This window comes from Cavia porcellus, unplaced genomic scaffold (genome assembly GCF_034190915.1).
Source record: "Cavia porcellus strain 051 isolate PalLab524CR breed Dunkin Hartley unplaced genomic scaffold, mCavPor4.1 scaffold_32, whole genome shotgun sequence".
Taxonomy (NCBI): Eukaryota; Metazoa; Chordata; class Mammalia; order Rodentia; family Caviidae; genus Cavia; species Cavia porcellus.
This window is the reverse complement of record NW_026947515.1, coordinates 4312562-4384650: the sequence shown is the minus strand read 5'-3', so window position 1 is coordinate 4384650 and position 72089 is coordinate 4312562.

The following is a 72089-nucleotide window of genomic DNA, read 5'->3' as shown; positions in this document are numbered from 1 at the left end:
AATGCTGCAGTTTACATATGTTTTTCCCAATCTGCCACAATGACCACACCAACCTCAGAATAACAAGGAGAATGATCATGAATTTCCCACATGAGGTGCACCAAACTATCCTTGGAAGTAACATGGCCCGCCTCCCTAAGGAAATGTGCTTTGCATTATATTTCTGTTGCACTTCAGACTCAGAATTCTCCATGATTTAATGGGTCAAGTGATTGTTTTCAAAGAAAATAAAAGGATTTTCCAAAAAAAGTGAAATAGCCATGCTTTGTAGACTATATTCCACCCCAGGAACTCAGCAAATGTAAGTTACACTCTACATCAGACATCTCCACTGTACAGTCTCTGTTCAGGCATCAAGATTTTGGGTTCCATTCCTGGATCCACAGCCCCTCAAACAGGTTCATGGGAAAACCCAAAACAAGGAAACAAGTGACAAAATCTTTAGGACTGCAGGAGAAGTAAAAGTCTTGGCAGAGCTCATAAGTCTGCTAGCCACCTGGCTGAATGATGCTGGGTAGCAAGTATTTAATCAGAACCAGAAAAGAGTTTACTGGACAATGGAGGAAACCTGAGCAGGATGTTGGTAGGGGTTCAAGGATCCTTCAGAGCAACAAATGATTCTAATTTAGGAAAACTATTTTGCCCTATCTTGCTTCCTGTGATGTCTACTCATTCTCAGTTCAATCATGCCCAGGCCATACCATAGGCTTGCATGTATATTCAGCTTCAATGGCTCCAACATTTTTGCATATAATTACATCAATCACAAATGCACATCACTCAGGTCTCATTCATCACTGACACTTTCTCTCACTGCCAGACATGGCCTTTCAGTTTTACTGAATACTGATAGACATTTGCCCTATCTCATCACATTTATGCTTAGTCACCATGCTCAACAGAAGAGAATTTGTCAGTCTGAGCCATGAGATGCTGAGGACAGAGTAACACTTTTTTTTTCAGCAATACTGTTTCTCAGCATGCATAATATTTTTAGACCAAGTGAGTATGAAACTCATAGTGGTGATAATAAGGAAAAATTAAAAGTGCAAGATGCTGTAAGAAAATGAGAAAAGGCTGTGTGAAACTCATTAGGTCAACTGAAGAATAAAATTGCTTTTTACCTAGAGTTGTTTGAATAACACAAATAGGTTAATGAGACAATGTTAATATAGTTTTGATGGCAGAAACAGTAGTTTGAAGCAAAGACATGAGGGTCTGCTGACCATAGAGACATGACATTGTTACACACTGTGTAAATGTAAACTAAAAAGGAGAAGGGAGGCTCTGAGAAGCTTATCCCTCTTGTGCTTGTAGAAGTCTAGTAAAATGTTGCAGAACCACTTAGGTTCAAGGCCAATTCTAGATGGAGTAGGAGGAGCCTATAGTTGAATTACCATGAGTTCAGATAGGTTAGAGAGTTGCAATAATTCATTATTGGGAACTCAGATTGCTCATCCTACATTTTTTTCACATCAGCAAAATCAGTAAAATATTGGGAGACTTGCAAATTATATTTTTTCAGAACAGAACAATTTTAAGCAACACAGTATTTCACCACAAGACAACCCAATGTATCAGTAGCTATGATAATTTCTCTTTCCTTGAAATAGTTGAGTATACTTTCATATACAATAGTATCAAACATAATAAAATACTATAAAACCATTAGAGAGAATGAAATAATTACAGGACATTCAAAACCAAATAACAGAAAATGAAAAATTGTTATCATATTATCTCATTATTCATAAAAGATTTGTTTATACTATCACACATAATAAAATCCAATAAGATAAAACATGATATAACCAATGGAAACAGAAGAACACAAGCATGGCAGCACTTCAAAGCAAGATGATATTAAATTAGCAGTGGCTATTATGTCTTATTTTCTTAAAAATAGCTGCTCATACCATCACAGATAATAAAATCAAACAACCCAGGATAAAACCACTCCAACTAATGAATGGGAACTTTATAAGTCTGCAAAGCAATGTAATGGGGAATCATGATTACCATAAACTCTTATGTACTCTTAACTGGCTCTTACACTAGGGATAGTATACAGTATTTATACATGTGAGTTTGATTTATTTCACGTACGAGTAAGGTTTCCAAGTTGCATCCATTTATTTATAAATATCTCAATGTGATCATTTTTTATAGCTGAGTAGTACTCCATTGAATTAAAATACCACAGATTTTCATCCATTCCTCAGTTTACGGACACTTAGGCTGTTTCCAAGATCCAGCTATTACAAATTGTGCTGCTATAAAAATGGATGTACATATATCACTGAGGTATGATGCTTTCATTTCTTCTGGGAATATACCTAGAAGTGGAATAGCTGGATCAAGTGGGACTTCCTATCCCATCTGTTTGAGAAATCTCCATACTGACTTCCATAGTGGTTTCACCAGTCTAAACTCCCAAGAACAGTGCAGGAGAGTTCCATTTTCCCCACAACCTCTCCAGCATTTGTTGTTGGTAGTTTTCTGGATCCTGGCCATTCTTTTTGGAGTGAGATGGAATCTCAGTGTGGTTTTAATTTGAATTTCTCTAATGAGTAATGATGAGGAACATTTTTTTCATGTACTTATTTGCCATTTGTATTTCTTCATCTGAGAATTATGCATTCATCTCAAATGCTATTTTTGGATTAGATCTTTGAATTTTGGGGGTCTGATATTTTTTAAATTTTTTATGTTTTAGACAGAAATCCTTTGTCTTAGGAATGGTTCACTAAGATTTTTTTCCCAGTTTCTGTTTTTTTTTTCACTATGCTGGAGATTTCTTTTGACATGCACAAACTTTTTAATAAGATGTGATCCCAGTTATTGATTCTGGGAAGTATTTCCCATGTGGTTTGATTCCTGTTCATGAATTCTCTACCTACTCCTATGTCTTCAAGAATTGTACCCTATTTATCTTCCAACAGATTTAGTGTTTCTGTTATAATATTCATATCTTTAATTCAGTTACATTTTAGTTTAGTACATCTTGATAGGCATCAGTCTAGATTTAGTTTTTGGCCTATAGTGAGCCAGTTTTTCAAGCATAATTCATTAAAGAGACTGTGGTTCTTCCAGTGAACATGTTTGGCCACTTTATCAAAGATAAGATGGTTGAGTTTGTTTGTAGTTGTGGTCGTATCTTCTCATTTATTCCACTGATCTTTAGATCTGTTTTTATTTCAATACCATGTTCATTTTATTATAATTGCTTAGTAGTATAAGTTCGACTCAGGGATTGTGATGCCTCTTGCCTTTCCTTTGCTGCTTAGAATTGTCTTGCTATTCCAGGTCTCTTCTGGTTCCAGATTAATTTTATGAGTGATTTCTCTAGATCTATGAGGTATGTTGATGCTATATTCATTGGGATTGCAGTGAACCTTTATAACAGTTTTGAAAGAAAGGGCATTTTCACAATATTTAGTCTTCCTATGCATGAACAAGTGATGTCTTTACATTTTGTGAGATTCTCTTCAATTTCCTTTTCAGGATATTATAATTTTCCTTATATAGATATTTTTTACTTCTTTTGAGAGATTAATTCCGAAGTATTTGATTATTTTGGGGGTAGTGTGAAGGGTGTGGCTTCTATTTCTCTCTCAATGATTTTGTTGTTAGTTATAGGAATGCTATTGATTTTTGAGTATTGACTTTGTATCCAGCTTCTTCGGTGAATTCATTGTATCTAGGAGAATTCCAATGGAATTTTGAGGGTCTTCTACGTAGAGTATCATGTCATCTGCAAATAATAATAATTTAACTTCCTCCTTTCCTATCTTTACCCCTTTAATTTATGTCTATTATCTCATTGCTCTGGCTAGTATTTCCAGTACTATTTTGAATAGAAACAGTGATGAGGGACATCCTTGTCTTTTGCCTTGTTTTAAGGTAAAGGCCTTAATCTTTTGACCATTTAATATGATGCTGGCTATTGGTTTGTCATAGATGACCTTTATCATATTTAGGTAAAGATCATCTATTCCAATTTTCTGTAAGGTTCTTTTCATGAATGGAAGATGCACCTTATGAAAAGCTTCTTTTACATCAATAGAAATGCTCACGTGATTCTTACCTTTGGTTTTATTGATATTGTGGATTCCATTGATTGATTTACACATGGTGAAACATCTTTGCATGCCTGGGATGAATCACACTTGGTTGTGGTGTATCATCCTGATGATTTGCTGCTTCCTGTTTGCGAATATTTTATTGAGGATTTTTGTATCTGTGTTCATTAGGGAGATTGGCCTGTAGTTCTCTATTTAGTTGGGTCTTTCTCAGGTTTTGCAACTACAATAATATTCCTTCCAGGAATGACTAAGGAAGAATTGCTTTCCTTTTGATTTCACTGAAGTGTTTGAGGAGTGCTGGCATTAAATTTCTTTGTATTTCTTGAAGAATTCCACAGTGAATCCATCTGGGCCTGGGCTCTTCTTTGTATGTAAGGAGAATTATTATATTATCAATTTCATTAATAGAGACTGAGTTATTCAAGAGTTTTACATCTTCTTGTTTGAGCTTATTAATTCATATGTTTCTATCCATCTGTCCATTTCTTCTGTGTTATTAAACCAATGAAAATAGATTATTTTAAAATAGGTGTTGATAGTCTTCTGAATTACCAAAAATCTGTCGTGATTTTGTCATTTGCATTCCTTATTTCATGAATTTGAGCTTTTTCTTCCCTTTTTAAAATAGGGTAGGTTAGGTGCTTATCAATTTTATTTATTCTTTCACAGAACCAACTCTTTCATTCATTGATACTTTGGATTGTGTTCTTAGTCTCTATTGCATTAATTTCTGCTCTGATTTTTATAATTTCCTCCCTTCTTTTGACTTTGAGCTTCATTTGCTCTTGTCTTTCTAGATATTGAGGTGTAGCATCAGATTCTTTCTTTGTATTCATTCTGTTTTCCTGATGTGGGAAGTCAGTGCAATAAATTTTCCTCTGAGGGCTGCTTTATTGCATCCTACAAATTCCAGTAAATTGTATGCTTTTTTGTTTGCTTTTTGGTATCATTTAATTTGTTCTTTAATTTCCCCTGTGACCCTCAGATTGCTCAAGAGTGTGTCATTTAATTTCCATATGTTTGTGTGATTTTTGCAGTTTCTTTTATCATTAGTTACTAGATTCATGGTTCTATGATCCTATAACATGCATGAGATAATTTAAACCATTTTGCATTTATTTAAAAATGTTCTGTGGCCTAGTATATGGGCTATTTTAGAGAATATCCCACGTAATGCTAAGAAGAATATATATTCTGATTTTGTTGTGTGGAACACTCTGTATATGTCCATCAGGTTCATTAGTTTCCAAGTGTGATTCAGTTCTGTTATTTCTTTGCTGATTTTTGTCTGGTTGATCTGTCTCTTGGTGTCCATGGTGTGTTAATTTCTCCTGATAGAATTGTGTTATTGCTTATTTGATTTTTCATTTCTATATATAATTGCTTTGGATAACTTTGTTTTCTGGAATTTGGTGCATATATATTTAAGATAGTTATCTCTTCCTCTTGAAGTTTTCCCCTAACCAGTATATAGTGACCTTCTTTATGTCTTAGAATCATTCCTGGCTTGAAGTTCACATTGTCTGCAAACAAAATAGCTACCCTTGTTTTTTTCACACTTCCTGTTGCATGATGTATTGTTTTCCATCCTTTGACTTTCTGTATGTGACTTTCATTTTGCGTTAGACGGGTTTCTTGTAGACAGCATGTGACTGGCCATTGTTTCTTGATCCATTCTACCAGTCTGTTTCTTTTAATTGGTGAATTGAGCCCATTCACATTGTTTATAACTGTTATATATTGGTTTACTGTTGACATGTTATCTTTGCATACTCGTTAATTGTCTGCCTTGCTTAGTAGTTTTATTCTATGAGTATCAAAACTGTCTTTCAGTATTCTTTGCAGGCTTGGCTTGGTAGTCATAAATTTCTTAGATGTTCTTTGTCATGAAAGTTAAAGATGCAACAGCAGGAAATAACATGCCAATACTTGCAAATTATTTGTCAATATAAAATGACTGCATTTGTGACTGCATCCTTTATTGGCAATTCAGGTACACAGAGGCCAGACAGCATAGGCTACAAAGCTTGGTTCAGGTGACAGGAAGCACCATGGAGGTTCCTAACCCATGTGCTTCTTGATCATGCAACACAGAATGTAATGCCTTAATATCTGTAAAGAATCTATCAACAGTCTTCAAAGCCAAGCTATTGATATATAGCTGGGCTTCTCCACATGAGAAAAGAGGCATGGAACGTTAGCTAACTAAAGAACTTTGTCATGTCTGAAAAATGGTATCTGTTACCTTTTCCCATCTATTGCAGTCAGTGTTTGCAAGGAAAGAGATTTAATATGGAACTTATAATTGATAAGATTATATTAAAATACTCCATCCCAAAAAGTCAGATTTAGAGAGGTATAGATCTGTTCACATACTAGATACCTAAAGAATCCAGCTGACAATCTGAATCCTATGACAATATACGTCTTAAGTCCTGCTGACCACTTAGATCCCATGGCAAGGACCAACACAAGTTTACTTGGAGACCTAGAGGCACTGCCAATGTCTCATGCAAATCTCTATCAAAGTTGTGTACTAGGAAGGGTCAAAGTTCATTGTTGGAACCTACCAAGTCTGTGCTCTTGGGCACAGCATGTGTGCCATCAGACTGAGTGATCAATACTGGAGCCAAGACAAAAAGCTCAGGATGAGGGCCAGAGATCTGCAAAAGAAAACAGTAGCCATGCATAGTACTAATGAATTCCTGCACTCCTCCTCCTCCTCTGATGATGATGTCTGTGTTCATATCTGGAAAACTGTGATACCAGCTTCTCCATGAGAATCAACAGCCCAGCACCTTCCCCTCCATTTCTCCTTTGATGATGTTTGCAACAATCCTTCAATGGATGCTCTATGCCCAAAACAATGGTGCCTCAGTTCACTGGGTGATCCAAGTTGACATTACTAAGAAGGCCACACCACCAATGCAGTTCTTCAGATACTTAAATTCTAAAACAGACTTTGTAAGTGCCGAGGATTGATCTCAGTGGCATAAGCATCTGCTTAGCAAGCTCAAAGTCATGAGTTTGATCCTCTGTAAAAAAAAAAAAGGACACTTTACAACTTCATATCTTAAAGTAGTCATCTGGTACACTTCCCACAAACAACAGTGAGAAAATCTGAGGCAAATTCAAATGTAATAATTAGGAACACATACCTCCACAGAGTTGTCTTCTCATAGTTCCTCACAGGAACTATGTGGTCTCTTTCCTGTGTGTGTGTGCTGCACTCTACTTAACTGTGGGCATGTGCATCAAACTGTAGACAAGGTTGTTGATTACATAAGGCAATTTTAAAATCTTTTTGAAGGAAAGTAGAAAAACAAAGAGTTATATACATTTGAACACATAAGTCTCACTGCAGTACACTGACAGCACTGGACCCATGAGAGAATGTCATGAGGATGGTAGTATGTACATCACCACCTCAATAAGGTCACAGTGGTTATAGATGCTGGAGGTAAAATCTGGAAATACTTTAAAAACCAAAACAGTTGAAATTAAAAAAAAAATACTGAATATGAAGTTAACATACCAAATCTAAACTGGGCCGATGATATGGGTGTGTAACCAAGTATTTGAGAGGCTGAGGCAGGAGAATTGTTTGAGACCACTCTCAGTTATAAAGTGATCTAAAATCCAACCTGAACTTCATAGCAAGATGTTGCCACCAAAAGAAAAACAGTTTAAATATAATTAACACAAAAGTGTAATGGTGATGGCCTTGTTACATTAGCATGACTATCATGCTTATATCATGATTATCATACTATAAAAACCTAACTTAGATCCCATTTCATAATAAAATACCATATCATTTACTAAACAGAGTACACTGATGAGTATTTGTTGTTCATCATTGGCATTTGGTGGTGATGGAGCAGTGTTTGCTTCTGCTCTCCATAGAAAAGTGACTATTGCTGCAGTAAACAGGAATATGCATGAATCACTGCAATGGGTCCTTAGATCTTTGTGTATGAGACCCATTAAAGGAAGCACTGCACTTAGTAGACTTACTATGTTTAATCATTTCAATACTTTGAATACTGACTTCAGTAGTGGTTGAAGTACTTGCCAACATTTCCACCAACAAGGTTAAATAGTTTCTTTTCCCCTGCCATCTCATGCATGTTCTTTTTATCTTGTGGTGATTTGTCTCTGCAATGAGGTGGTGTGCTGATCTGCATTTCTCTATTGTGCATAAATGCTCAGTAGTTCTTCAGGTATTTCTTGACAATTTGTACCTGTTTTGAAAAGTGTGTATTCATTTCACATTTCTATTGGATTTACATGTTAGCTGTCAGGGAGTAACATGCAGTCTTCTACTATCCTGTAGATTGTTTCTTCATCCTTTTTTATTTGACTTTTTTTGGTTTGTTTCTATTTTGGCTTCTTCATTTGTGCATGAGTATTAAATTATTATATAATCATTTTCCATGTTTTGTTGCCCTATCTTATTTTCTATAAAAAGCACCAGCAGTAGCACTGAGTAAAAAAGTTTTGATAATGCCTCTACTTTCAAAACCTAGAATGCCTGCCTCATTCATGTTTCACTACGTTTTACTCTAACACAGGCATATTTAAGACTGCTGCACAAATTACCATGAAATGCACATTTCCTGGGCTAAAAAAAAAAAGAAATCATGATTTTCATGATTCAGCTATTCTATCCTACATTTATATTCTTGACCTAAACTTACCTATTTCCTTAAACTTCAAATGCATGTATAAAAACAACTACCACACATTCTGCTAAATCATCTAGCAAAATTGCTTCCCAAAGTCAGCTTCAAAGCCATGATTGTTCGACCTGATCCTCTGCTGATGCTGGGACTAAAGGAATCACACTTAGCCTAAGGCTTTATACATAAGTTCTTACCCGTGCAATTATTTAAATAAAAGATAATTAAAAATTGCATACATTTGTTAGTTTTTCTAGAATAACAACGAATATAAAAGAGACTATTGTAATGTGTTCAATACAAGAATCAACTGGTTAAAATGACAACTGCCCCGGTGATACACAGTATAGTCAGTGCATAAACAAATGTGCTTCCCAAGTGATGTTAGGGGATAATTGCTGAGTGGCCAAGTGATAAAAGTATGATCCAAATAATTCATACATATATTTCTCAAAGGAAGATTAAGACTCATGGCCTGGGATATCTTAAATTCTCTCATAAAAATCTGAATCAAAAGCAGAGCTGGTGCATATTTATAATCCCAGGACCAAGAAGCTGAGAGAGGAGGGCTGTTGTGAAGTCAAGGAAATTGTAGGCACCATACAGGTTTCAAATCCAGTGATATACATAGTGAAATCCTGTCTCAATAAAACAAAACTAAACTAAACAAAGTAGAACCAAACATCACAGCTGAATGGAGACTGAATTCTTCAAAGCTTAATTCCATGTCTTGGTGATTAATTTTATGTATAGACATATTTTTTGAAAAATCAATTTGGATGCTAGATTACAACTCACAGCCAAATGGGAGCACTGATTTTTGTGCTGAGTAATTACAACAGTCCCTGTGTCCCCAGTGTCTCTAAAGCAGAGATCACAATGGGATCCTGCAGGACCAGCATCCACAAAGCAAAGGGTTATGCAAATATCTCGTGAATCACTTTGATAGACTACAGATGATATCTCTTCAAATCTCATTTAGGTCACTGAGTCCTTTGTTCTTATATACTTAAGCAGCATTTTGAAATTGGAATTTAGTTTCAAATAACAAAACATAAATAACATCAAATATGGTACATAAATAATACCTCAAATGATAATGGAAAACTGTGTAGGTAAATAATGTATAAACAATGAAACAAGGCACAAGTTGCAAATTATAGCTCAGTGTCATGAAGTGATCATCTTTCACTTAGAAATAAGAAATATATCTTGGGAGGCTGATGCAAGAGAACTGCCTTGAGTTAGAGGCCAGCCTCAGTTACAGAGCTGTCTGAAATAGAAAAACCTTGACTGAAAAACCCCACAAAAAATAAAACTTGAAAATTGACTGCATAAAACACCATTGGTTTGTTTTAAAAGTTATATCCATAAAATATAGTAACATTCCAAGAACATTCAAGACATTCAAGAGGAAGAATGTTGATACTTTCCATAATATACAGAAAACACATTCATGTTTGGGTATTTCTCTCAGTGACATAAACACCTGTCTGGCAAACATGAGCTAATGAGTTCAATCCCTGGTACAAAAAAAGAAAAAAAAAAGATTCAAATTCCTGCATCATGACACTGCCACATAATTAGAGAAAATCAAAATTAGATCTCAAGTATGGAACACATAATTCATGGGTTAACAGGTGTGTGGAATACTGAATATTGACAGAGTTGGTGGTATTCATCTCAAGTAAGAAATCAGAAGCCAAATTTAACTTCATGCTTACCCTAAGAACTACTCGATTTTCAGTGAAGATCTTCTCATTTGTAAATCCTGCTATTGGCACCTTGTATCATGCCAATCACTTGCACAATCTTTGCATTCTCCTCTGATCCAACTACACAGAAAACCCTTCATGCTTAACTATGCATATCCCTGCAACAAAACTTCTATTTAAGGTTTCTATTTTACTCCACTTAGTAAAGTCCATTGCAGAGAATTTCTATAGATAAACAATGTATATTATCAGCCAAGCTGTTAAATCAGCTGTTAATTCAGAGATGACACGCCTATTCCTTTCCATTCAGAAGGATATCATGTGTATGAGTCCATGCAAATGCATATATTTTGGCATTTTTCAATGAGGGTTTAACAGGCAGGTGATTCTGGAATTTGTCCTTAGCAAGCACACTTTTCCCTGCCCTTGATAACAGTTTCATATATGCTTCATTTTTCTCAGAATTCAAAAACCCATGGCTGTTCTCACAAACAGTCTGTGAGCAGAGGTGTCACCTAAATAATTATGTTCAAAATTCTTTGCATTGTTCTCTGTGATGCACAGGAGTTCACCAGGTATTTGAGAAGCCTTTCTCAACTGAGGCACATCACTACACATCTTCAAATACTCAGTACCTTTGACAACACCTGTCATGAGGATGGAAATAAAAGAACATACTATAAATTTAGGAGATCACTCTAAATACAACAAAGCACAAGTTTAAGGAGAGCAGTTGTGGCTATGAGACCCTGTATCACAGACATTTATAAACATCAGACCCTCCAGGTCTGCTTCTCACAGCAATGAGAGCAGAGACCTTCCTCAGTACTTTTGCAGCAGCTACAAATTGCATCAGAGTCAGGGAGTCCCCAAGCTCCTTCCCTCACTGAGCTTGTGGAGGTGCCAAGGTAGCAGAAAATTTCAAAGATGATACTAGAATCTGCTGCTGTCAAACTGAACATATTGTCACTCTTGCCACCAGAAAGAGGCAAAATGCACAGTGGATGACCCACAGCCAATGCTGGAAGACCGCAGGACTGAAGCTAACTAAATACCTGAAGATCGAGACACCGGAACTATTTCTAACCACTTGTAACTGGTTTAGCCCATTTGCACCTTATTTCTGGGCTCCCATCCACAACCTCAGCATTCTGTCACTTGAAGTTCTCCCAGCTTCTTTCTTAACCAGGCCACATGACATTGAAACCATTAAATGAGATCCAGCAAACATTCTGCTCCAGTAATGTGCTCACAACAGGTCAATAATGCCCAGATACGAAGACCTAAGAGATCGCCTGCTGTGGCCCACCTGGTTGGACAGTTCATATAGCCCAGCCCTTCCTCAGTGATTCAGTCTTTTTCTACTGCTCTCCTTCTGAGTCAAGAATAAACAGGAAAAGAAACCCCTCCCTGCAAGTTTGGACCCCAAATGATAGGCTGTAGTGCAGACTTCTGGAGCTGACTGTCTTCTACAGTGCTGATATCCACAGAGGAGTGCTTGTACCATAGAGATTTACCTCAAGCTTTTTATTTCCAATTCCATTTGATTTCAAGGATAAAAATAAACTAAAACTAAATTTCAAAACATGTCAATTGGGACAACAATGGTAAATACTTTGCACACTGTCATCCACAAATCATTCACCCAGAACACAGGACATTTGTATTCAATTTTCCAAACAATACTGTAATGGGCAACTGAGTTAGTCAAATGATGTTGGCAGTGAGACAGGGCTAGGTTCTCCAAGGGTCCCATGCAGAATCCCAGATACCTTCAACTATTGGGAAGGCAGACACTTCCTGCTAAGCGTCAGACTTCAGGACAAAAGATTAAGCAAATGTATTCATATCGTAAGGATTGATATTTGAAATGGTTCTCCAGCAGTCTGAGGAAGTCAGCAGTTACCATTCAACTAAAGCCTGATACTCCAAATAATTCCTATCATCCTGGTGAAGTCATGAGTCACCTTCTGAACCCCTTAATTGAAGAGTCACTACTGCATAAAAATGCCTACTTTCTGTGTGACAGGCTTCTCCATTTGATCCCAATTTAATCACTTTTACCTGAACTATTAATTTTATTGGTTCCATATTTCTGTCCCATCTTATGCTTATCTGCCTTGTGAGCTCCCAGTATTCCCACCTTGAATCCATCTCACAAAATGATTTTACTCTATAGAAGTCCCTGGAAAAGACAGTATTTGGCAACCCACTCAGGAGCCCTTCTCTCTCTCAGACAGCTTTCTTTCTCCCAATAAATATATTCTACTCTTAAATTCTGTTGTTCCTAAAATTTATGCTTTAATTTTAGAGAGCACAAACTCACACTGGACATAGTAGATCAGGAGTTTCTTTCCCCTGTAGCAACACCATTATAAATTTTTCTCTTTAGTGAACTCAGATAAGTGAGTAGCAGTTTGTGTTCTATAATGTTGATCTCATCTCTTCAGGGATACTTTCATTGAAGGCCTTTATGCCTGCATTTAAGGGCTGATTCTGTTTTCTAAAAGTAAACTGATCTGTAATCTTGGTTATGGTATCTACAATTTATTAAGGATATTGCTCAAAATATTTCATGTGAATGGTTACCACCAGCATTGGAGGAAGACACATAGCAAAACTTCTTTATTTTTGTTTTGTCATTCAAAATGAGGGATGTACTTGAAAGAGTTTTACCCTAGAATAAGGTACAGGACCTCCTGGTTGTAGCTGAACATGGTGGAAGGCCCAATCAGGGATGATAACCATATGGCCGCTTCCTCTTCTTCCCTGATTACAACCTCCTCATTCCTTTCCCAGGGGCCTGAGGAAAATTCCAATGAGCTCCTCACATGACAGTAATGTCTGCTCCAATCTCCACATCCAGGCAAAAGTCACATATATCCCTAACCCCATAGTAAAAAACAAACAACAACAACAACAACAAAAAAAAAACTTGTTTTTTTGGGGGTCCTCCTCACATTCCTTAAATACAAAGGACACTTTTCCTTTTTCTTATATTCTGCTTCTCTATTGCACCAGAAAATGCTAACAGTACTGATTCTTGTCTATGTATGTAGCTAATTTACCTCCTTAGTAATTCATATGATCAATGACATGAATATATAATTGAAATTAATGTAGTGGACTGTTGCTTCACTCCATCAGTGTCAATGCAGTGAGTTTAAGCCTAAGATAAAAATAAATCTTCATATAAACTTCAGTGCAGAAAAAGCATCAAAATATAAACAGGGTCCTACAGATGTACAGACTTCTTTTAATTACATAATAGAAGCCTTCTACAAAAAGGGAAAAATACACAGTTCATGTATCTTAAAATTGTTGAAGCAGCCAGTAATGTAGAAATTGTTCTGATTGAACTCCTTGTTCTACTCTTTCCCCCCTTCTTACTACTGCACTTGAGTAGCCTAAAAAAAAAAGAAATTGTTCTGAACAATTTTTGTTGAACATTCACTTTTATATGAGATAACCTACTGCCATGGCAATATCTAGTTCTTGCTAAATTATTCACTCAAACCATTTATAATGGTTACATTACATTTATAATGACTGATATATACAACTTTATACATTGCCAGGAATACAACCACTGTGAGTTGTATTGATCACTTAAAACTGCATGAAAAGGGAAAAGCATTCAGACCAATCATAAAGATATTTATGTTAATTTGGCTCATGTTAATGATCGAGGGGAATGAAACTGACCTACTATATCTGGTATGACTTTGTGTTCTCTAAAATAGAAGAATAATGTTTAGAATGATGGAGTATAAGAATGGAATATATTTACTGAGAGCAGGAAAGCTTCTGTCTGAGAGACAGAAGGGGTCCTGAGTGAGTTGCCAAAGACTCTGTATTTAGAGAGTAGTAACAGGAGGTTAGATGGGTCAAAAGAGGGGAAGAATGGGAATTTGAAAGAAGAGCATAATGCGGGATGGGGTGTGTTCAACCAATAGGGTCAATTGCTCAGGTAAAATTGATTCAATTAGGAACAAATGGGGGAACATGTCCCATAATAAGTGGGCTTGCTTACCAGCAGGGACTCTTCCTGTACAGGGTTGGGATGGTGAGTCTTGACTTCTTCAGGGTGATACAGAACTATTTGGACTATTGGTTCTTAGCACTTGATTGTATTTCTGTTGGCATTTGTCTTGAGATTTGGCCCAGAGCAGGAGGTGATTGTCTCTTCCAAGGCTATAAGCAATCTGAATTTATCCTCTGGCTCTTTGAAGTCCCAGCCCTGTTGTTACAGGCAGCTGAGTTAGTTAGAAATATATAGGCAGTGAGATAGGACCAGGTCTTAGAAATTGCCAATGCAAAAGCCCACATACCTTGCAACCATGGGGGAGACGAATACCTCCTGTTGTGGGTCAGGCCTCAAGAAAAAACATCAAGCAAATACATCCCTATCCTAAGGGCTGAGCCTGTGCTGACAGATAGGCTTGGACTGGCTCTGACCTGGTTGCTGCACCAGTCTCAACCCCACTCCTGGTCTCATTGTTCTGTTGCCCCCTGCATCATATAACATTTTTTTTCTAGAAAATATCTGGTGGATCATAGCACAAGGATTCCAAAGGGAATTTATAATTATCTCTTAACTGTAGCTTTTAAACATCCAAAAGATTAATACCATACAGCACAGGACAAGGAGTAAACTTAATATAGAACATTAAATGGAAGTGTTATTTTCTATTAACCATGGGTGTTTTAACATTTGAGCACTGAAAAAAATTGTGACATATTTTGGACTGCTCACTATTACATTACATAAATTTCTGTTAAAAATTATTATTTGACTGGTGACCTTGTATTGGCCTGATTTAAATCACCAGGCTGGAACACAAGAAAAAGGCATAAGACATCTAGACATGAAAGAAAACATTTGTCATCATAAACAATTGCAATTTTATATTTGAAGGCATGAAAATACCCTCAGATTAGTAACAATGAATTGTCTTAGTAATATGAACTTTACTGGAACTTTTTCCAGTGAGGCTAAAGAGTTTATTTGGACCTCCCATCAGTGAACCTGACCTGGTTAAAGTACCTGGTTGTTCATGTGTAAATACCATATAGTCTCCCTAGTGTGAGAATTGGTAAGAGTACATAACAGCTTGTGGCAATCCTGCTTCCCCATTACATTGCTTTGGAGCCTTATAATATTCCCATTCATTACACAGAATGGTTTCATCCTGGGTTGTTTGATTTTATTATCTATGATTATTTGAACAGCTATTTTGAAGAAAAGAAGACATTATAATAGCTAGTGCTGATTTAATATCATCTTGTTTTGAAGTGCTAACATGCTTTTAGTCTTCTGTTTCCTTGGTTCTATCTTGTTGTATCTTATTGGATTGTATTATGTGTGATAGTATAAACAAATATTTTATGGACAATGAGATAATATAGTAACCATTGTTCATTTTGCGTTATTTCATTCCAAATAATATGTAATAATTTCATGCTCTTTAATTGTTTTATAATATTTTGTTATGTTTGATACTATTGTGTATGAAGATATACTCAACTATTTCAAGGAAAGAGACACTAAGGTGCCTACTGATATGTCAGGTTGTATTGTGTTGAAATAATGTGTTGCTTAAACTGTTGTGCTCCAAACTCATTTTTAAGTCCTCTTTTATTTTAATCTCTTTGAAATTAAAATAAATTTTTAAAAAGTTCCCAGGTGGCCACATTCTTGTTTATCAATTGAAGTGCTGTCTAATGTTGCCTCACCCCAAGGGATTTTGTTTAACCAATTTTAGCATCATTTTGACCAGGTGGCAACTTAGGTGGAAGCATGCCTTTTAGATCTGTTACCCAAATAAACCTTTATTACATGATCTGAAAATATAAATGTTGAAGGAAAAAGTTGTTGAGCTCAAGTAAAAAGAAAAAGCTGCTAACAGAGCAGACAATTGGACCAATGGACAACAGATATATAAACTAACAATCATCTTATAAAATTAGAATGAACTCAAATATATTTGGCCAACTTGTACTATAATAAATAGAGTAGAGTGAACCTTCTTAAAAATCAATTAATAGAGATCTCTTGAAATAAGAATACCAGAAAAGGAACCTAATTGATGGTTAACCTGAGGTAGCTCAGAAAGTTAAAAAGAAGGAACACAACTATTACTTAATCTTTTAAGTCCAGCCTGTTCCCAAAGCAGCAGTAGAGATGAGCCCAGCAGGTGCATGTGTGTAATCAGCATGACTGCTGGCAACCATGTGGCCTGCCAGAAGGCTGCAATGCCTGAGACTGAGCATGCTGGGCAGGCAGAGAAAATGGTGATGCAGGGGAAGGAGAAAAAGAACCCTCTGATGGGACAGACGGCTAGAGCAGGGGGATTGAGAAGTCAGAGACTTGTGAGAAATGCTAGGGGAATGATGACAGACCCTAGGGGAAAGGATTGGAGACCCTACGGGGAGGATTGGAGACCCTTGGGAGTGATGGAGGAGGAGAGGATGACGCAGGGGTTATAGAAACTTTTGGCTGAGAAAGCAGCGGGATTTGGTATGAGAGATATGGGGAGAAGCTGTAAAGACAGGAGCCACATCATAAATTTGGGGAAGGGGAGATCCTGGTGGAGCAGAGTGAGCCAGGAGTACTTGGGCCTTCACAGAAGACAGAGTGAGAGGAAACCACGTCCTTAAAGTGAAGAAGGCCTAAAAATAAAGGGTTTTTGCCAACTTTTCACCATTTTGACAAAAGCATAAAGAAAAGACCAGCTGTTTGGTTGTTGTAGCCTTTTAGAGGCCAAAAGCAACAAGGTTATGAACCAGGCACCAAGAGGTGTGTTTTCTGGAGGAGAGGAAGCGGTCCCCATGACCGAATTATAAGGGAGCTGAGAGAACAATTTCACCTCAGGAACTAAGAGCTGTAGCTCCCCCAAGGAACATGGAAGCTGTGCTCGGTCACACACAACATAAGAGATCATAATCTATTTTGAAAGCGTGTTAGGCAGAGTCCCAACACCCTTTCTTCTTGGCAGGTAACCAAAGAGAGCAGAGCGGGGTCCCAGTACATAAAAATCTCCATGTTACCTCCAGCTGTGTGGCCTAAGGACCATGGAAACTAGTAACCATGTTTGGGGATGGCCAGATGTGTTTTCTGTCACAAGCTTGCTAAAGAACAGAAACAAACAAACAAACAAACAAACAAAAAACCCCAAAGGTATCTCACCCATGTTCAGTGAGTAAGGTTGCTGTTGCATGCATATTAGCAGTGGCAAGTAACCCATCCAGGAGGAAGAAACTGGTGGTTTTAAAACAAAGGGACTCAAAATGGGAGGATTCCCAGGAGACACTCAATCTGCCTTAGGGAACCAAATGATAGGATTTTTGGCATGGTAAATGAGAGAATACACAGTAAAAATGTCATGTAGGGGCATACATATAGTTTTCATTGGGGTGGTGCTTAAAGGTGGCATTGCTGATGTGCAAGTAGCTGATTGGGACTCTTTTCATGCCACAGGTAAGTTGCAAAGGAGAGGGGAAAGTGACCTCAAGGTAAATGTCCCCTGGTCTCACCTCCCAGTGCTGAAATGTCTCATCTAGAGCAAAATGCTGTCAATTTATTTCTCTCAAAAAATATATTCTGCTCTTACCTCCATTGTTCCTAATTATTCATTCTTCAATTTTAGAGAACCTAAACTCATACCCAACATAGTAGGTCAGGAGTTGCATTCCCCTATATCACTGTCTGACTGCTTATATTTCTAACTAACTCAGCTGCCCATAACATTAAGAATCGTTTATCAACTTCTCTTAGCATAATTGTAGCAAATAAAATGTACTTAATGGATATAGTGAAATATATGATTAAAACGAAAAAAACAATTATCACAGTTTCTCTATCTAGCATCACCAAATATTTTCAGGTTTCAAATATGTGAAAAAATAAAAACTAAAAACAACTCTCAGCAAATACCCAAGAGTATACGGGACAGTATATCATTCACTGTATTTACCATGTTATCTGTAGATATTTTGTAGAACACAAAAGAAAAATTGAGCCCCTGAATGATCAACTGTCAATTTCAATAATTGTGCTTGTAGCACTACATGGTTGACAACTGTAGAAATTTCATTTTTCGTACCAGGGATTGAACTCATGACCTTGTGCTTGCCCGGATGGTCCTTGTACCACTGAGCTCAATCTCCAGCCTGAACAACCTTAGATTCTAAATACGACTATTACCACTCTTTAATTTGCCATTGACAAATTTAATTGAAAATTTTGTTCATCTACATTTTCACAAATGAAATTATTTTCTTTCCTTGCATTTTAAATCATTTTTTTAGTTACTGGGGATCAAACTCACAACTCGGATCTTGCCAGGCAGGTACTTTTGCCTGCTGAGCTAAAACCCAGGCCCCTATTAAATAATATTTTCTTAAATGTATAAATATCACTTTATCCATTCAAATAGTATTGTGATTTTACTACAGGAGGCCAAGGTAGACAGAAATTGATATACAGTAAGAAAGGAAATGGAACCTCAAAGGAATCAATGTAAAAAACTAAATACAACAATCTCTGCTAGAGGCACAGCTGAAGAAAGCCAGACCTGAAGGTGAAGATGCAGTGACCATGTCTACATGCCTTTTAAAGAGAAAAACAATAGCTTGAAATGTACTGCAGTTACCACCACCTTCCCCAGGAAGTCCAGGTAGGCATCTATTACCATACTCAATGAACAGAACACCTGGGCTATTGTTCCCACAAAATTCCTTGGCTCTTTTTGCATACCTTTTCTGTGTTACTTGCTGCCGTTCTGAATAATATTAGTTAAGCAGCTATACACTTACAGGTAGATTGTAGTTTGAGACCCACACTGTACTGACATTCTGACTTTGCTGTATAAATGACCCCTGACAATAGATCTGTGTGCTAAACACTGAAGACCCCTCCTGCAAAGGCAGGGCTATTCTGTCTTTTTTCCAAGAAAACTTTTTGAACTTCTTTTGATTTATGACTTCATTCTTCAATGCTGTGAGCCAACCAACTTGCTGAATTTGCCATCAAACCAGGTAGGATTATATTTCTCCTATTTCAACTTGAATATCAAACATCTGCTAAAGCCCATGATTCAAAGCCTTGATTTCAAGCTGCTTATTTGCTCTGAGTTTGACATTTCCATGAACTTTTGGACCTCCTGTCTAGTAGACTGCAGATGTATTGAAGGAAGGAGGTCACTATTGTGATGTAGCACAAAAGGTCCCATTCATAACTGTATTTTTCACTGCCTCCTGGGTAACACTTCAGGACCAGCTTTCCTCTGGAACATCATTCCATAATTCCCATTTTAGTTAAGTCAACTTTCATTCAGCTCTAATATTTTTGTTTTCTTTTAATAGTCTTTCTCTGTTCCTCGCTTTTTATATTTTTTCATTTTTGTTTTTTGTTTTTAAAGACATAGTCCCACTTTGTAGTTGTGGCTGACCTTGCACTCACTATCTAGGGTAGTCTGTCCTTGAATACATGGCCATTCTCCTGTTTCAGCCTCTTTAACACTGGGTAAAGTGGTCGGTATCATAATGCATGATGTTTGTCTTTTTTCTTCCCTCCTTTTCACTATTATTCTTTCATTAAGGTGACACTGTATTTAATCTACATTCTTGTTGTGTCAGTAAACCTTTCTGGAGCTTGAAACCAGTTTGTGAACAACAATATAGGAATCCACACAGACAAAGGATAAATTTGGAATTTAAATAGCTGTGCTCAGAACCATTTCTCCCATTTCAAAACCTCCCCCATTTCAAAATCTAAACAAGTGATCCTGGACTGGAATGTTAAGAGTTTTTAAAAGAGAGAATAACAAAGAACATCCTATTGGAAACAATGTAGCTAGAATCTTATGTTAATTTTTGGTTGACACCTGTATCCTGTTTTTTTTTTTTTTTTTTTTTTTTGTTGTTCTTTTTGAGCAGGTTAAATTTTTTTCCTTGGGTACAGCTCATTTTGCTTCTCTCATGGTACTTATATGCTGAGTCATTTTCCATCTTCCCGGCTCAAATACAAGGCACTAGTTAAATGTAGGGCTCAAGACTGTATGATTTATGCCAAGCTACAACACAGCTAGGATACAGTGCCAAGCGTTAATATTTTCTAGGTAAAAACACACATAATATTTGACTATTTCAATATTTGTCATGTTCAGCATTATAATAAAGCCTAATCTAGAGTCATGAAATGCTAAAGTCACCAGGTCTCTCATTTTCCACTGGTCTTTTCACTCATCTTCCGTAAATACTCTCTTGATTCATAATACTGATGTTCAAATTTGACACATATTCCCAGCTGTGATGTCTCCCGATTTTGCAGTAGTATAGTCTGTTATCCTCAGACCATAAGAGATAGAAACACGTCTTCTGATTTCCTACACTCCAATGGTATTAAGTATTAATTTGAACACATTTCCTTTAAGGAAATGACAGTTAATGAATACATGTGTATCTCTTGACTGTTTTCTCATCTTTCAAATAACACCAGGAATTCTTTCAGGTGTCAGGTACACACCTGTAATCCCAGGATTTGGAATGCTGAGGTAGGATTATCAGTGTGAATTTACTGGACTAATATGTGAGTCCACAGTCAGCCTGAACTGCATAGGAATCCCTGTCTCAAACAAATAGGAAAAAAAGTATCTATTATTACTGATATCCTTGAGAAGATCTACTCAATAGTTTGAAACTCTTAGGATCATACCTTTTAGGATACATCAGGTGAGTATAAAAACCAGTAAGACTATGTTTAAGTTTATAGAAAACTCAAAAAATACCATACTGCAAACTCTTATACAGATTTAATGCAATGCCCTTCCAAATATTATTAGTATAGCTCACAAATATAGAGAAAACTTTTCTAAAATTCATTTGGAAACAGAAAAGATCTAGAATACCAAAGACATTCCTGGGCAACAGAGGCAAGTCAGGAGGCATCACAATTTTTCACTTGCTACAATACTAGAACGCTACTGTCACAAAATCACCAGAGTCCTGGCAGAAAAACAGACCCAGTAATCTATCAAACAGACTGGAGATGGAGACACAACTACAAACACACTCTGCTACCTTGTCTTTGATAAAGGAGCCAAATATGTTCACTGGAAGAGAGATAGCCTATTCAATAATGCTGAAGAAAATTATTTTCCCTATACTGAAGACTTAAACTGGATCTATGCTTATCACCATGAAATAGACTAAAGTCAAACTAGCTTGGAGATCTAAATATTACAACAGAAACACTAATCAGGCTTCATGAACAAAACACAAAATTTGAAGAATCAACTTCAAAGAATCAATCACTGGGACTCCATCTTATTAAAAAATATTTGTACATCAAAAGAAATCACTAACACAGTGAAAAGACAATGCACAGTTTGGGCAAGGGATATCTTTCTATTTTCTGATAATCTCTTCAGAATCCTTTTACAAAGTACTGTAATTTTTAATATGTAAGTCCTTGACATTCTTTGGTAGGTTCATTCCAAGTATTTCATTTTCTTGGAGGGTATTGTTAAGGGTATGATTTCTGTAACTTTTCTCTTAGTGAGTTTATTGTGTAGAAGAATGCTCTTGATTTTTGATTGTCAACTTTGTCTCCAGCTATATTATTGAATTTGGTTAAGTCTAGAGTTCTTTTGGTGGAGTAATTGACATCTTCTACATAGAATATCATGTCATCTGTGAATAATGATAGTTTACTTACTTTCTGTTATATGATTATTCTTATTTGTCTCTTATGTCTAATTCTTCTGCCTAATGTTTCCAGAGCTATATTGAATATGAGTGGTGATAGTAATCATCCTTTTCTTGTTCTTAATTGAAGTGTGAAAGTTTTTAGTTTTTCACCATTTAGTATAATGCTGGGTATATTTTTGTCCTTGCTTGTTTTATCAGATTGAGGTAAAGGCTTTCTATTTTTACATACTGCAGGCTTTTATTACAAATCAGTGCTTGATTTTATCAAAAGCTTATCATGCGTTTATTGAGATGATCACCATGTGACTTTTGTTTTTGCTTGTGTTGATATAACATTTAAATTTGTTGATTTGCATGTACTAAAACATCCCTGCCTTCCTGGGATGAATCCAAGTTGTTAGGTTTTAAAATCTTCTTGATGGTTTGCTACATTCACTTTGCTAGTATCTTATTAAGGATTTTTGCAACTATGTTCATTAGGAAAACTTCCCTGTAGTTTTCTTTTTCTGGTGTGTCTTTCTCTGGTATTAGTATCAGTGTAATGCTGGCCTCCAGGAAAGAGATAGGGAGAACTGCTTCTCTTTCAATTTCATTAAAGATTAGGGGCCTTCAATTTTCTATACATTTCTTATAAAATTCAGCAGTAAATCCCTGAAGACTTAGACTTCTATATGTTGGTCAGTTGCCTTTTTGTTGTCATTGTTTGCTTCATTTTAATGTATTTTGCAGAGGGTCTTATTAGGCACTGGAGTGGCCTTGAGCTTACATTATAGCCCTGGTTAGTTTCAAACTCACAACAATCCTTCTACCTCAGCCTCCCAAGTTCTAGGGTTACAGGCATGCACCACCTGACCCAATAAAATTTAATTAGATCTTCAATCTCATTGACAGATACTGCATTATCTAGAATTTTTATATCTTCTTGAGTCAGCTTTGGCAATTCATATGAATCTAGGAATTGATTCATTTCTATGTTATGCAACCTAGGGAAGCATGAGTTTTTGAAGTAGATACTGATGATCTTAATTTTCACATGATCTGTAGTTATCTTACTGTTTTCACTCCTCAATGAATGGTTTTGAGTGGTTCTTTTCTTCTTTTGATGTGGTTGACTAAAAGTTTATCAATTTTATTTATTCTTTCAATGAACCAAGTCTTTGATTCATTAAATCCTTTTATTGTTTTATATTCTGCACTGCATTACTTCTCTGATCACTATAGTTTCCTCCCTTTAATTGGCTTTGAGGTTTTCATGCATTTTTTTACTGGAAGTGTGAGGCACAACAGTATATCTTTATTTATGCTCTTTCTATTCCCTGAAGAGAAATTTGAGTACTATTAATTTCCCAATTTGAACTGCTTTCATTGAATCCCATGAGAACCAAGGTTTGCATCTATATTTTTGTTGTGTTGTAGATACTTTCAGGTTTCTTCCTTTATTTCATCTGTGACCTACTGATTGTTTGGCTGAGTGTTACTTAATTTCCATATGTTTATGAGGATTTTGTAACTTATTTTACAACTATTTCCCAATTGTATTGCACTATGGTCAGGTAAAATGCATGGGATAACTTCAGTTTCTTTGCATTTACTTCAGCATGTTCTGTGGACTAGTTTATATGGCCTGTTTTCAAGAACCTTCCCTGCACAGCTGAGAAGAATGTTTATTCTGAATATGTTGGGTCACATACTTGGTAAATATCTATTCAGTTCATTTGTTCACAGATTCAATTCTACTTTCTTATTTGTTTGCTGATTATTAGTCTCAGTCATGTATTTCTGATAGTGGGATATTAAAGTCTCTTGGGTCAATTGTGTTATTTTTTGTTTGCATTATTTAAATGTCTTTTAACAATTGCCCTATATTGTTGGGTGCTCTTGTATTAGATGCACACATATTTATGATTGTTATCTTATCCTTTTAAAACTTTCCATTAACATGTATGCATTGAGGCTCATTGTCTTTTTGGTCATTCTTGGTTTGAAGTTCATATTGTCTGCAAAGAGAATAGCTACTCATGCTTTTTGATGGGCCTCTGTTTCATGGAAGATTGTTTTCTGTCCTTTGACTTTCAGTCTCTGAATTTCTTTTTGAATTAAACATTTTTGTCTGTATACTGCATATTTTTGTATCTTGTTTCTTGATCCATTTCACCTATCTATTTCTTTTGGTTGATGAGGTGTGACCATTAACAATGATAGGTATTGGTTTGTCTTTGTTGTAATATTGTTCTGCTGTTGATTCTCTGCTTTTCTCCTCTGTTTAATTACTTGTCCTGCCTGGTTGTTTCTGTGTTTTTCTTGGAATTGTGACCATTTTTACCTCTCTCTAGTATAACTTTCATTACTTTTTCTACGGTCAGTTTTACAGTCCATATATTTCTTCACTTTTTCTTTGTCATGGAAGTATCTTATGTTTCCATTAATTTTGAAAGTTTTGCAGGATACATAAATCTGGATTGGATGTTCTTTCTTTTTGGGACTTGTACTTCTGTCCAACTTCAGGACTTGCTCTTCTGTTTCAACTATAGCTTTCTTCTTTACTTGGATATTTTTGTTGAGAAGACTGAGGTAGGTTCATGAACAAAAATAAAGGAATCAAAGCATACAAATTGATAAATTTGGAATTTGATTAATAGAGTTCAGGACCACTCATATAGATTACCTGCCAATTTCAGTTTCCAAACAAGTGGCTGAACTGGAGACTTACAAAGCTTTTAAACAGAAAACCACAAAGTGACATCCTATTGGAAACAATTGAGCTAGATTCTTAGATTAATTTTTAGTTGACACCTGTATCATGTTTCTTTTATTGAGCAGGGTAATTTTTCTCCAGGTAATGCTGCTCATTCTGCTTTTCGCAAAGGACTCGTACTCTGAGTCACTTTCTATTGTCTTGGGTTAAATATAGGCTACCAGTTAAAAGCAGGGCTCAAGATGATGTCAGTTATGCCAAGCTACAACAAAGACTGCTAAGAATTTGATGTGCTTTCAATTATAAGTGATCTGTGACTTTTTCTTAACAGCATTTTATACTGTGTTCTTTGCTGTATTTCTGGAATCTTGAATATTATATATCTTGGTGAAGTTTTATTTTGGTTATATCTGTTTGGAGTTCTATATGCTTCACTTATTTGTATGGCAAGTTCTTTAATCATGCTTGGGAAGTTGCATTCCATTATTTTGTGAAGATTTTTATGGTATTTGTGTTGTCTCCGGCTTTCTCATTGACCCCAATCAATATCATGCAATTCTTCTTTGATGCATTTTGTACCTGTTGGATTGATCTCTCATAGTCCCTTGCTACTTTTAAGATAGCATTGTTTTCATGACAACTAGCTACAATTTTGTCTTCAAGATCTGAAATTCTAAATCTAACTTTTGTTCAGTCTGTGCATGTAATTTTAATCTTTTATAGGTTTTGTATTTCTTTCATATAGCATTGAACTTGTTGAACTCTTGTTTGGATCTCTTTCATGTATTCCATTTCTTCACTATGTTGGGCAACCTTTGTTTTTCATTGTTTTGCTATGTTCATCTATTCTTTTATTTGTGTGTTCTCTAATATATTTGACTTAAAGTATGTTTTTTGTATCTGAAAGATTTTCTCTGTAAACTTTTCCACTTTTTTTCAATTCTGGGTGATCAATGCAAACAATTTTGAGAACAGGCTCTAGCTGATGGGTTACACTGTCATGCACCACATAGGATCTAATATGCATTCTGCATAATAAATAAACCTGTGCCTATCATCAGTGTAATCAATATACACTACAAAAAAAGTGTATATTGCATCAGGCAAAGGGTCCTTTAGGCAAATGCAGGCTCAAGAACAAAGCATCAACTGTCCTCAAGTTAAGACCTCACTAAATGTGTTTCTGGGACCAACCTTTCTATCATAGAAACATGCACATTTATAGTTTGCTGTATACACAACCTAACAGAGACACGTTGAGATCTCACTGTGTGCTGACTGTCCCAGATCCCCAGAAGCAGCCCACTCTTTTGGAGACAAGTGAATCCACACTGCCACTATCTGGTGATGACTGAGTCATGGAACAGAAAGCAAAAACGAAAAGCAGGCAAATCTTCTGGAGGAGCCTTCAGTCTGGCTGCAATGTCCTGCCTTTGTAGCTCTGTTCAGATCGCTGATTGTAGCAAAGTGTTCAAAACTGCTGTCTCCTCTCTGACCACAGGCTACAGTCTCAGAAGTGGTTGTATCAGTGACAGCTGAAGGCCTGCCCCTCTAAAACTGCTATCTCAGAGGACAAAGCCACTTGTCCTCCTCCACCTCCCTCCCATCCTCTCCCACCCAGCTTTGAAGGCTGAGCTGCTACCAGACACTCTGGGTGGAGATGCTTAGCAGGGCCTTGAACATATATTTATCTGGCACACAGCTTCTGAGTAACTTATCATGGGAAGGAAAGTTATAGTAAAAAGTGACATCTGAGTGGCAGGAATCTTGCTCTGTACATCATGACTCCAGCAACAAGGTGGTTTTTCTTTTTCTAAATATGGCATTTACAATAAGAGAGAATATATTAATGACATACATATAGTTCTCCAGTAGCAGAGTCATCCATGGGCTTGTCATTAGCAGACTCAGAAGACAGAAGGGTGAGGGAAAGGAAGGGAGGTCCATATAAAGGGGGAAATGGGGTTTAACCTTAGTTGAAAAAAAATGTCACCTGAGACTCCTTACTTAAATCAAAGAGAGATGCCACCACTTCCCAGTGTGCAGGGGGGAGGGTGGGGATACAGCACAGGGTACAGGGCTTGGTTAGAAGAAGACCAGTGCTCAGCTGTGGGAGAGGGGATCACAGTATCCCTACAGGGCCACTATGTCTCTGCTTTTCTTCTGCAGTTAAAAACTAACCAGAAAACAACACAACTACCAGGTGAGAAGAGTCTCTGTAAAAGGAGCCACCAGAGACATGAACAATAGAACCATGTTAAATTTTTAAAAAGTATTTACACGTCACCTGTTTGGACATTGGCTACTTCTATAGGAAAGGTGGGAAGCCATGTACCACTCAGCTGCTCCACAGATATGAATGGTCTTGCTGTAGGTTCCCCTCATTAAAAATCCTTCAGTGTAGAAATATGAAGACTTAAGCTGAATACAGTTACTGAGATAATGGCGTTGACACAGGGGAGAGACAATGTCTGCTCTTTTCCTGGAAAGGAAAGAGAACTTGAAGATTGTGTCATTAGCAGAGCCAGGCTTTGGTGGCTCTGGGAATGTCTACCAGCCTCAGTACTCCTACAATGAGGTGTCAGGGTGGCCCCTCCCACAAGTCACAGACCACGGGTAAGGTGGAAGTAGGAGAGTGTGTGGAGCATGCTGTACAAGGTTGCTGGAGAGAACCCTGCCCTGGCACCATGTTCTACAGATTGCACTATGTGTTTACATAAAATCCCATCATGATTTCAGGATGGGTGGCAGCCTCTTGTCTACTGGAAATTATTTTTCAAGTTTGGGCATAAAAAACCTAAGACAATGTGCTTAGCCAGTTGAGAAGAAATGACATTATTTGGAAAAATCTAGGAAACACATTTTGCAGTGGCAGATTCAAGCTACTGAATCTACTGAAGCCCATATTTTGGGGATAAAAAGACATGAGTCAGGGGTTGTTGTACAAGCTGCTGGGAGGCACAGAAATGTGCCCAAGTTCACTTTCTGCTTCACTTTACTCATTCTACCAAGCTGCAGAGTAGATTCTGAGCATCCAAGAACTTAAGGTTTGAACTGCAGTAGAAATCTGTAAAAACTCAGGCAAGTGGAGAGTAAAAACAAAAGAAAAGCTTTTTTGGCAAAATGCAGTTTTAAATATATGGTTAAATAAATAAAAAATACCCAAAATGAAAAAGAACAAAGAAGACGTAAAGGTAATGTTAATGCTGTGTTTTGTTCCAATGCTGTAGCCATAGTCAGAAAGGAGAGGAGTGAAATTTGTAGACTGGAAGGGTCACCGTGGTGAACGCACTTGGCCTAGGAGGCTGAGGGTGTGCAGACCCACTATGCGACCAACACCCAGACAGTATCAGGCACCTGGTGGAGGCAGACTTAGGACTGATGTGGCAGACTCTTGGCTGCATCCTGGCAGCTCTGCCTTGTGTCCCTGCAGGGCTGCAGCATGGATGTGGTGGGGCAGAGGAGTGTAAAGCAGGCAGTGCTGGGCTCCTCTGCACACTGCACACTCCATGTTCAGCCTGGCAGCAGGAAGATTCAGGTCCTCCTCACTGGTAAAAGAGACTCTGAAGAAAAACTCTTGTTGTCCTCTGAGAGTTATTGGCACAGGTGAACCGGTGCTTTCTAGGGTAGGAGGGCAGTGCCACCCCACCATGGAAGGGCTCCACATGTGTTAAGGTTTTAAAAATTAGTCATAAATGATGTGTTGTTTTTCTGAATAACAAAACTCCTTATTTTATACATCTATAAGGTGATGTTTGAAGTTTCTGTACTGCGCATATCCTTCATTTTACATAAAGGAAAATTAAGTGATCTATTTTCACTCATCTGTTTGAGAAATTACATATTTTTTTTTCTTAACTAGGTTGGGTACAAGAGAAAAAATAGTGAGTTGGCCACTAGCAATAATGAAATGGAAATTAAAAATTGAAAAACCACAAAAGCATCCCTCCTAGGATGAGTGGTCTGCCACTGACCAGCTCCTCTCTCGTGTCCTCACCTGCTGTGCTGGCCTGTGTCTCTTCACTGCTGGGTGGAGAGAGGGCCAGGCCACAAGCTCCTGTCATCTCAAGTAAGACTGGGGACATGGCCTAGGACATGGCCTTCTTTCAGCATTTTCAGTGCCTGTAATTTATAATTCACTCAGCTGCCTTGCTGTCATAGGTTCATGGCTTCTAACTTTTCACACTTTAACTGAGTAAGAGTAGAATATGGGAAACTGTAAATCTCACTTTTTGTTATGAAGACTTAGCAGTGGATGTTCCAGGCAAAATGTATACATGTTGAATTTCATAGTGACAGATTTCACACCTGAAGTCTCCACATTGAGTTGAAGCCTGGAAGAGCAAGTCTAGGGGGTGCTCAGATCCCTGTGGAGATCTGATGTCAGTGGAAAATTGTCCAGGCAGATGTAGAGGACACTGTGGCACCAGGGGCAAGAAAGGCCCAGGTCCAAGACTCCTGAGCCACAAGTCAGCTTCCAGCAAAACAGCATACAATGCACGCTGGACAGAAGAGGGCTGGTGTGGCCCTGCTCCCAGAACTCCTTCCTGAAGGCCCTAGGTCCCTTGGCTGACTCAGAGAAGCACTGTACAAGAAGGTCAGCCTGTTACAGAGCCCACCTTGACAGAATGTCTTCCACCAAGGTGCAGATTTCAACTGCCACATGTGGACTCACCACAGATATGGAGCAGGACAGGTGTTTACAGGGAGCAAATCAGGAGATGGCGACACTGCAGGCAGGCCAGAGTATGAAGCCTGAAATAAGATACGGGCACCTGACAAGCTCCAGTTTCCTTCAGCAGTAAACTCCTGACAAGAACAGTATGAATTAAAGACTAAGTAACTGAAAGGAGTTAATGACAAAAATATATAAAATACAAAAGTAAATGGCTGCATCCCTAAGTAAAATGAGATGTGACCCTTAATGGGAATGTGGTCTCCTTTGGTGTCACTGACCCACACCGAGAAGGAACAAACACACTGATGGATAGAGTAAAAATTAATATAGGCGATGGGTCAACAATCAAAATTCATTAATAACAACAACAAAACCAGGATAAGACAAATGACACAATGAATTTTTTAAGTGTATAATAAAAAATAAATAATAATCATTTTTGGATTCTTCCAGGAAATTGAAGGGAAAAATCCAACACCAACTTCTTTTAGATGACAAAGTCACCCTGAGAATGTAGCCAGACCATAATGTATTGAAAAATAAAATAAAATAAAATAAATGAAAGCACCCTACTGACCAATATTCCTAATGAACATAAACAAAATTACTCAGCTAAATACTTGTCAGCTAAATTTGCCAGCACATGCAAAAGTTAAGCACCAAGAACAACACTCAGCTCAGTCTCAGTGATGCAAGAACTGTCCCACTGTAAAAACCATTCAGTGTCACTTGTCACTCTCATAGAATGAGACAGAAGTAACCTCTCAATAGATTTGGAAAAATAGCTTTGAAAAATACTGAGTTTCAACATTTTCTCCTTGTAAGAACTACCCACACACCATGTATTGGAAGAATGGACCTCAGCACATCAAAGATCATGCATGAGAAGCCCATCCCAGACATTGTGCTCAGAGGCTGACAAGCTGCAAAATTTTCTTCTCAGATCAGGAACCAGATAAGGCTTGCAATGCCTTTCAATACAGTACTCCAAGTACTATCCCTAGAATTTACTCAAGAATAAGAAATCAAAGGATTCCGTACCAGAAAGGAAGAATTAAGCATGGTCTCTGTTTCCAGAGGACACAACCTTTCACATAAGAAACTTATATCTCACTCAAAACATTTTAGAACAAATTCGCAAATCATAGAGGTTGCAGGGTACAATATCCACATGTCTTAAACATTCATATCTATGTGCTTCAAACAAACTGCAGCCTCATATACAAAGAACACAATTCACTTCATAATTCATCAAATAGAATTAACATTTAGGATAAATTTAATGAAACTCACCTTCTGTTTAAAATTTGTAGAAATAGATGCAATCAGTGAAATTGCACTAACAGAAGAAAACACATAGCATGATGGTGGATAGGAAGAATTTATGTTGTTATAATATATGTGCATCTCAGAGCAACCAGCCATTTCAAAGCATTCCTGTCAAAATACCACTGCTATTTTCCTAGAAATCGAAAAAATCAATATGAAAATTCACAAAGAAGTACAACATCCTCTAGCCATGTAAAGAACATTAAAATTAGAAGTACCAAAATCCCTGGTGTTAAGGTATATTTTAAAGTGACAGCAGTCCAAAAGGTCTTATACTGCAATAGGACTGCAGATTAAAATGACTAGCCCAGATACAAAAGAACTCATAGAATCACCAGGAATTTGGTATTGTATCTTCCTTCCATTCCTGTCCTTTCCTGTATTCTCCTTTTCTTTTTCTGGTCAGGGACTCCCTCTGTCTCTCTGGCCTAAGCTGAAATCAGAGTGTGTTGCAGGCTTGTCTGGAACTCCCAGGAATCCTGCTGCCTCAGTGGCCTGCATGCTGACATGACAGGCATTTTCACCAATCCCTGCACAGCCAATGAGTTTTTAAGAACACCACGATGAAACCACATCAGGTGGTGTGGCCTGTAAGCTTACCAGTCTGGAATACTAAAACAGGAACATCATAAATTCAAGGAGAGACTCACCAACTTAGCAATTTATTAAGAAACTCCTGAAAAAAGGAAGACTTTTAAAAGTAGAAGGTAATGGAACTAAATACAAAACCTCTGTATTCACTTCTAGAAACTAAGTGTAAAACCAACACTGTAACCAAAACAAACTTTTTGGAAAGTAGAAGGGGAAGGCAAAAACATTTTACCCTGGCCTGACCTTCTGGAGGGCAGTGGGCCCCAAGTAGCTTTAACGTTCACATCTTTCTTGGGATTTGACATCAGTCATCTATTGCCATGAGTGATCAGAGAAAAAGAGACTGTGCTTCAAGGATACCAAGCCTCAATCCCACAGCCGAAGGCATTTGGAGTGATCTCCTGAATCCCAGGCTGACCACTGTTACAGTTAAAAAGCAGTGACTCTACTAATATTGTTAATAGGATTTTGAGTCTTGCTCACCATGAAAGAAACTGTGGATTAGGAAGGTAGGAGAAAGCTTAACTAGATGAATTCTTTCCACAAAGAGTCTAAAGATCAAAGCCATGTTTTTTATTCCATGAATACACAAAATTACTGCCAATTGTCAACTCAGGAAAATGTACACCTGTAATTCCAGCCCTCTGGGAGTGAGAAGAAAGATAAGGAAGGGTTTAATTCTAGCCTGGGAAACTCAGAGAACTGGTGAGACCATGTCTTAAAATCTTTTTTAAAAACTTACAAATGTATGAAATTATTGATCATTAAGAAATCCTGGAAATCACTGTGCAAAGTACTTTAACCACTGTTATTCTACAATTATTTTTATCTTTCCATAGACATAAAAAGGGTATCTTTTATATGGTCCTTATTCGTATTTTAAAAAAGTAGCAATCCTTTGATCAACTTCTGATTCTAAATATAAATTTAGGTGATGATAAAAAGCAATGATCATATTCTCTTAATACTGAGCTACGCAAATCCTAAGAAGGTATATTCAGTAGCATATCTAGAGTCATCTCAGTAAAACATTAAAAAAAATTGAAACAATGCAAACGTGGTAACACATCAATGTCTAAATGATGGCAAAGCTTATTCTACGTGTGCTAACTAAAGTACACTTGCTAGGAAAACTCACATATGTTTTTATTCTGTATTCACAGGCAATATTTGACTTTATATTTTTAATTTTTTTTTCTTCTTCCTTTCTCTCTTTCTTTCTTTTGTTCTTTGTTTGAGACAGGGTTCTGCTATGCAGTTGAGGCTGGCCTTGATCTTCCCTTGTAGCCCAGGATGACCTCAAACTTACAACAATCCCCCTGCCTCAACCTCTGAGTATTGGAATGATAGTGTGTACCAACATCGCTGACTATGTCTTCCTTTTTAAATTTTCTCCAAAAAAACTTACTCAGAGTTATGTGATATTCTTATATTTTCTAAGGTTGATTATACAAAATCAAATCAGAAACCACAGAAAATACAGTTTCAAAATCCTCACCATCATATAACATAATGTAACATAACATAGCACAGTATAGCATAATAAAACAAAGCAAAACAAAAAGCAACCACCTAACTCTGCTTTAAACAGCTACTACCAAATATACTTTAAGAATTTCTAAGTGAGCCATAAACCAGCAATATGATCCAGTAATTTCACATTTAAGTAGTTTTTCTTTAAAAGTCTGCATTGACTCAAGCCCATGTATAAGAATGGCTGTGGCAGCTCGTTTTCATGGGTTGACCCAGAAACAGAAGAAATTGCCATCAGCAGATGGGTGAGGGGTGCATGAACAAGTCACAGCTGATTTTGTTCAGCCCCCCAATGCCATGTGGTGGCAGCACCCTGGGAGCCCAGCATGGAGATACTGCTTGAAGGAGACCAACCAAAGAGCATTGTGCCTGATTACCCTCAAGGCCATCACCTCTAGGAAAGGTAAACTACCTAGCAGGGACACAAAGCCCATGGTCTATTTGGGATGGGAGGACAGGAAGTCATACCAGTAGCTATGAGACAAGTTCCCCAGGAGGCATGTGCATGTGTCTTTCCTCAGCATGGGGTGAAATATGTCCATGGCCTTGGAAAGCCACCCCTTGCAATCACCACCTGCTGACCCCTCCACAGGATGTAAGAGTGCAGAGCACTACAGTGTGCAGCCGAGTTAAACATCTAAGGATAAGTAATCATTCATATGCATGTGAGAGTAAAACTTGCTAGGAAATCCTCCCCTGGACATATGGGGGTTATAACATGAAACATTCACATCCTTTGGGAAAATTATTATGGCTATTCTGGAAAGTTCTCCATACTCTCTAATGGCATTGAAATGAATCTAACATGAAGCCAGGAAAGAATCTCATCCTAAAATTTGACAGATCTTTAAGTGAAACCTAATTCTCAATGAAAAGAACTTTTGGATGGAAATGTGCACTTGGAACCCAACCTGCCACATCTGAGGCATCTACATGTTTGTTGTATTAAAAATTTTAAAGTGAAGAAAAGTGTAAAAGCACACTCAATTTCTAGTTTTTCACTTGCCATTTCTAAGGAACACAATAAAAGAAAGGGGACATCAGAGGGGGCAGGGCAGTTATGGACCCAAGCACATGACACGACTTCCTTGGCAATGGGTCTAAACAGAACTCTGAAGGCTCTGGTCACCAGGCACCTTGTTCTGGCAACAGTTGACCTTCACAGGCATTTGGGTCAAGAGAGTGACCAGTAACTATATTGTGCTGTTTCCAAGGCCTTGAAGCACCAGCCTCAAGATCCCACATGGGAAAACAACATGGGAATGAAGGAAAGGATGGTTCACCAGGCCAAGATGCTACAGGATGCTTACCAGGAACTGCTCAAATGTCAAGGGCAGCATAGGCTTCCCAAGAGACCAGAGACAAGAGGGAGCCCAGGACAGGTGTCTCTAGGCTCAGCCACTTGCCACTCAGAGACACCAAGTACAGGACAGATACATTAAAGCCTGGCCACCTCTGTGAGTTCTCCTAAAGATTTCCCATTCTAAATCACCAGTGAAAGGGCTCTGAGGACAGACACCAAGGGTAGATGCTCTGCAGAAGGGGCAGGTGCTGGGATGCATGAGCCTGTGCTCCTGTCAAGTTCCCACCCAGGACAGGGCAGCCTCGAGGAGAAGGGCAGAGCTCATGTTTATCCACAGCCTCCAGAGTCATCTCTTGTCCTCCTGGGTAGACGTCTGGTACAGATCTGTCTGTCTTTAAGGAACATAAGGTTATCTGGGTTCACAAAGTGAAACCTGTGGTGTCTGATTCTCAGGCTTCATGTTGGTGGCTGGGCACTGCCCCATCCGAGCTGCATACAGAACATTAGCATGGAGATGGACCCTGGAACCTGTGGGCCACATCCCTGATCCAGACATGGTACCCACAGTAACAACATATATCGGCTCCGGTGCAGGGTGTGTGAGCAGAAGGGACTGTATGGAGACCCACAGATGACTGAGAGGAACTTTGTGTCAGATCAATCCTTCCATCACCTCCCTCCAGGGTTTTTCAAACACTGGGCCCATGGTCCTGCTCCAAAGGAATCTTGACTCCAAGTGCTCAACTACCATATACACTCAACTCTGTCTCTACCTTGTCACAGGCAAGGTCACTGTACACATATCAGTGGGAGCAGGAGAAAGGGGACAGATGAAAGTCATTTCATTTCCTGTCATAATTGAATTCGGCCATTGCACCTTAATGTCAGTCCTGGGCCTGGTGTCCAAGGACAATTAGTGAGCTGTCTTTCCCCCACTGTCTCCAGCTCTTACACAGCATCACCTCGCTAGAGATGTGCTCACCTCACATGTCATCCACTCTGTCCATTTCTCTGGCACTTGTCTCATGGGAGTTTTCAGGCTCTGCAATTACTATTGCAGGAGCCTCTGGGCAAAATGAGCACAAGAAGAGATCAGTGAACACAGCTGCTCAGCCTCCCATGGCAATGGAAGAGGAACTTAATTCCTTCCTGGGAACTTTTCAGCAGAAAACTGAGAATATTCTGTGGTGTGTCATTAATGGATCTGGGCATCCAGAATGAGTCTCTTTTTCTCATTTCTAAAATTGGGGGCCGTCTTAGGACTCCTAGCTTTAGTTCATGCATAGACATCTTTTCAACCTCATTATCGAGGTGATCTGAGCATACTAGTATTCCTAAGTATCCCTTGTGAAATGTAACTTTTAATATGAGAATTCCTTTTCTGCAAGGACCATCCTGTGAGCCCATTACCATGAGCCTCTGTGGACCAATTGGAGTGTGGGCTTTGCTTCATCCCCAAACCCTCCTAGAAGCCACATGCAGGACACCAATTCCATATCCAGCCACAGTCTCACAACATTCTCAGAAGACAGGCAGCAGAGAGCCTGGCAGAAGTCTGTACAGGAAGCACGGTGCAGGCAGATGGGCCTCACAGCCTGAAGGAGCCTATGGAGCTGGCCTTCTGGATAGATCTTCCAGATCTATCCAGATCCCTGGACTCTTCCAAGGATCACATCTCTATCCCACAAGCACCAAGGCTGAAAAGGGGAGTTCTTACCTTAGCAGCCCAGTGGGACTTGGCCACTTTGGATTCAGGTCCTGGCCATATGCAAGGGCCACAATCAACCCTAGTTTACAATGCTGAATGGGTGGGGTCTGAGTGGATTCAGACCTTAGGGTCACTAAGGATGAAATGGGGCCTCCATGCCAAGTGTGGCCTTGGCCCCATGAAGACCTACTGTGGAGGCCGTGATGATTCTAATGGATGATCTTCCATCTCATTCACTGACCAATACTTGGTGGTTGCAGTTCTGTTCATTGGAAAGGAGATTGGAGAGTCACTTTGTGGACTTCGGGATTTGTTCAACACAGGAAATCTTAAGAACAGCAAATTTTCCATGGCTGTCAGATGTCATGGAAGAGCAGATAGATGTCATCAACCCACAAATGTACATGAAGACACACTGTGTGCAGACACTTTTCTGGGCATTGACAATGATCCTATAAGCAGAGCCAGTGCAACCACTGCCCTTTTGAATTTTGATGTTCTTTGGAGGCCACAGAGTCACCCTTGGCAGCAGAACAGATATTGCTCACCTCAAGGCCATTGTTTTGGTCCCCAGGCCTCCCTAGATGTGGGGACAGACCATAAACAAGGAGTTATACAGAGGCTAAGAGAACTGGGCAATGCATCACTGCCTGAGCTAGAGACTGCCATGACACAGGACAGACACTGATTGATCCTTCACTTCTCAGATATTTATGCAGAGGCAGCCCTGAGCCCTTGAGTGCAAAGACAGGGAAGATTTCACTCTCTGTGTTCACCACACTGAATTGCACTGGGGACAGACAGGGAGAAACTGTGTCAGGATTCCCTGTACAAAGCAGAGGTATGATTCAACAGAGCAAGAACTCCCAACCACTGAGACTTTTGTCAGCCTCTAAGAGCTCCTTGGGCTGTAACTGCCCAATTATGGGTGGGTGAGGATGGGGATAGATGTTGTACAGACTGTACAGGAGGCCCATGCACCCCTCTCTACAAGTGAGCTGTGCAGACATTGTGGCAGGAAAGGTCAGGCCTCTCACTCTGCTAGCTCCCTGTCTCCACAGGTCTTCTGTGCTTGATGCCCCATTGGAAATGTATGCCCATGTGGATCCCCAGGCTGAGCTTGTCCTGGAACAGCTGGAGCCTCCTGAACCACCAGGGACTGAGCCCTAAAATAAGTAGTCCTGGAGTGTGGGATGTGGGCTTTTGGGAGGTGATGGCTTTGGAACTCAACAAAGTGCCCATATTCTTGGTGACCCAGCAGCATGACACACTCAGCATTCAGTGTGTGAATACAGTCAGGGAGGCTTTGCTGAGGCTGTGTTGGTGCACATGGCTGCCTGGACAGGCAGTGGGAAGGTTTTGCCTAGGAAGCCCATGGACAGTTGGCGATCTTTTCACTTCCTGCAACTACAGGGCCAGGTTCAGCCCAAGCAGAAGTTGCACCTGCAGACCACTTGCCAGCTTCACCTGAAACTCCCTCACCAGCTGTGATCCCAGAGCAAGAGCCAGCACCTGGATTCCTTTGTCCAGCAGCTGGAGATCTAAGCCTCCTGGTGCCTCCACTTGGGAGTCATCTCTTGAGGTCTACCTGTGGGCAGCTCTTGACCCACACCTTCCATTCCCCTCTTTTCCAGATTTACTTATTACTGTATTCACTGCTACACTTATCTACCAGAGATATGTTAGTGATAGAACAAACAGATAAAATTTAAGATTTTAATGTTGTTTAAAATAATCAGCTTGCTGGCATTCAGTGCAATCTCAATTTGAAGCTAATTTCCCCAATGTCCACTTCCAGAATACATTCTTCAAATATTTACACAAGGGTGTTTTCTTTTCTTTCCCCTCTTGCACCATCCCAGCCACCACAGATTGTATACTCTCATAATTAACCTATATTACATGTCCCACATCAGTGCCATAAAGTTCAATTTGGCCAGAGAATGCTGGTAATGACTTTCTAGGGTTAGAGTTAGGTTTAGGGTTTAAGCTAGACTTTTAAGGTTAGGGTTGGGTTAAGCTCCCAAATATTGCATCATTACCCACAGTACTGGTCATAAAGAAAGGACAATCAAGACAAAGCAGCACCTTGTGTTGCAAATGTCTTAGTCCTGAGATGTGTGCTCAATGCACAAAACTTTGAGAACAGTGACTGGTTGTTGGATTGTACCACTGTGCACAAGATGGGGCCTAATTTCCATTCTATGCATCACATTTGCAATGGACCTATCACCAATGTAATCAGCATACATGGTATATAGGTACTAATAAAGTATACAATAATCTGTAAACAAAACACAATGCAAGAAAATCCATTCAGACATGTGGGGAAAAAAACAGCAACTGATGAAAAACCTCACACAGGGAGGACACGTTCTAACTGGTCAGCAGTGGGCCCTTCATGCAGATGCAGACCTGTAGAGCAAAGCATCAGCTGTCCTCAATCTACATCCTCGCTAATGGAATTTCTGGCGCTAACCTTCCGATCATAGGAATATGCACTTTTATACTTTTGTCTATGCACTACCTAACAGAGACACATAGAGGACTAACTGTGCTGAGTACCAGAGATCTACAGAAGCAGCTCAGTCTTGGAGAGACAAGTGAACCCACACTGCCAACAGCTTGTGTTGACTGAGTCATGGAACAGAAAGTGAAAACCAAACAAAGGAAAGTCTTCTGTAGGAGCCCTTAGTCTGGCTCCCAGGTCCTGTTCAGACCCCTGATTTCTAGCAAAGTGGTCAAAACTGCTGTCGCCTTTCTAGCCTCAGGATACAGGCTCAAAAGTGGGTCTAACAGTGACAGCTGGAGGTGTCCCTTGCCCCTCTGAAACTGCTATCTTTGAGCAGAAAGCCCCTTGTCTTCCTCCTCCTTCCTCCCCTGTCTCTCCAACTAAGTTTCAAAGGCTGAGCTGCTGTCCAGAAGTCTGGAAAGAGATGCTCAGCAGGGCCTTCAATACTTTTATCAACATACTTTTATATGTGATATACTGTGTCACATACAGTCAGTTTTCCAGTAAATTATCATGAGATAGAAAGATGTAGTAAAAAGTGACAGTTGGAAGGAACCCTGCTTTATACACCAAGATACCCACATCAATGTGGTGGGGAAGGAAATGTATGGGATTCCTGCCCCACTCCATGGCCACTCAAAACTCAGCTGCCCCATTGCTGATCACACCCAACCACACTTGACTAAATTCTCATGGACACCAGGACTGGAACACTAGGTATTTCCCTCATGATCCAATGAGCAGGAAAGTGAGAACACAGCAGTGCCTGGCAACTAACTGGCCAGACAGAAAAAAGAGATGACAATGGCCATGACCACCTTAACTGAAGGTCGGTCACTGAGAGGTACATTATGCACAGGTGAGCCTTGGGCCATCTCCTTTCCAGGTGCTGTCCACTCCTGAGGGGCCCAGAGATATACCAATAACAGGGTGATGACATTTCCAGGCCTTATAACATGGTCATTTGGTCTTGGGACAGAACAGAGATGTACTGTAACAGTTGGGAAGAATTTGTCCCCAGACACAGTTGGGCTTGGGCACCCTTATTTCCCTTCCTTCCAATATGTTTTCCAGATCTCAGGGTCCTGCTTGAAGGTCTGGTGCACACAGCTTTTGTTCCCTGGCCAGATCCAATTCTGCTCATCCTCCAGGAGCTATTTCAAAGTTACTGTTTCTACTTGAATTGTGCCAGACAGGAGCATCTGCATTTGTCTCCCCACATATCCAGATACACATGCATCACATGGCAACTCACAGTTTAGATCAGCTCCTTAGATGCTCCACAGATTGGAGTTTGCAGACTGACCTTGAGACCTCTATTCTAAGCACCATATTCTGAGAACTTCTAGAGCAGTGAGCCAACATTAAGAGCTTCTAGTAACCTCAATCCTAGGCCTTGGGCCAAGTGCAACACAGGTTGGATTAAGCTTTTTCTAGGTGATAACCAATACTTGTGGGAACAGGATTCTCTCTGGGAAAAAAGGATGGAAGGGGCATAGAGCAGCTCCTAGGCCAGCCAGGGCTAGCACAAGCCCAGCTGTGTCATCTTAGAAGGAGAATAGAGTATAGAAGGAGGAGGGAGGGATGCCAGAGGAATGAGGGAATGGAAGAAGGAAGATTAGAAAAAGGCCCCAAATTACTCAGTGATGGACAACCTTCAGTGATTTTGTTACCCACCATAAGTTTTGGGTGACAGCAGACACCAGTGACAATGGATTTTGGGCAGCTGAATGTGCATTGCCTCCTCCTGTGACTCCATTCAAAGGTCCAGTGAAGATTGGAGTGGAAAAGTGTGGCCCTGGGTATACAAAGTCTGGTAGGGGAAAGACAAGAGAATGACTTTGTGGGAGGATGTCCTGGGCATGTGGCAGTGGTACACACTCTGTGTTGCCCAATGTGGCTCCCAGACATAGCCAGTGTTCACTGCCACCCTGACCCAACACCCCCACAAAGGGATATCCCTAGCTATTCAAGAGGGCCATCCCTATATCCTGACAGACACTGGGGTCCACACATATCTGAGAAGGGCTGCCCAACTCTATGGGTTCTATAGCACCCAATCCTGCCCTTGCTTTGTGCTCTCCCTCATAGCACTCAGCTACAACATGGTGCCACATATTAAGAACAGATGGCTTGCAGAGTACATGGGGAGCTGCCTTCAGGAGGGTTTGTGCTGGACATGGGTTCTCGCTACCATGTGTTAATGCTGGGCCTGGTTTTAACACACTATGATACACAGGAAAATTGAGTCTCCATGTTTTCAGGGATAAAGACAGTCTAAGATATGCTGGCAAGTAGCTCCACCCATGTGAGAGAGGGGCCAATGGACACTATTGTCCTGGCCTACAGCCTGGGACTGACTCACCTCAGATCATGGTCTGACCAAGCTGCTCGAGAACTGCACATCTGCTCTTAGGGGAGCTTTGTTCCACTTCCAGGTCAGAACATTTGGGAATATTAATGCCCTGTGTGGTACAGAGGAGGGATGGAAGTGGGGCAAATGTCCATCACAGGGCTTAGGAAGTGATCACCAAGACACAGGCATAAAACTTGGTCTACATTCTTAAGCTGTATCCCAACAGAGAATTGGGCTTTTGGATGTGATGATTGGCTTGGAACAGGGCACAGGGAGTTTAGTTTTGTGGGGTATTAAAGTGCCCTGTGTCTGTGGTATGATATTTTCTTAGAGTTAGGGAGGTGAGTAGGTATGTTAGTGGGTAAGATCCCCAGGGAGAAGAAACCACACAGAGCCAACATTAGCAACAGTAGTAAGCAAGCATTTTTATTATCCAGCCTATATATATCAGTTATCCTCAGGCATTATTTCTTGCATACTGTCACAAGCCTAAGCACATTCATGGCCGTCTATGTTAACTCATGCTTATATAACTATGTACATGGTGTGCACATGCCAATCGGTAGGGTGAGGTCCATACAGGTCCTCATACCCTTTGATATTGAAACAATATGCAGTGGTTTTTCTCATTCCACCAACTCAAAAATCAGGGAAAATGTGCATATTATAAGTAACACATAGGGTGGAATCACGTATGCAAAGAACACAACAACAGTAAATGTACAGCATAATACCACTAATCCCACCACAGTGCAGGTTATGGCCATGCAAAGCTAGGTGGATTCCAAGGATTCCCACCACTGCATGAGCAGGTCATGCTTCAAGGAATAAAAGGCACAAAACTCCAGGTCCATTATTTTTTTTTTCATTTTTTTATTTAAAGAAAGAAAACAAAATTAAAAGAAACAAAATACAAAAAAGAAAAAAGGTAAAACACAGCTGTTTGCAGTCTCCCTGTTTGAATGTCCACCTTGTGTTCTTTGATACTGTGATTTGAGGAACTATTTTCAAGAAGATAGTGTGTAATCTACTAGCAGGTAATTTCTTACTGTTATGTTTTTTTGTTTTGTTTTGTTTTGTTTTGTTTTGTAGTTCTGTATTGCGTGTACCCTTACGCCGCTTTGGTTTGTTTTGTGTTTTTCTCTTTTTCCTCTTAAATAAAAAAAAATTAACATCATAAAATCACTAGCTGATACATTATTTATTGTTGTCTTAAAAATAGTTGTTAAAGTTACAAAAACAAAGCATAAAAAGTCGCTGAACACTGAAACATTGACAGTGCAAACCCTCCTGTTCAATGATCTAACAGAAATTTAGCAATATGGTCATCTATCTTACATACTATACATACCATTATATCCTTTAGAGCACTTTTCTTCCCTTTCTTTTTTATAATATCTATTATACTTTTTTGGGTCCCATTACTTTGTCAGTTTTTATTATTTTTTACACTAGAGAGACAATGTGAGATTTTCTAATGTGAGTCTTATTTATTTTACTAATGAGGATATTCTTGTTACCTTCATTTACCTATAAAGGCCTCAGGATCATCCTTTTCTATAGCTGAGTAGTATTCCATTGTGAAAAAATACAATTTTTTCATCCACTTGTGGTTGATGGGCAGTTTGGTTGTTTCCAAGATTTAGCTATCACAACTGTACTCCACATATGTGTGCACATACATCACTGTGACATGATATTTTCAATTTTTCTGTGAAAATACCCAGGAATGGAACAGCTGGATTAAATGAAACTTCCATCCTAGTTTTTTGAGAAATTTCCACATTGATTTTGATAGTGCTTTCACCAGTCTGCATTCCCTCCAATAGTGGAGAAGTTCCTTTTTCCCTTCATGCTCGCCAACATTTGTTTCAGTTTATTTTTGATGGCAGCCATTCTTCCCAGAGTAAGATGAAACCTCAGTGCTGTCTTAATTTGTATTTTTCAAATGACCAGTTATGGTGAACATTTCTTCATATATTTGTTTGCCATTTGTATATCTTCATCTTAGAACTTTGTGCTCATCTCTGATGTTCATTTTTGGAAAGGGTCTTTGATGTTTTTCAATTCTTTATATGTTCTGCATTTAAGTCCTGTGTCTTATATCCAGATGCTTTCTCAATCTGTTGGGTTTTTTTTCCTCACTTGTCTGATTTCTTTTGAAGTATAAAAACTTTTAGTAATATGACATCCCAGTTGTTGATTCTTTGAAATATTTCCTATGCATTTTGCGTTTTATTCATGAATTCTCAGTCTACTCCTATATCTCCAAGATTTCTCCCTACCTTGTCCTCCAGTAGATTTTTGTTTCTTTTTTAATATTTAGATCCTTGATCCACTTGGACTTAAGTTTAGTGTATGGTGATAGTTATTGGTCTAGTTTAAGTCTTTGGCATGTAAACTCAATGTTTCCAACAGCATTTATTAATGAGGCTATCTTTTTCCAGTGAACATGTTTAGCCCCTTTGACAAATGTAAGGTGGCTCTGTGTCTTTGTAGTAGTGTTTGCATCTTCTAATCCCTTCCATTGATCCTCAGGTCTATTTCTTTGCCAGTACCATGCTGATTTTATTACTGTGGCTTTGTAGTATAGTTTCAAGTCAGGAATTGAGATGCCTCCTGTCTTTCCACTGTTGCCCAGAAATGCTTTTGTTATTCATGGTTTCTTCTGTTACCAGATGAATTTCAGAAATATTTTCTCTAGATCTGAAAGTATGTAATGATATTTTGATTGGGATTGCATTGAATATGTATAACAGTTTTGGAAGTATGGCCATTTTCACAATATTGACTCTTCCTAACGAAGAGCAAGAAATATCCTTCCATTTTCCAATATCCTCTTGAATCTCCATTATCAGAGTAGTATAATTTTCAGCATACAGGACTTTTACATGCTTAGTTAGGTTGATTTCTAAGTATTTCATTTTTTTGGATGCTATTGTGAAAGGCTACATTTCAGTAATTTGTTTCTCATGGAGGTTTTTGTGTACAGGGATGTTATTGTTTTGTGAATGCTGACTTTGTATCCAGCTATTCTGCTTAATTTGTTTAATTTGTTTCTAAACTCTGTAGTCTTTCAATTGAGTTTTTGGGGTCTTCTATGTAAAGTATCATGTCATGTGCAAATAATGATAATTTAACTTCTTTTTTCTCTATTTTTATACCTTTTATTTCTCCCTCTTGTCTGATTGCTCTGGCTACTATTTCCAGAACTATATTGACTAGGATTGGTGACAGTGGACATCATTGTCTTGTTCCTGATTTTAGAATGAAGCCTTTCAATTTTTGTCCATTTAGTATAACATTGGCTGTAGGTTTGTAATAAATGGTCTTTATGACACTGAGGAATATAGCATCTATTTTGAGTTACTGAAGGGTTTTTTTTTTATCATGAACAGGTGTTGTATGTTATCAGAAGCTTTTTCTGCATGCATTGCGATGAATGCACAATTTTTATTTTTGGCTCTGTTGATGTGGTGTATTACACTCACTGATTTGTGTATGTGGAACCATCCCTGCATTCTTGGAATAAATCCTACTTGGTTATGTTGTATAATCTTCTTGATGATTTGCTACATTCTATTTCCCTATATTTTATTGAGAATCTTTACATCAATGTTTATTAGTGGGATTAGTCTATAGTTCGCTATTTGGTTGGATCTCTCTCTGGTTTTGGTATCAGAGTGACACTTGCTTCCAAGAATGAGTTAGGGAGGACTGCTTCTCTTTCAATTTCATTGAAGAGTTTAAGGAGTATTGGAGTCAGATCTTCTCTGAATTCCTTATGTAATTCAGCCCTGAATCCAGCAGGATCTGGGCTTTTCTTTGTTTGTAAGTTTTCAATCATGCTTTTGATTAAAGTAGCTGATATTGGGTTATTCAAAATTGGTATATATTCTTGATTGAGCATTGATAGGTCACATGTTTCTAGAAATCTATTTCTTCTGTTTTCCACCCTATGAGAGTAGAGATGTTCAAAGTAGGTGTTCATGGTGTTTTGAATTTCCATGGGATCTATGGTAATTTCCCTTTCAGTCCTTACTGTGTGTTTTTTTCTTGATAAGCTTGGCTAGAATTTTATCAATTTTATTCTCTCAAAAAACCAATTCATTGATTCATTTATTCTTTGTACTGGTTTTTTTTGTTTCAATTTCATTAATTTCTTCTCTAAGCTTTAGAATTTCCACTCTTCTATGAAAGTTGGGCTTTATTTGCTCTTACTTTTCTAGAAGCTTGAGATGTAGCATTAGGTTATTTGTATTCATTCCATTTTCTTGATGTGACTACTTATTACTATGTATTTCCCACTTAGGACTGTTTTGTGCCCCATAGGTTTTGGTATGTTATTCTGCATTTTTATTGTCTTATAAGTATTGTTTTATTTCTTCTTTAATTTCATCTGTAACCCATTGGTTGTTCAGAAGTTTGTTATTTAATATCCATGTATTTATGCAGGTTTTGCAGACTTTTTGCCACTGATTTCCAATTTTAGTGCACTATGGTCCCATGATACACATGGGATAATTTTGCTCCATTTGCATTTACTTAAAAATATTTTATGGTATAATATATGGTCTATTTTGGAGAATATCCCATGTAGAGCTGAGAAGAATGTATGTTCTGATGTGGTTGAGTGCAATACTATATAAACATTCACTAAGTTTATTCACTCACAGGTATGATTCAGTTCTGTTATTTCTTTGCTGACTTTTGTCTAGTTGATCTATCTCTTTGTGACAGTGGGGTGTTAAGGTTTCCTATTGCAACTGTGTTCTTATTTGTTTAGTTCTTCTTGTCCATTAGGATTTGACTTACATAGTTGGGTGCTTCTATATTTGGTGCATATATACTTAGAATTGTTAGTACTTCCTGTTGTATTTTTCAATATACAAGTTTGTAGTGCCCTTCATTAACTCTTTCAATCATTTTAGGTTTGAAATTTGCTTTGTCTGCAAACAGAATAGCTAACCCTGCTCTTTTCTGGTTTCCTGTTGCATGGGAACTGTTTTCCATGCTTTGATTTTTAATCTGAGTTTCTTTTTGAGTCAGATGTGTTTCTTTTATGCAGCATACTGTGGGATTCTATTTCTTGATCCATTCTGTCAATCTGTTTCTTTTGATGGGTGAGTTGAGCACGTTTACATTTATGGATATCACTGCTATGTACTGGCTTGAATTCGTGTTCCTGTTTTTGGTTTCCTGCTTCCCTCCATTGATTAGTTTTCTATCCAGCCTGGTTGTTTCTTTCTGTTGTCCTGCAGATTGTGGTCATTTTTATCTCTATCTAACATGTCTTTTATTATTCTTTCTAGGGTTGGTTTGGTGGACCTGAATTTCTTCAGCTGTTCTTTATAATGGAACTATCTTGTTTCTCCATTAAATTTGAATGAAAGTTTTGCTGGATACGTCATTCTGGTCTGAAAGTTGTTTTCTTGTAGGGCATGAAATACTTCACACCAAGCTGATCGTTAACCTGAAGACTTGGGCTGAAAATTCTGCTGTGATTCTAATAGGCTTTCCTTGGTAGGTGAGCTGTGTCTTTTTATCTAACAGTTTTCAGTATTCTGTTTCCATGCTGTGTGTCTCAATCTTAATTATTATATATCTGGGTGTAGATTTATGTTGTTTGTGACTGTTTGACAGTCTGTATGCATCACTTTTTGTATATCACACTTTTACTGCCTTTGGGAAATGTACTACTATTATTTCTCTGAATAGTTTAGTTACATCATTAGTATCAACTCCTGTACCTTCACTGATGTCTATTACTGTTATGTTTCTCTTCACATCATCTTGAAGCTACTGAATTGTTATTTCATGTTGCTCTGTTTTTAGAAGTTCTATCCTATCATGATCACTATGTATGACACTGTTCTCAAGCTATCCTCAGCTTCTTATAAATAGCTTTACCAGCTTTCAATAGTTTTTTGTCTTGGATATCTCCTTCCACTTGTTTCATGGATTCTGCTTATTTTCTACATTATTCATTCAAAGTTTCAATCAAATCCCCATGCTCTTGTCTTTTTTTAAATCTATTTCTCCTCTGGCTATGTTGTGCAAATAGTTTAATAAGGTTGGTATTTCTGTCTTTACATGGGACATTCTTTCTAATTTGATTTCTGCTACAGCCTCATGGATTTCTCTCTTTACTTCAGTTGCTATCTTTACAGAGATTTCTGGTATATGATTTTTAAGATCCTCTATTTCAGTGTTACCTGTACTTGCTCCTGATTGACTAGATGTTTGAGATTGCATTTTGCCATTTCACCTTGTCATTTTCATCCTTTGGGTACATCTTTGGTCTTCCAATCCCAACACAGTGTGGATTTTAGGGTCCTATTGTGTGGTTGATGTTTGTGCAATTGCTGGGTACCAAAATGAAAAGGAGAGCCCATCACCTGAATTCCTCCTGCAGGGCCTGTTTTGTGAGTTCTATATTCTTCCTGGACTAACTAGCCTAAAAGAATACATCTAGTTCTTGCTTTTGCTATGTCTTCAAGTTGTTGCAGGTCACCAGATCTCCTTGTCTATAGTGTTTGTGTTAGCTGAGGCCCTATTGTGTCACTGGGTGTTTTATAAGCTCTTTTAATTTTCTCCAAGCGAGGGGAGGCCTTATTGGTTTGCTCCTCAACTTGTCTGATGTTCTCTTTGTGGAGTGTTACTCACTCTCTTGCCAGGTTTGCCAAGGGCTTGTAGTTGGAGGGAGCTTCATTTCTGATCCTATTTACCCACTGCAAATCTCTATTTTAGGGGCACACTCACCACACTGAGTGGAGCGTGCTGACAGCTTCTGTTTGTGTGAGGGGTTCCTGAGTCTCTCATTGAGCCAGCATGGTAATCCACTGTAGTCCAAGGTTTTAAGAGAAAGAGTCAGAGCCAAAGATCAACTATAATACTAGGTCAAGGAGGTGGGGGAGTTTCCAACTGTGTGGGCCTGAGTGGCAGTCCAGCACATCCTTGGTTGCTGGGTTGTGGGGCAGACCCATGGTGGCAGTCTGGGAGTCTCAGCTGAACATCCATTTATTGGAGGGCCTCTTGTTCCTATCTTTATTGGTCAGAGATATAAATGTCATATTCTAATGAAAGATGACACAAGTATCTTGTTGGGTTGTGGTTCCCAAATCAAGGCTCATGTGGTTTTGCAAAACCACCTTTCACATTTGAGAAGTTTCATCCATGAGCAACACCAAGCCTAGCACGTAAAGTTAATGGCATGGGCCCTGCATTAACAAGGGTTTAGGTCCATGATTTTTGTCCCTGGTAGCAACACAGCCACTAGGGCAAACCACCAGGCCATCTGTACAATATGGTGTCACCTATAGAACAGTTTCACAATATTGCAGTGTGTCCATAATAATGGGTTTGATGGTGTAGTGGATATATGGGAATACCCAGGTGGTGTCCTGGTCAGTGTAGGATAGTTATGATCAGCCCTAGCTGACACAGACTTAAGAGGCTTCCACAGTAAGCCAATCAGTGGGCACCACCCTGATGAGCTATTTGAGACCCCAAATGTCTGAATCATTTTTCAGTGATACACAGTTACACAGGTGAAGTCATATCCACACCACCATGGGGTGCTCCAATGCTGCATTTACCTGTTGAATAAAAGTGGGGCTGCATCCAGTTATGCTCCTTAGTTCCCTGTTATCCAACCCCAGACACTGTACATAACAGACCCCAGGCCATATGGTGCAGTCATGCTCTCCATATCAGCACCTTGCCGGTCTGTCATCTCTGATCCCAGCTGCTGCTGTCAACAAGTAATTAAAGTATGCTTATCTGCTCACAGGTTGTCCTTTTCACATTCTGTAGAACTTGTCACATAGAGGCAGTCCTCGCTGGAATAAATTTGGCACATCTTCTGTGGGTTCAACTTTTTGTTATCAGCCCCATTTTCCCATAGCTATAACACCCATGTTGGGACAGTTTCACTCACATTTTAATTCAAATGTTTCACCAGCTCCCATATTCCAGGGCTATACAGATTGTATACGTATATCATGGGTAGAGAGGAGCAGTCCCTCAAGTCCCCCTCCTTGGGCTAGGGGTTCCTCCACCTCCTCCTTCTGTCAAGTAGCAGGTCTGAGGGAACTCACAGAGACTGTCCTGGTCATGGGACCTTAACCTCAGAAGGAGGCGGAGCTCCCTGCTTCATGCAGTGTGACTTCAGCAGGAGCCTGCAGTGATTCGAAGGCCTCTGTGGGATCCACGTCTATCACTTCTGAAGGCCTTCCACATGCTCTTGGGAGTCATATGGACCCTTCCAAGTCTGTACATGTCTCAACATTATCAGTAATCAGGTAAGTGAATATTCATCTCACAAGGAAAAACCCTGCTCATGTATTGAAGAGCACTAAGAGCCGACTTTGTTTTTAGGTCAAAGTATACTGGTATTGGTGAGGAAGGAGACTCCTTTTGCATTGCTAGTGGTACATTCATTTTAGAAATCAATTTGGTAGTTAATTTAAGAGTAACACATCTGACTACCTTAACATTCTGTGCATCCAGTCCTCTCTATGTCATGAAGAGAATTTCACAAGATATTCACATCAGGTTTGTTTTCAATAACTGAAAACTACAATGTGAATATCCAATAACATCTAAATGAATAAAGAAACTACAGCAAGCCATGACTTGAAATTCTAATAAAAATATAAAAACACTGTACAGTAACCTCAGAATGATTGATTGGTGAAAGAAGGCAGAGAGGACAAACTTTGTCCAGTCATTACATACATTTGCAAAATATTAAAAAATACAAAGCAGGTCAGTCTGTGCCTATCTGATACATGAGATAATACTCTGTTCTAATAAGAGTTGCTGTGGATCAGGAATCCAGGAGGCTTTTCTGAGGCTGCTACCATAGTAGTCTGGTGCACAGAGCTACATACTCAGTGAACATTCCACTAGGACAGAATTTGCTCTCAGGCTTTGTCTTTTGTCTACAGGAAGAACTCAGGACAAAAGCCTAATGTCTCCTGTCTGTTTTCCCTTTTGTCACTCAAGGTTCATCAGCCTCTCCTCAGGAAAGCTGCAGAGATAGAAGCAACTTCTTTGGAGCCAGAGATCCAGAGATAGACAAAAAAAAAAACACCATACTGTGGAGAACAAAGGAAAAAATCAGGAGATTGCTCACAGTTATTTTGTGTGAACCTTAGTAGTACCATCACATAACCTCTGCCATATTCAGTTATTTAAGAGTGAGTCAGGAACTGGAGAAAGCTCATGATACAATACTTGCTTACCATGCATGAGGCCCTGGGCTCAGTTTCAGCACTGCTAATGCAAAATTAAAATAATAATAATAATAAGCCACAAAGTTAGGACCATAGGGCTGGGGATTTCACTCAGTGGCATAAGCACCTGCCTTGCAAGCAGGCAGTTGTGAGTTCAATCTCCGGTACTGATAAAAAGGAAAAAGACAAGAAAAAGAAGTTAGGACCATATTAGTAGCAACAGGCTACTCAGGATATGGCCATCACAAGATGAACTTTCAGCTACTGAGTAGGAGCACAGGCCATAGGCCTGGTGGCTCATACAGGTGTGAATATAGGAACTATGGACTTAGATATGGGGATGTAGTGCTTGCTCAGCCTGTGTGAGGTCCTGATTTGATTCCACAGCATCAATATACAGAAGAAATTGAGATGGTTAGGGAAAAAATGGATGGCTGAATCAATGCATTTCCATACCCTAATGAAGCCACCAGGCAAACATGTTCAGGAGATGAGTCTCATTTCTACCACCACACAGCAGGAGCCAGCATTTTGTGCAAAGTGTTCCACCTCCATCCTACCCTTTCCTGGATTTCACTTCTAATTCTCTGCTCTAGGTATACATGACACCAGCCCACAGATTTTAAAATGTTACCTCACACCACTGATAAAGTTCCCAGGTGGCAGATGCCAGGATGAGCTCCATAGAGCACACTAACACATTGGGAAGGTCCTGAGAGACATGGTATCTTGTCTAGGTTGACATAGGAAACCAGAAAAACAAGTTCTATCCAAATCCCTGACTGTTGCCTCAGAGGTGAGACACTTCCGGCACTGCTGTTTTTTCTTAGCCTTGGAAAGCGTTGCCTCCAGCCAAGGATCCATCACTTGAGTAAAAAAAGCTGTTGTTTATTGTGAAGGACAATGGAGAGTCATTCCATGGGATTCCCTATTATCTAGAGCAGGAATTTCTGTGAGATATCATGGTTCACACAGAAATCATGCAGGAAGCTGGTGGGTGCATTTAATTATTAATTTACTAGGCTCTGACAGATGTAATGACCACATTAAACATAAACACTGTTGTCTTGTGCTTTAATGTTGTGCAGGCCACACAGTCACCCTGGAGAGAACACCATGTAATACCCACATTACTGGGAATATGCCTAACTTCCTGGCCTCCGTACATGTGAACACATAATAGGGTAAGGGGAGTTCCTCTAAGGCACACAGAATGCGGTGATGCATCATAATATAAACTGAAGATGGAGGAAAGGCAGGCAGAACCCACCCTCTCTGTCCACTCACTTTGCAGGTATATATAGTACAGCACCCCTGTAGAGTGACCATGAGTAGAGTAACACTGCAGCCACCACTCTTGCTCAGAGACAACAGGCCACAGGACTGAAAAGGGAGGTTTATGTTAGGCTTACCTGAAGAAGGGAGGACTGGTGGTCACAGCACTATTAGGGACTTCTGTCAGCATGTGAGGACCACCAGGACCAGCACTACCCCATTCAAGGGAAAGTAAAGGCTGGGGCTGGGCTCTGCAACTGCAGCAGGAGGTTGATTTCCAAATCTATAAGATGCCCAGTTGAGTTGGACCAACCTGAGCTCACTGAAAATGAGAACTGCAGTCAGAAGGGTTTGGCCTGGGTCTGTGGGCCTCTGGGGAGTGCATGGGACACTTTACACAGACAAAGACTCCAAGATTTGGGGCCTCCTGCAACACTGAGACATGCAGAAATGAGTGGGTCAAAGAAGAATAGGAAGCTTTCCTGGGGTGGATTTGTGCACAGAACTGTCTGTGACAGGCACTGGGAAATTTAGGGCCTGCAAGGAACAAGGATAGTTGGTGATTTTTCTCCTTCTGCTGTCACAGGGTAGTAGCTAAGTGAGCTCAAGCCCCACATGCAGAGTTTATGCTAGATCCATCTCCAGTGACCTCACCAGCTTTGGGCTCAAAGTGAAAACTAAGGCCAGGCAGCCTGTCTTGAGGAATTCTAGAGCTGAGGCTTTTACTGGCTCCACAGCAAGCATCCTGAGCTCCAGTTAGGGCCACTCCTGCAAAGCACCTGCCTTTCCTTTCCCCTCTCCTTGTACACCTTGTATTATTTTCAGTTTACATTTCTACTCCTAAGTCTCTAATTCTTCTAGACATTAACTTCTAGTACAATTTACCTTAAAAGTTAAGATACCATTAGTTTCACTATGTTCAATTCAGCAGCATATAAGTACATCATCTATTTGTACAATTTCCACATCTGTGGATTTCCAGCTCTCTGCTCAGTATTGGAATTACCCATACACCTGTCCTCTCCTGCTATACCCAGCCACCTCTGACCTTTTTCTCACTGTGATTTAGTACTCTGGGTCTTTAATAATCATTTATCAGACTCTGTTCAGTCAAATTTTACTGAAAGACAGTGGCTGATGTTGCTCTTTGATAGAAGACAAAATCCCAAGTAGACAATTCTATCAGGAAAATGTAGAGAGCATTTTGTATCTACTCATCTTTTTATTTTGGAAAAGTGTTCCCATGACTTCAGTGATAGAAGGGAGCTAGAGAGGTCTGATTCATTGCATTTGAAAAACAGAAAAAAGAATAATGTAGAAACTACAACAAGAAGCCTTTCCTTACAAGCCATAGTCAGACAGATAGTTTGTAATACAGGTGTAAAAAAGGTGTCATGAGTCCATTCTGTGAGAGATGAAAAATTCTTATAAATCAAAAGAGAATCACCACAGGTGGCCAACAAGGGCAGAAAACACTGAGCCTCCAAAGCTGATTCATGCAGGCACACATCCCTGATATGTGCTATGTCTCCATCTGATGGTAGGTTTAAAGGCAGGTGCTGAACAGCACTGGGGAGAACAAGGGGGGCAGAGCAGAGCCCCTTCTGGCAGCTCCCATCAGAGCACTACACAGGTGTCCCTGGACCTGGGAGAGTTAAAAATAGAGGTTTATGACTTACAGAGAGCTGCACAACTTTGCAAGATTTCTTTTCAGGAGTTTGATTCACAGCTGTTTGAAGCAGGAAGGAACTGGGACCATCCCTATCTTCCACATAAAGGGTGTGGGGCATCAGTGTGGGCCACAGGAAACAGGGAAAGCTGGGAGGATGCTGAGGTTGTTCTCTCTGGGTCCACAGGAAAAGAAGCCATGGAATCTGATCATGAAATAATACATGAATGCAAAGAACAAGGATCTCAGTTTTCAAAGTGAAATGTCTCTGACATTATGGGGTTCTGTCCTATATCTTGGATCTCCCAAAATAGTTTATGGTGGAGGTTAAATAAAAAGTGAGAAATTATATGATATGTAGGGCTCCACTGTGAGGATAAAGACAAAGGATTCTCTGTGTCAGTCCACTTACATTAGGACCAAGGAAAAGGGCAGAGAAACTGAGGAAAGTACAAGCAATGAGCAGGACCTTGGGAGTCACTTCAAGGATGTCTCCAAGTAATGAACCAAGTCAATTCAGTAGCACTGTCTTATCATGAAGACATGGTAGAAGTGATCTGTAGGAGTAACCTTTGCAGCTGCAGTCTCTACCTGTTGGAGCCAGACTGTCTACAGCGTGGCCTTATCTTACCTTTTGAGAAATCTCTGGCCTCACAAGCCACTACAGGCCTCAGTCAGGACCTGTTATTCATAGAGGTTCACTTACTATGAATCAGCTCCCATCTCCAGGCAAGGGGTCTGGGCCTAGGACAGATTCACAGCTAAACATTTAAAGCCAATTAGTAAAATTTAAATCCTGCTCAGAGCCGCTTCACCTCCTAGTAGATTCCAATATGACATCAAGGTGCATCCACACATAGGCATGTAAGAGTCTATGTCCAAGAATGGTGTCTCAGCACTGTAGTTCCTTGTGGTGACCCTGGCTCAAAATAAAAAAGAATTTTAAAAACAGAAGTTAGTCTAGTTCAGTGCAAGGCCCTTGTCACAATTTATGTCTGTGGCCCCCAGGCCTCATGCATTTATATTATGCATTTGTGACTGGTTCATTGTTTATCCCTTGGACTGGGGGTGTGAGTGCTACACTGACATAGGGGTGGAGCCAGGGTGTGATGTAATGGTAGAAAGAAGGCCTGTCTTGCTCTTTTGCCTGTTTCCTCCTTGCTGTATGCAGCAGCCATAAACTGTCACCCCACCATGCCAGCCTGCCTTGGAGCCAACTGAGTATGGACTGATACCTCCAAAAACTGTAAGAAATAAAGCTTTCATTTGCCAACTTTTGGCATCAGGTATGTTGTCTCTGCAACCAGGAAAAAGTAATGAAGCCAGCCCTGCATTCAATTCCCAGAACTGAGTTAAAGAAAAAAACAAAACAAAAAAATAAAAACTGGGAGCAAGGTGAGGTGCTACAGGGTACCACTGCCTGGTCGTTCTGAAGAGCAGTGTGCCCCAAGTACCTTCACACCTTTCTTGGGCACTCTGATTCTTAATATGATCAATTCCATGAGGGATGGGGAAAGGAAGATGTTCACCTAAGAATACAAAATCTCAGGCACGGTGGAGAATAAATTTTCAACTCTCTACTAAACTGCATGGTGACCACAGTTAATAAGAAGGATAACTTTCAAAACTGCTAAACAGTGAGATTTGCAGTCGCAGTCACTGTGAAAGAATTTGTAGGTTGGGAAGGTGGTAGACACATTAACTAGATTGATTCTTAACATAAAGGAGCCATAGATCAAAGGCACACTTTATCCCATAAACATATGTAATGATTGCTAATTTCTAAGTAAGCATAGCCTGTAGATTCCCAGCCATCTGGGAGGCTAAGGAAGGAAGACCACAAATTTAAATCCAACCTGGGGAATTGAGTGAATTATTTAGACCCTGTCTCAAAACTTAAAAAAAAATTTTTTTAAATTGCACAGCCATATAGCTCATGCAGAAATCCCCAGGATAATGGAACATAGTATATAAACTGCATAGCATGAAAACTGCATAGTATGAAACTACTATGCTGTTTCATAGTATATAGTTATATAAAGTATATTATAGTTTCATAGTATATAAACTGCATGGTATGAAAACTTTAATCTACTTATAAAAGTATTTTCATATTTTCTTTATTAGTATCTACTTATGCTACATTAAAATAAGAAAAGACAAAAAATAGGTTGTTTTGTTCTGAGACAAGGTCCTTCTATGTACTGCAGCTTGACCTTGAACTCATCAAGTATTTCAGGCTAGCATGGCATTCCCTGTGATGCCCCTGTCTAACTCTCCAGAGTGCTACAATTACAGGCATGAACCACCATGCCCAGCAAGAAAATGTTTTTTTTTAATTTTTTTTATTTTAAAGAGAATCAAACCAAATGAGACAAAACAGAATAGTCAATCAAAACAAAAACATGAACATTTTACATGACTTAAAAACAAAATCCTACAGTAGGTTGTGTAACCTTCCTCTCAGCCTGCACAGAAAATGACTCAACATCTTGCTGAACTCCAAATTTTCCAAGATAATTAGACAAATACCTAGATTTTGAAAGATGTAACAATGGCTTGTTTAGGCACCAGTTCATGTCAAGTGTCAGGGAAAGAACAGAGAACTCTGAATTAGTATTTCCAAATTATGGAACTTATCCCAAGAAAAAATGATATATGCTTAATGCAATTTTTCTAAGAGGAACTAGACTTCTGTACATGGTCAATAACAGGATAACTAAATAAACCTCTACCTATGTGTATAATATAAATATTCAACACTATGCAAATATATAAATCATATGAGCAGAACTGGGTAGTATTGGTTAGAGACAGCCGAATATGGGCAAGCTGGATATTCTGTAGCAGGGATCAACAATGTGTGTGAATTATTTTTATTTGTGGATTTAAATTTTTAAACCCTACTGATCACACTTTGCCTTGTTGTCAAAGCCCCATGCTGCATTCAGTCTCCTTATGTTTACAAAACATAAACACCCAAGTGGCACCAATATTAAAAGAAGCAGAAACCCCTTATCAATGGAAGGGACTTGAGCCAAAGCATGTGCAGGTAGAATAATAACTGCTATCTTACTGTAATATCTCGGTCCTCTCTCAGTCTCTGCAGGGAGGAGCTCGGAATGGAATGAAATCCTCGTTTAGGGGGTAAATGTCCCCGACTCAGCACAGCCAGGCTCAGTGACAGCAGAGGCCATGTGAGACCTGAGCCACCTCCTGCAGGTCCCACACTAGGGCCTGGCGGGGGCCAGGGACTCCGGGCTGCGCGCCAGTCCTTGCTGTGCGGACCCCTGAAGGAGAGGAGGCAGGAAGGGAGAGAGGGGCCTTGTGGGCTGAGGCCGGGTCGCCCCGAGAGCCGCGCCCGCCGTCCTGGTCCCTCCACCCCACCAGCAGGACTCCCCGCCGAGACACCTGCGCCCGCTAACCTCGGGGCCACAGGGCCGCGCCGCCGCTCACAGCCGGCTCCCGCCCGCCTACCTGGCCCAGACCCAGTCCAGGCGCAGCCACAGGCTAGGCCGCTGAAGAAAGAGCGTTCAGGTCTCCTGAGAGCTTCTCTAGCGGCAAAATGGCGACTCCGTGCACAAGACAGGCATCCACTGTGAGGGCGAGGCCAGGGCCCGCACGGGACTGAGTGGGATGTGCAGGCGCAAGGCGAGGGACAGTCCGTGGGCGGCACGCGCAGATTGGGCCTGGTGGAGTGTAATCTTCGCTTGAGGCCTGTGGTGGGGCTCAGCGGCTTGGGAGGCGGGGCAAGAGGCGTGGCCAGAAAGTTGGGACCCAATAGGTATGTAGTCCTCCTGTGGCGGGGGGGGGGGGGATGAGGAAAGGGGCGTGGTTTTGGGGGTTGGGTCAGGCTGAAGGGAGGTGTGGTTGCAGGTCTCTCATGAGGCTTGTGGAAGACTCTGAGCCCCAGGCCTGCTATGACAGGAAGCAGAGCAGTGGACTGAGTCTGAGGCTTGGAATTTATGGATGTCTGGACTCAAATCTTCCCAGGCCTGACACCTTAGGCACACTGCTTCTCCCCTGGGAGCCTCAGTTTCCACTATTGTTATTCTCCTATTGTTTCACTTTGAAATATTGTGGGTTTTTTTCCATTAAAAAAAAACAAAGCGTTATGAAAGGCAATACTCATCTCTTGGCACTGCTGTGAAGATCCAAAGAAGAGATCTTCCCATGGTTCCTAGCATATAGCAAGTGCTCAGATACAATTGTTATTTGTGTTGTTGTCCTTTTATTACAGAGAAATGAGTGCTTTCGGTATCCATCGTCTGATTTCTTTATATCTTAAAAGTATCTTTACCTGGGTGCTGGGGATTTAGCTCAGTGGCATAAGCACCTGCCTTGCAAGTAGGCGGTAGTGAGTTTGATACCCGTACAGATTTTTAAAAAGTATCCTTACATGTTAATATAACATATTAATAAGCATATGTAGCACTTATGTAGCACTTAGGTGTCAGGCCAGGGCCCCTTTGAGACGCTTTACATATGTTAATTCTTACAAGAGTGTGAGTTAGGAATTATCTTCATTTTCATAGCTGTGTGAGCCTAGACACCAACATTAAATACCTTTTCCAATAACAAAGCAGTGGACAGAATTTTAACCCAATGGGCCCAACACCAACTTCTCTGTTAACTAACCCATAATTAGCACAGCACCACTGCAGTTCTGCTTTGGATTTTTCACATGAGTGGGGCATGAAATTGTTCATGGGAGGTTGCACAGGTAGCTAGAAGCATTTTGTGTCAAGGTGCACTAGAGGATCAGATTTAATTTGTGTGTGTGTGTGTGTGTGACTGATAAGGATTTACAAAGGAGGCTTAGGATGGCTATCTGCAGAGCCTGGTGGAGAAGAACGCAAAAGTGCCAGGTGCTCATTTGAGATGCAAAAGATCAACACATAAGTCTAAGACCTGGAGCTCACAGCAGAGTCCTGTGAGAGTCTCTGGCAGGAAGCAAAAGAATCTGTGCTAGGATCCTGGAAATGACACCTAAGTTGATGGCAAGGACTCAAACTCTTCTGAAGAGGCATAAGCCAGACTTTCTCCTTTCCCTGTTTACTGCCTCCAGGAGGCAGGACTATTGGTTGCCCACCACACACAGGGAAGGTCTTCCATTTTCAGTGAGTCAGTAATCTACACACAAACACAAAACTGTGATAAAACAATCTCCTAGGTGTTCTTTGCTGGTTGGCTGTTAGTTTTTTGAGACAGGATTTTCTTTGGATTTCATGCTGGCCTTGAATTCACTGTGTTGCTCAAGCTAGTCTCAAACTCAGATTTTGCTGCCTCAGCCTCCCAAGTGCTGAGTTTACAGGTATGCACCACCACACCCAGTTCCTCCTTCATTTGAATGCACTTATTCCATCATTCTTGCCCTTTTCTTCTGAATCAATTCTGGAAGTCCTCTTATAAGGATCTTAATTTTGCTGTTGTGGCTGCCTCAAGGTCTTGAATCAGTTCAAACTATTTACCTTTCAATGATCATTTTGATTTTGGAGAAGAGTCAGAAGTCACAAGGGTTCAGATCTGGTGAATGGGGTGGATGAAGACACACCATAATGTATTTATGAACCATTCTTCCCATTGGATGGCACTCAGCAGCAGTACTCACTATATTTTTATCTCAATTTGTAAAGACACTCACAAAAGAGGACTTCCAAACTGCTCCAAAAATTGCAAGAACAAATGGAGAAGTGTTTTTGAAGCAAGCAGGTGTATTTTATTTAATTTATTTTCAGAATGTGTTTTTAAGCAGGATTAATGGGTATTTATCTCTTATTGTAGCAAATTTAAAGAATTTGAATGCTAGCTGTATATTTTCATCAGCCCTTGTACTTCTTCCTTGGTATTAATTAAACATCTGCATATTCAGTGTCATTTATACAAAATGATTGGGACAAGAAGTGTTTTGAATTTCTGATTTTTTAAATTTATTGTAGAACTTGCATATACATAATAAGTTGTCTTTAGGATGGGACCCAAGTCTAACATGAAATTTATTTATAGTTCATATACTTCATACTCAGAGCCTGAAGATAATTTTATACAATATTTGTATTAATTTTGTGGTTAACATGTGTATTGTGTTGTTTCTCTGGTGTGGGAAACTGAAAATGTAGATAAGGACTAAAATAAAATAGATATTTGAACATTTTCTAATGAGATGGGAAATTATGGATGGAGGAGGGAGAAAGGAAGAAGGGAAATGTAAAAAATGATGAGAAAAGAAGGAAACAATCCTTCCATAAATAAGGAGGGGAAGGGAGTTGAAGGAAAGGTATGGAATGGAGAAAAAAAAGATTCATATCATGTATGTTACAAATTTCCCACGATTAACATGATCATTATTTACATCTAAAATGTACCAACAATATTAATTAAATAACATTTTGTGTTTGAAACAAAATTTCTTTTTGTGGAATTTCTGAATTTGGCACTACATCAGTAGTCAAAAGTTTTGGATTTTGAAGCATTTCAGACTTCAGATTTCAGATTAGGAATTTTCAGCCTATACTTGGATAGTGATTTGATAAATATCCCCCTACCTCAGTAGACCATAAGCTTCATGCTGAGAGTATGAGAGCAGTCTCTTTGCCTCTACTGGTGTCGTAGTTTATGTCAGTGCCCCTCCCAAGCATCATACAATAATGAATGTGGCCAAATCCAGTATTTCTGATTGGTTCATTGTCTAGCACTCAGATTGGTGGTATGAGCGCTACACCTGCCCAGGAGTGGAGCCAGCATATAGTGTACCAGAGGAAGAAGGTGTGTCTCTCTCTTTTGCTGTTCATGCCTGCTGTTTGCAGCCAGGATTAACTGCTTCCCCTCAACCATGTCACTTTGCCTTGGAGCCAAATGAGTATGGACTGAAACCTCTGACCTGTAAGAAATAAACCTTTCTTTCTTGCATGTTGGGTGTCAGGTACTTTGTCTCAACAACCAATGAAAAGTAACTCACACAACTGGTAATCAGTGTTTCTCAACTCAATGCCCGACACAAGAATGGTGCGCTCTTGTTGACAGAAAGAAAACCAGCAGTAGCACACAATTATAGATTTGTATCACACAGAATTTCACTGCTTCCAAGGCTCTGCAGTGAAATGAGGTCTCATCAGTTTACCTCTCTGTAGGCACTAAAGCTTGTCGTTTCTTTTGCTTTATTATAGCAAATAATGCTCCTCTATCCATGTTCCATTCTCCCTATGGTCTTAAAAATCAATTGTAAGCTGTTATACAATCTCATGCTGGGCATGGAAGTGAGGACCTCCTGCATGCTAGACAAGTGCTCTACCCTCAAGATACATTCCAGTCCTGCCTTTCTTATTGCTGGACTTTAGGCCATGGGAATGTACTGCAGTTTTAGCCCCAAGCTGACTGAAGTTATTTGACAGGACACTGTAACTACCCAACTGAGCCTAGTAAAACCAGAAAATTGAGTGCCAATTATAAAATTTTGCAATAAGGCACTGAGTTTGGGAATGCTTTGTTATACAACAATGGCTAATGAGCAAGATAGGAGCAAGAGAGGCACTATTCACAATAACCAAGGCAAGCAATCAGTCTAGGTATGTGTCAGCAAGAGAATGGGCAAAGCAAATGTGGCATGCACATGTGCACACATGCAGGCACAGACACACACACACACACACACACACACACACACACACACACCCTATTCAACCATAAAAAAGAATGAAATCCAGTCATATGCAGAAAAATTCAGGGAAGTGGAGGATATTATGTTAAACAAAATAATTCAGAGAGACAAATATTGCATGTTTTCTCTTATATGTGAAAACTAAAAAATAAAGTGGAAGAGGGGCTATACAGGCCTGGGAGGAGAGTTAGAAGAGAGCAAGAAGGTAGGAGAAGGCTTGACAAACTTGACCAACACACAGTATATGCATATATGGAAATATAATGAATCCCTTACTCTGTACAACTAGTATGCATCAATAATTATAATGTGTAAAAAGGAAAAGAGAGGGAACAAATTTTAAAGCATGTGGGCAGTTACATGCTAATGCATATGTTGCTTAATCCCTTGCTAATTCCATGCACCTGGGGGGTTTGCAGGTAATAGGAGTGCAGTGATTTCTCGGAAAACATCATGGGCCATATTCAAGGCTCAGACACTTGCATGTTGAACATGAATCAAGAGGCCCAAGGCTAAGAAGCTAAATGATAGAAGGTCCCCTTGCCCCAAGCCATGTATTAGAGCAAAATGATCCCCTGCCTTCATATGGCGGGGAGGTAGCTGCCAGACACCAGGAACAGGGTCTGCATGCTGACTCTCCTATTGTAGAAATGACCTTGAACAGATCTGGTCACTTTTCCACACTTTGTTTTCTCACTTACAAATGATCACTTATGTTAGCAGCAGTATAGAGACTGGAGGTGGGAAACAACATTTCCACGGTGTTCATGAGTGAGAAGTGGCCAGTAGAAACTGTTTTGCAGCATCTTCTTCAGCCTTGCATCTTTGGCCATCAAGGTTGAAGAACAAGGCTCTTGTTTCCCTAAGGAAAATAAGAGGACAATGGGTGGTCCTGCAGTACGAGTCAGCAGAGGCCTAAATCAGGTCACCATGCTGGGGAGCTTTGAAGTTTCATCATTGAATCCTCTAATTTTTCTTTTTTTGTTTGTCTCTCAATCATTGTTTTGGTAATTATGGTAATATTTACGTATTTCAAAAAATACAACAAACAAGGAGAAAAATTAGAAATATTTGCTCTTTTTTAATGTAGAGAGGTAACTATCTTTGGTACATTTCTTAGCCTCCCTTTTCCTGTTAATGATTTATTGCAGATGTAGTTCCAGGGTGATTAATTTAGGTTTACATCACTGTAACAGGAATCAGTGAAATAGGAATTAGGAATCTACCAGGCATTAAGGACAGCAGCCCCAAAATGGAGTCAGGGAGTCCAAAATGGAGCCTGCTGAGTTGTGACCTTCCAGGGACCTTCCAAAAACATCTGCTGACTGTCATGCAGTTTTTTGGGACCTGTCAAGAGCATGATCATGCAGGACATTGGCTGAAGGGTACATGGGCTGTACATGGGCACTGTATGAACACTTGTTGGCCTGTTTTGTGGACTCAACAAAGATTTTGTTGGGTGAGGTAACAAAATTAGATAATGTACATGTTGAAGACATCAGCAACAGTGGTAGGCAGAGTGGAAAAGAGCAGAAAACCACTGTTTTTGATGTATAATTCTTACATAGGATGTTCTCTCATATTTACATTCTTGTGCAGTGCTCTAACCTGTTATATGAGTTCACCTGTGCTAAGTCATGGTTACATAACTGTACCCCACTGTGTGCCTGTGCAGACAAGCAGGGTCCTGTCCTCAGTTGTCTTTAGATGTCCCTGAACTGTGAAGCAGTCTGAATGGTTCCCCACAACAATACATAGATTGAACCATGAAAATAGGTAGTCTTCCATAGGGTAGCTCTTTTCTAGACCCTTTAACAACTTCTAGATAAAGGCTCCCTCATGGGTATCCTACTCAGAACCCACTCCTTGCTGGTGGGAACTTTACTCCCTTGCCTTTACATCTATCAGAGAAGAGGAGCATTAGGGGTAAATTGCTTGTGAAGTCCCCAAAGACAGCAGGGAGCAGACCTCAGTACATCAGCAGCAGCAGGCAGTAGGCAGGGAGACTTGTGTCTTTATTATCCAGCCACTATATATGTTGTTATGTTTACATTCTTGCATGCTGGCCTCCCAGTGGTGCCACAGGCTGATGACCAAGCCTCTACCACAAGGATCACTGAGGAACAATTACAATCCAAAGCCTCATACACACAAACAAGAAGCGTTTCTCATGTGTGCATCACTCAGGGGCCAACACTGGTGTCCAACTCACGTCCCCTGCACTTCCTTCCCCTCAGTGCGACACTGCACTTCTTACAGCAGAGGAAAAAGAATTTTTACTAATTATTCAATGGCAACTACAAAAAAATAGATGTCTAAAGAAATGGTACGTGGGAAACTGTTTTGCAATTCAGGTGCACCCCCTCAAGGCAGCCCCATAAAACAAGTGCAGTGAAGTTTGTTGTAGAGGATTCCCAGAGTTATTTTCAGAGACAGCTCCATGATTACACAGACTCCTGAGTCACATGTGCATCTGAGTGTTAGTTAACAAGGATGTTCCTGGGTGAGAGGTGTTGGAGGAAAAGGTGAAGATGTTCATTTGTTCTCTAAGTCTAGGGAACATCTTTCAGTTTCACCTTAGCGGGTTTGCACACTGTCCTGTCACCATTTCCTGACTTACATCAGAAAGACTTAGCTTTCCTGATTTTGTTTTATTGTCTTTCACAGCCCTGACTCTTAAGGCTTCTAGTGGGTAGTGACATGTGTCACTTCCATTCATATCTCAGAACTATTCTATCCTTGCCCAAACCTTCTCAGGATCCTCTGATCACCTGACAGTGTCTGAGAAGTCTCCACAAAGAGGAGATGGGGACCTCCAATCATCCTGGGTCTGGTGCAGAGGTTCCAGTCTTGTCATGGAGGAGAATTGCTATGTATCCCTAGGAGAGCCTCAGGTAAATTTAGTAAGCAGATTCAAAGATGCAGGCAGTCAGAACAGAGTGCAGGTGCTCAGAGAATGAGTCCCATTATGGTCTAGGGCTGGGCAGCTTCTGTGTTATGAGGGATGGAAATCTGTGGAATTTGTGAATCTATAGAAGGCAGGGTCTCAAGTTACAGGCAACAAGCAATGGCCCATTTTCTAGGTAAACGGCAAAAGAAGGCCTAGTTTAAGGCTTTATTTTATCTTGAAGACAGTGGATTTTTTTTCTCAGTGAGTTTCTTGGAAGGAAAAAAAGACACTGTAACTTTAGATACATTTATATCCTGAAGCTGGGATTTTCCAGGAACCATCTCTGGCTATACCTGGCCTTCACATTTACCAGTCCTCTGGACATATCTTCGCAAACCAAATTGTGCTGTCCCAGCAGCATTCCACTGAGACTCTGGGTTCTGCATTCTTTACCTTAAACACAATGCATTTGTAAAACTTCCTCCAGAGCAAACACTCATATGGCCTAGTATAGCACAAAGTCGCTAGGGTGACCAAAAGTTAATCTAGTTTAAGTTAATCTGTTATCCATATCTGTGTCAAATGGGTCCAGCAACCCTAGTTTTTTGATGAATCTCCACACTGATTTCCACAGTGGATGCACAGTCTATGCCCCCGCCAGCGGTGGAGAAGCTTCCTTTTTGCCCACAACACATCTAGCATTTCTTATTGGTTGATTATTTGACATAAACATTCTTTTCAGGGTGTGCTGGAATCTCAGTGTTGTTTTAATTTTTCACCTATATTTATTGCATATTTCTCACTCTCAGTTCATTTTTAGCTTCTGTGTTCATATCTGCAATATCCAGTTTTAGCCAGTGTCCTGCTAAGGCAGTTGGCCACAAGCCTCCATCCCTGATGTCTGATCACCCTTAACATCCGATTGACTCCTCATCCTCCACCATCACACAGCACATGCCTTTTCAGCCTGGCTTGCCCTCTGCAAGCATTCCATTAGGCTGTCAGGAAACAGCTCCCTTCCATCTGCTGCTCACTCGTAGTGTTGTCAGCTCCCTGACCTGACCCTGGCCTGCAGCTGTACATCCCTAATTTTCCTAGGTGCATGTGGAGTTCTCTGTCCTCCACTGGTGAACCCCTCACAGTGGCACCTGTCTCTTTCAGGAAGGTCCCTATATTGTGAGAAATTTCTTGACAATGTAAACGGGGCCCAAAGTGGTGGCACAGAAGGCTGTGGCAACTTCCTGAATGAACTAAGTCAAGAAAAGCCCTGGGTGTAGCTGCCTACTGCTTCCATGGTTGGTTGTACTGTCCCCGTCCCAGGACAATTTTTGTCGAGTACAGGAGAATCTCAGGTACAGAGTTAAGACTGCTTATGTTTAGAGCATACAAAAATAACAAGTGCTCTCTGTCACACAGTGTACATCTAAAGGTTAAACACCAGTAAAATATTTCAACATCTCTTTAAAGTTGGTCATGGTACTTAAAGTTTGATCTACATCTACAGGAATTTATTAAATAAGCATTTTGTTATTGCATAAATAAGATATAATTGTATTGGTTAATAACTATATATATATGGTCGTTGATGCTCTATCCTAAATTTATTAGATTTCTACACATGTCTGTAAAAAATCTAAATTTTGCCTAAAGTGTAAAATCTAAGTAAATGTACACAAAGTTTTTTATGGCATTGAAATTAATTATTGATAACCTCACGGTATATCAAATACATTCCTTTTATAAAGAATGTAGGCTTTTATATGATATAGCATGTGAGAAAGACATCTTATCATATTGATGACTCTAAACTACAGTCGTAGGTGAGATCTAGGGTATATAGGAGAGATGGCAACCAGAGGAATGTGATTAGGTTGATGACTTTGTCCCACTCCATTTGTGTGTACATGCGGGTTTGGGTCATAGAGATGCTGTTTGCACAAGGTCCCTAAAGTGATGTTTGCACAGTGACAGGGCTTGGTTGGTTGGCTGGATTTGTCTTCTGCAAAAAGGATTAACCAGCATCCCTCTCACTCAGCCCAACTGGACCAGGAGCCCTCTCCAGTCCAGCATTGTAGTTCACAGAATGGCCAGGAGATGGCGGCGGAGCAAGGAGTCAACTTTGACAAGTTTTGTAGGAAGGCAGGAAGGAAAGTGAAGCTTTGGTAACAAGGAATGATAAAGGAAAATGTTGAATTCAATGAGTTTTAATAAATGAAATGGACATTCACCTTTTATTCTCTTTTCTGGCTGCTTCTCCTCTCCTCCCCCAAGATAAATCTTATCCAGAGATTAGTTTGTCCTGTTTGTATCAGTTATACATATGCATGTTCATTTATATCCATATATGTACTGTTACAGTTTGTGTTTTTTGAGGGTCTGACTTTTTCATTTATCTTTATGTTTGCGAGATTTACACACTGACTCCTTCACAAAGCCATTACATTTATGACCTGCTTCATGTAGTTGTAGACGTCTTTCTTCTCATGGCTCCATGTTTCTCACCTTCATTTGTTCCTTCTCCTGGATGGTCTCTTCTCTTCACAAGTTGATTGCCATCTTGCACTGTATAGTGAGACTCTGTCTCAAAAAGACAAAAAACCATTAAGTCACTGAAAACACTGGGGATTGCATCTGTTACTGTGGATCATCTTATGCTTTGGGGCCACTGTTTTCAGCTTTGAATTATATTAAATCTGATACATGAAACAGACCAACAGATGACTTGAGTATTGCATGTGTTACTCTGAAACGAATGCAGCATGAGCCAACCTTTGACAAACTATCAGTGTGCATGCAACAGCCAAGATAACATTAATTGTGGGAAAGCATACCAAATGCAAACCTTCACTTTTCAATAAAAGGTTGTATCATTGAAAGCTTTGTGATTGTGTTTTTCTCTCAAGCAAAATATGTCAATGGATGAGCAATTTTTTCTAAACTAAAACTTCAGTGCAGTATTCAGATCTAGTTGCAGTGTAGGCAGTGCAATAAATAAGTGGGTTTTGGCTTGCAGTATGGGCCCTTGTTCTCTAAAAGGTTTCCCCTAACTGATCCAGGAGACCTGAAGGGTGAAGATTCCATGCCCAGGTCTCCTGTCTGGCCTCTGGCACTCACTGGGGGTCCCAGGCATGGACAGGGCATTCAAACAGGGTCTGATTCCTCAGCTCATGCAAGGCAGATCCCAGCCTGAATATCAGTTCACTGGAAATTGTGAGAGTCAGCAACTAAGTCTGGGACACAGCCAATTAGAGTTCTGCTGAACTTGTAGGAGCAACAGCTGATTCATCTAGCTCTTTCCCCTAAAACACAGAAAGTGGAACATCCACACATTCACCCTGCAAAGGGTCAGTTTGTGGGGCATCTGGGCTTCTTTGGGGAGTGGGGAGCTACAAGGTGTGGGTCACTAGGCTACTGGTTTCCATGTAGAAGGGGACAGTCTTTAAAGAGTTCACATCACTACAGAACTGACCCTAAATTGGGTGTGGCTTGCATCCAGTCCCTCTTTGTTCCTACTGCCTCATGTACCACATAAACCCATCAGGTGTAGTGTAATCTGAGGCTCCCCAGATCAAGGATCAGGGACAGCAGCTTGATTAGATTCTGTGACTGCTCCCTGGCCCAGAGGATCTCAGTGAGAAACCCAAACCACATGTCCTGTTGATGGGGTTGTAAAATGGACTGATTGCTGTAGAGAACAACATAGCCATCCTCTCCAAATTCTATAGAATCGTTCTATGATTCAACAATTCTAAATATGTTTTTACACCTTAACAGAAATCAGGAGCTCAAGCAGATATATGCATTCCCATGTTCACAATAGGATTATTCCTAAGAGCCAAAACATGGGGAAAAAAACCCAAATGGTAGATGAACAAAAGATGCTATGTATATATCCTGCAATATTATGTTAAGCGAAATAAAACAGAGAGAAAAAGAAATGTTATATGATTCCAAATATGTGATGGCCCACAAGAGTCCATTTCATGGAGACAGACAGTATAATGGTATTTCTAGGAGTTGAAGGTAGCAAAATGATGCTACTGTTGGGAGGGTTCACAGTTTCTGCTCAGAAACAGAGTTTTGGAGCAGGACGGTGCTGATAATTGCACAAGGTAAATGTTCTTAACTCACTGACAAAATTAGTGGATTTTGTGTTGTGCATATTTTAACATATTTTCAATAGTAGGTAGGGGATGATAAATTGGACAGAATAGATGAGTGAATTCAGGGATAATTTTTTGACACCCTGTTCACATTTTGAGAAGTAATACTCTCCTGGGTCCTGATCATAACACACACGCCATATATCACTCAAAAGACAGAACGTACAGTTAAAACTTCCCATCTCCTGACTGTGCACATCAGATTCTTCACCTACACTCAGTAACATGTCTCTGATGGCTTCATTCTAAGCAGAGGGAGGAAAAGAAGCATTTGCTAAAGATCTCCATGACCAGTGATATCCTCAGGAGGATCCCACTCTACAGGTCTGTAGTGGGGTTAGGGCAACTCCTTATCTGCTCTTCTTTCTTTATTAAGCAAAATTCAATCTAAAATTCAGCATCTGTCCTGGAGCAAAGAGCTCAGAGGCAATCCATGCACTCAGAGCTGTGAGACCCTCAGCATGCCTGGTAAAAAATACCTTCACCATCCCAGGTGGTAACCTAGGTTCGTTAAACTGTCATTCTCCATTCTGCATGTTCAACCACTATTGTGCTTCCTAAGGATTTGCCTGTTCTGGATACTTATACAAATGGAAGCATAAAAATAAGTAAATGTTTACATTTGACAAAAATTTAATTTTATTAGTCACAAGAGTTCTAAATCATGAAGAAGACATTTAACAGTATGCTTGTACACAGCTCAGTATTTAAATGCATAAAAAATTGAAAATAATTCCCACATCTGACCTGAAATTAAGTGTGAAGTTATGGTAAATTCTACAAAAGCTGTGTAGGTTGAAGCACCTATGTAAACATAAAAACAATTGTCTTGGTCAAGGTTTCCCATTGTAGAACACAGAATCCAAGACCCACAACTTGGAAGAGGAGATGTTTAATCTAGATTATGGTTTCAGTGGAGTCAGTCCTGCCTGGTTTTAACATATTTTAGACAATAGATAAGATATGATAAAGAGGACAGAAGAGATGAATGGATTCAGGGACATTTCTGTGACTCTCTGTTCACTTTTTGATGAGTAGTGTGCTCCCGGGTCCTGATCATAACACACATCCCATATATCACTCAAAGGACAAAATTTCAGTTGAAGCCTCAAGTGTCCTGACCGTGCACACTTGTTTTTTCACCTACACTCAGTAACACATCTCTGATCCCTTCATTCTGGGCAGAGGAGGGAAAAGAAGAAGCATTTGGGAAATGTTTCCATGACCAGTTCTGTCCTCAGGGGGCTCCCACTCTATAGGTCTGTAGTCAGGGGTAGGGAGACTCTTCATCTGTGGTTCTTTCTTTATTAAGGTAAAAATCAATCTAAAATTCAGCATCTGTCCTGGAGCACACAGCTCAGTGGCATTTCATGCACTGAGGTCTGTGAGACACTCACCATGCCTGTTAAAGAACACTTCCACCATCCCTAGTGGTAACCTAGGTTCATTAAACTGTCATTCTCCATTGCCCACACTCAGCCACAGATGACTACCATGCTTTCTAAGGTTTTGCCTGTTCTGGGTATTTATATAAATGGAATTATAAAAACTAAGTAAATATTTACATTTTAGAATAATACAATTCCATTAGTCACAAAATCTCTAAATCAGAAAAGATACATTTAACAGCATATTTGTGAATATCTCATTTAAAAGGGTAAAAAAAATTGAAAACAATTCCAACATCTGACCAGAAAGTAAGGGTGAAATTATGGTAAATTCTATGAAAGCTGTGTAGGTTGAAGCACACATGTAAACATAAAAACAATTGTCTTTGTCAAGCTTTCCCATTAATAGGGCACAGAATCCAAGACCCACAGCTGAGAAGAGGAGAAGTTTAATTTGGCTTATGCTTTCAGAGGAGTCAGTCCTGCCTGGTTCCAAGGCAGGGACATCACAGCAGGAGGGTGTGATGGAGCAAAGCTGCACAGTTCGTGGTGGCCAGGAAGCAGAGTGGAGGCACAGTGCCTGGGAGAAAGGGGCCAGAGACCAGATGGAGTACATAGAATCATTCTTCCATGACCTGTACAGATGAGCCCAGAAGTACACTTTACTAATCCCTTGGAAAGCTCTCAAGCCCATCAAGGTGACCATGAATATTAATCATCACATAGCATAAATTTTGTGATATTAAAATTATATGTGATTTACATATATTCATATATACAGTATTTTGAGGTTATGTCCACCTTTAAAATTCTAACCAAAGTCAAAATATGGTGAATTTCGTGTAATAGAAATAACCTTTCCTTAGGTAAATTTTATAAAATCAACCCAAAAAGACTGAAAAACATAAGAGCAGGGTTTAAAAATACTCACAGGAAGAGCCAGAAATCTTAATTCTGTTTTGAAGAACTACTCTGAAAGACAGTTAAACATTCAAGGCATGGAATATTCAACTTCACACTAAGTATCTTCCCCAGGGAAATGAGTGCTACAGCTATACAAACACAAGAATGACTGCAGCAAACTTATTTTTAAGACTAAAACTGGAAACAATACACAGGGCCTCAGCTGATGGATGCATGAGGATTTGTGGTTCATTCACACAGTGGGATGTGATGGCTCGGCCACTGACAGGGAGCCGCACATGGGACACCTCACATGGTTATGAGGACTGAAAAAACTCTATTAGCTTCCCCCCAAACAAAAACAAAAACACTCTGTATAGTGGGTGGTCACAGACCTGTCACCTCTAGAAAATAAAAAGTGATTCCCAGAGACAAAAAGCAGGTGCACTGCTTAGGATAGAAGGAAGCAATTGTAAGGAGCCCTAAGGAAAATTAGGACATGACTTATGAACATATGAGAGGATGGTTCACTTGTCTCAGATGCTTCAGAAAGCTCACCTGGAAACACCCAACCATCATTGGCAGCTCAGGCCAGGACTCACCAGCCCCAGGCCAGAGGCTCCCAGAGATAAGAGGGAGCCCAGGACAGTTATCCCTAGGCTCAACCACCAGCCACTCAGAGACACTGAGTCCAGGAAAAGTTCAGATACTGGGAAAGTAAGTTCTTACCTGAGAGGCCCTTTGGAACTTGGCCACCTGTGCATTGAAGTCATGGCCATGAGCAAGCAGCAGAGCCTCAGTTTACAACACGGAAAGAGGGGTGCTGAGTGGATGCAGAATGCAGGGTAACTGAGGAGGAAATGGGGGCTCCATGGCAAGGGGACAGCTGTGGTCTTAGCCCCATGAAGACCAGAGGCTATGCTGATTCCCAGGGATGACCTTCCACCCCCTCCCCACTGATCCACCCTTTTGGAAAGCTGCTCTATTCATTGGAAAGGAGATTGGAGATCGGGGTGTGCTCAGCACAGGAATTCTTGGGGATGGCAAAGTGTCCATGGCCCAAAGGTATCATTGGAAAGTGGGCCGATGTCATCAAGTCACAAATACACATGAATACACCCTGTGTGATCATGCTTTTCTGGGTATTGTCCATGGTCCTGTAAGCAGAACAGGTACAAACACTGCCCTTTTGAGTTTTGATGTTCTTTGGAGGTCACAAAGTCAGCATTGGCAGTAGAACAGACATTGTTCACCTCAAAGCAGTTTTTCTGGGTCCCAGGCCTCCCTAGATGTGGGTATAGACCATGCAGGAGGAGTCGTACAGAGGCAAAGAGAACTAGGCAAGAGATGTTTGCCTGACCTAGACACTGCAGAAAAGCAGTACAGACACTGATGACCCCTCACTTCTCAGATATTCATGGAGCACCAGCCCTGAGCCCTTGAGTGCAAAAACATGGCAGATATCAGTCTTTGCCTTTGCTGAGCTGACATGCAGTGGGGAAGGACAGGGAGACAGTGTCAGGCTTCCCTGAGGAAGGGAGTGGTGTCATACCACTAAGCAAGGACTGCCTCCTATGGAGCCTTCTGTCAGCCTCTCAGGGCTCCCAAGGCCCACAGTGCCACACTGTAGTTGGGAGACAGTGGGAGCAGATCCTGCACTTGCTGGGCTAGAAGTCCAGGTGCCCTCCCTAAGGTTACCTATGTAGGTAGTGTGTGAACAGAAGCAAGACCTCTCACTCTGCTGCCTCCCTGTCTGCCCCAGGTCCACATCTCCTGTCCTTGACTCCTCACTGGAGCTGAACTCCAAGGTGGTTCCCCAGGCCAAGCTTCTCATGGGCCACCTGGAGCCTCCTATGATCCTGGAGCCTAAGTCACTGGGTAAGGACCCCTGGGATATGGGCTGTGGCCTTTAGGGTAGGGAATGTGCTAGGGAACTCAGCAATGTGTCCAGATGATGGGAGACCCAGGAACATGAGCCCCTCAGCAGTCATTTTGGGGATGCAGAC